This window comes from Arachis ipaensis, chromosome B10 (genome assembly GCF_059453495.1).
Source record: "Arachis ipaensis isolate K30076 ecotype BB chromosome B10, ASM5945349v1, whole genome shotgun sequence".
Classification (NCBI taxonomy): domain Eukaryota; kingdom Viridiplantae; phylum Streptophyta; class Magnoliopsida; order Fabales; family Fabaceae; genus Arachis; species Arachis ipaensis.
This window is the reverse complement of record NC_142435.1, coordinates 93,240,094-93,312,182: the sequence shown is the minus strand read 5'-3', so window position 1 is coordinate 93,312,182 and position 72,089 is coordinate 93,240,094. Positions and strand designations below refer to the sequence as shown.

Genomic DNA, 72,089 nt, shown 5'->3' with positions numbered 1-72,089 from the left:
GGTGAATCTGAAGCGTCATTTGAGGAAGAAACTAGCTTTTCTTTTACTGTTTCTGTTGATTTAAGTGCAGGTAATATGGCGGAGCCTAGAAGGATTACTCTTCAGGAAGCAGGAGGTCCGGACTTTACACTGCAACCATATCAAGCACGTCATCCAAATTTGGCTGTGGATTTTGAACTGAAGACCGCTCTGATTAATTTACTGCCCAAGTTTCATGGCTTACCTACTCAAGAGCCTATCAAGCACCTTAGGGATTTTCAAACAGCCTGCTCAACTACTAGGCGGCATGGTGCTGATGAGGTTACTATATGGTTATATGCCTTCCCATTTTCTCTTGAGGGAAAGGCAAGGGAGTGGTTCTATACTCAACCTGAAGCGGTTGTTACTAATTGGGATCTGCCCAGAAGGGAATTCCTGGACAAGTTCTTTCCAGCTGAAGTTACAGATAGACTGAGGAAAGAAATCTCTTACATTATCCAAGGTAAATCAGAGACTCTTTACGAGTATTGAGTACGCTTCAGGAATCTCCTAGACTCATGTCTCCATCACAAGATCGACCAGTTGGTGTTGATTAGCTATTTCTGCCAAGGCATGGAGCCTCAAGACAAGACTATACTAGATGCTGCGAGTAATGGCTCCCTGACTAAGTACAAGACGGCGACAGAAGCGTGGCAACTGATCACCGATCTAGTTGAGTCTACCCAAAATGCAAGGCACAGGAACAACCATCCCAAGGAAATTACGGAGGTTTCCTCTAGTAGTGAGACTGCTGCTCTCACCAAGACTATAGAAAAGATGACCAATATACTGAAGCAACTCGAGCTCAATCAACAACAACCTCAGCCTCCTCCACAACAACAGTGTCAACAGTTGGTCCCTCAGAGAGTGTGTGGAATATGCGCTTGTTATTCTCATTACACTGATGAATGCCCACAACTCTAATAAGAAGACAACACCTTGGCTGCTACCAATACTTATTACAACCGTCCGAATCAAGGATACTATCAACAAGGCAGTAATTACAACCAAGGTGGTAACTACAATCAAGGTTGGCAAGACAACTCTAACCAAGGATGGAGAGACAATTCCAACCAATGGTGGAGAGACAATTCCAACCAAGGATAAAGGGACAACTACAATCAAGGAGGCAGAGACAATGACGAAAATTAGAGGTGAAACAACAACAACTATCAGCAGAACCGGTATCAACAGAACCCTCCATACCAACAGCAGAACCAAGGCCAAACTTACCGAGCACCTCACCAAAGGCAAGCCCAAGCACCTCAAAACAACCAAACACAAGCCCCTCAAATTACTTACCCCCTCCCTCCTCCAATGATGAGATGCTTCGCTCTATTGTACAAGGACAAAAAGACCTTTAGAATACACTTACCTCTAGCATAACCGGTCTTACCTCTACTTTACAAGCTCTCATATCCCGAATGGAACCACCCTCTACCCCCTACAGTCAACCTTCAAGCTCTAGTGCTCTTCCCTCTTAACCTTTACCCGACCCCAAAGGTGGTATCAATACCATTACTTTGAGGTCTAGAACCAAATTGCAAGAGAGGAGTCCCGAGGAGCTAAGCTCAAGAGAAGACATTCAAGTTGAAGATATTGTTGAGGTAGAAGATGTTGAAGAAGAGGATGAGGTACAAGATGCGGTTGATGCGAAAGCAACTCAACCAAGGAATGGAGTATGTAATGAAGATGATGCTGTAAGAGAAGCCATTCCCATTCCTTTTCCACACCTTGCTAGGAGGACCAAGAAGCAAGTGGAGCTAGACCCAAAGATGGTGGAGATCTTCAAAAAGGTTGAGGTAACTATTCCTCTTTTTGATGCTATTTGCCAAGTACTTAAATATGCTAAGTTTCTAAAAGATTTATGCATGAATAAAGATAAAATACATGATTTAGAAACCATTCCTTTAGGTAGCTCTATTTCTGCTTTAATGGGTGCTATACTGGAGAAATGTGGTGATCCGGTCCTTGCATGGTTACTTGTACTATAGAGGGTGTACAATTTTTTGACTGCATGTGTGATTTAGGTGCATGTGTTAGTATTATGCCATTATCTGTATATGATGCTTTGAGGCTCCCTCCGTTAAAAAGGTCGGCAGCACATTTTGTTTTGGCAGATAAGAGCATAATCTCAATGGTTGGCATTGCAGATGACGCCCTGGTGAGCATCAAGGGGTTGACATTCCCTATTGACTTCTATATTTTAGAGATGCCCCCTAGTGACTCAGGAAGACCTTCATCCATCTTGCTTGGAAAGGCCATTTTTGAAGACTTCGTGGTTCAAATTAGATGCCTTCTCGGGTACCTATTCATTTGAGATAGATGGCAGAGCCGTGAGCTTCAACCTAGATGAAGCTATGAAGCACCCACCGAAAGATCACTCCATCTTTCAGTGTGACATTATTGATGAGACAGTGGCTGAAGTTCTCCAAGAGGCAGTAGAAGAGATGAACATAGAGCAAGGTGCAAGTGTGGGGAAGCACTCTGAAGAGACTGAAGATACCTTGCTAACTCCAATGGTTCCAGATAATTAATAGCCAAGCCATGAGCTAAAAATGGAGGTGAAGCCCCTTCCACCCTACCTCAAGTATGCTTATCTTGAGCATAATCAGAAGCTCCCAGTTATTATTGCAAGGGAACTCACTTCCCAACAAGAGGAGTAGTTGCTTAGTGTGCTTAGAAGACACAAGAAAGCTATTGGGTAGAGTTTGGCAGACATATTAGGTATCAACCCTCAAGTCTGTGAGCACCACATATTTCTAGAGGAAGTAGCAAGGCCCATCCATCAACGTCAAAGGCAGTTGAACCCCACCATTTTAGATGTTGTCAAGAAGGAAGTGACCAGACTGCTTGAAGCCGACATCATCTATCCAATCTCGGATAGTGAATGGGTTAGCCCAGTACAGGTGGTTCCAAAGAAGTCTGGCATTACAACAGTGAAGAATGAGCATGGGGAACTCATGGCTACAAGAGTGCAGAACTCCTAGAGGATGTGCATTGACTATAGGCGACTGAACCAGGCTACTCGCAAGGATCACTACCCACTACCTTTTATCGATCAAATGCTTGATCTCTTGTCAGGTAAATCACACTACTGTTTTTTAGATGGTTACACTGGCTATTTTCAAATTCATATAGCTCCAGAAGATCAGGAGAAAACTACTTTTACATGCCCCTTTGGAACGTATGCGTATAAGAGAATGCCTTTTGGCTTATGTAATGCACCGGCTACGTTTCAAAGATGCATGATGAGTATTTTCTCAGATCTTCTTGAACACTGTATGGAAGTTTTCATGGATGACTTTAGTGTTTATGGTGATTCATTCGACCTTTGTTTGGATAATTTAGCTAGAGTATTAGAAAGGTGTGTTAGTTCAAACCTTGTGCTTAATTTTGAAAAATGTCATATTATGGTAAAACAAGGTATTATTCTAGGACATGTTTCTAATACTGGCATATCTGTAGATCCTGCAAAGGTAGATGTTATTTCTGGTTTACCTTACCCCTCCTCCATGAGGGAAGTCCGTTCATTTCTTGGTCATGCAGGTTTCTACCGATGATTTATTAAGGACTTCAGTAAGGTTGCACTGCCTTTGTTTTGACTGCTGCAGAAGGACGTAGAGTTCAAGTTGAATGAAGACTGTATGGAGGCATTTGATAAGCTGAAAATTTCCTTGACCCAAGATCCTATTGCGAGAGGGCCTGACTGGAGTAGGCCGTTTGAGATAATGTGTGACGCATCCAACTATGAGATAGGAGCGGCGCTAGCTCAGCTTGAAGGTAAGGACCCTTATATAATTGCTTATGCTTCTAAGACTTTAGATGGTGCTCAGTCTAATTATACTACCACTGGGAAAGAGCTTTTAGCTATTGTTTTTGCTTTGGATAAATTTCAAGCCTATTTACTTGGAACTAAGATGGTAGTATATTCAGACCATGCAGCTCTAAAATATTTATTAGCTAAAAAAGAGTCCAAACCAAGGTTAATCCGTTGGATATTGTTGCTGCAAGAGTTTGATTTAGAGATCAAAGATAGGAGTAGTTCCCAAAATTTAGTGGCGGATCACTTGAGTCGCCTAGAGCACATTAAAAGTGACTCCACTCCTATCAATGATGCTTTTTCACTTGATAGCTTGCACGCAATATCTGAGGTTGTTTCCCGGTATGCACCTATAGCTAATTATTTGGTTAGTCATACCTTTCCTCCTAATTTTTTTAATCACCAAAAGGACAAGCTTAAAAGCGAGTCCAAGTATTACATATGGGATGACCCATATTTATGGAGATGCGGTGCCGACCAAATAATCAAAAGGTGTGTGCCACAATCAGAATTTCAGTCAATTTTAGAAGCCTACCACTCTTCTGAGAGTGGTGGACACTTTGGTCCTCAATGAACTGCTAGAAAAATTTTAGACTATGGATTCTAGTGGCCCACACTTTTTAAGGATACAACTGCTTTCCGTGAATCTTGCCCCCTATGCCAAAGGTTTGGGAATATATCCAAGAGGGATGAGATGCCCCAACAACTTACGTTGTTCTGTGAAATTTTTTATGTTTGGGGTATTGACTTCATGGGTCCATTTTCAAACTCTAATGGTTTCTTATAAATATTGTTAGCTGTTAATTATCTTTCTAAATGGGTGGAAGCAATTTCTACCCGTACTGATGATGCTAACATTGTTGTTTCTTTTATTCGAAATAATATTATTTGTTGCTTTGGATCACCACGAGCAATCGTGAGTGATCAAAGCTCTCATTTTTGTAACAAGAGAATGACAGCTCTATTGAAGAAACATGGCATTATTCACAAAGTGGCGACGGCGCACCATCCCCAAACTAATGGACAAGCCGAGGTGTCTAACAGAGAGATAAAGCACATATTGGAGAAGATCGTCAAGCCTCATAGAAAAGAATGGAGTACTAGGCTTGCAAACGCGCTTTGGGCTTATCAGACAGCTTACAAGACACCCATCGGAATGAGTCCATTCCACCTAGTCTACGGGAAGGCTTGTCACCTCCCAGTGGAGGTGGAGCACAAAGCTTTCTGGGCAGTGAGGGAATGCAACTTAGGATTGGGGGGAGCCGGGGCAGAAAGGAAGCTGCAACTACAGGAATTGAAGTGCCTTCGGCTAGAAGCATATGAGAACTCAAGGCTCTACAAGGAGAGGGTGTAGGTTGTGCATGAGAAGAACATCAAGAGAAGATAGTTTAGACCTGGGGAGTTAGTCCTCCTTTATAACTCAAGGTTGAGGCTCATGCCAGGCAAGTTGAGAGCAAGGTGGAAAGGACCGTATAGGGTGGAAAAAGCTGAGTCGTATGGTGTCTTCCACCTAAGTCACCCTTCAAGCCCCACCTTCTTCAAGGTCCATGGCCACCGCTTGAAGCTATATCATGGTGAGAAGATGAAGAATAACAAGGTGCTAGAGATCTTCCTCTTGGCGGATCCAACAACAAAAGAAGACTGAGCTTGTGGACCGTTCAACTTGAGGACATTAAAGAAAAGTGCTAGATGGGAGACATCCCACCATGGTACGATCTTCCTTTTTTATTATTAGTTCTATTTTATTTTATCAGTGTTAAGTTTTGCATAATTACTTCTATTTTATATAAAAAAAAGGGGGGCAAACGACGCGCACGCGTCATGTGTGAATGCGCAACAATGAGAATATGAATAGAGAGTTGGGCGAGAGCTGTGCAGGAGGGGTGCCTAGCGCACAAGCAACCCCATGCGTACGCGTTCTTTACGCGTGCGCGTCACCTGCGGTTTTGCCCAGCCACGCGTAAGCGTCCTTGACGCGTACGCGTGTTCATACAAATCGGCATAAACAAGTCTTTTGAACAGAGAGTTATGATGGCATCGCGCGGGTAGTGTGCTAGAGGAACAATGAACGCATACGCATCGCTTTCATTTTTGGATATCCATGCGTGGGCGTGACAGACGCGCATGCGTCGTATGTGATTACAGCCCAGTACAAATTGAACAGAGAGTTGTGAGGCCATAGGGCTGAAACCGTGCGTCTGGCACAATTATGGTCACGCGTATGCGTGACTGACGCTTACGCATCGACTTCAACTTTTGCCCACCCACGCATATGCGTGGGCGACGCGTGCGCGTCATATGCACCGCGTCACTTACTCAGCGCGCCGCCCAGATTTCAATTCTCTCACTCCTCTCTTCTTTCCCTAATCCTAATTCTTCTTTTTTCTTCTTCATTCTTTCCCTCTTCCTACTTCCTACTTCTTTCTTCTTCCCTTCTTCCACCACCACAGGCGGACCACCACCGGAGACCACTAACTTCGGCAGCTACAATTTTCTTTTCTTTTCTTCCTCCTTTCTTACTCTTCTCTCATTCTTACTCCCACTCAACATCCTATTTTCATCTTCTTCTTAAGGTTTCTTTTCTCCCTCTTCTCTACTCTTTCATTCTTCTTTTATTTATTACATTTGATTATTTTATTTATTTTTAATTTTCTATTAGCTTAGTTATTTATAATTTCTTTTTCATTCCTTTATCTTGCATTCTTATGTTGGTGTTGGAGCTTTATTTGGGTGCTTATTTTGCTATAATTTTGCTTGTGGATGTTATGTGGAATGCTTTGACAATTGACATTTTATTTTAGGTCTCATATTTTCTTAGATTAATTGCCTTATTTTCTATCTTTAAATTGCACACCAAGTATTTGTGAAAAGACTAACATGACATTTTGGATATTTATCTATTTTATTCTTACACTTTAATGCCCCTTTTTCACAACCCTTGATATCCATGTATGTTGAGTATATTAGTCATTAATTGTCAACATTCAAGTGCTCATTATTTTGTTACATGTGATAATTATTGTTGATATCGATGCTTGAGCTATGCTTCTCATGGCTATTACTTGCATGCTTTAAACCCTCTTGCATCTAGTTGTTATGATATGCCTTCATGATCTTATATTGATGTCCTATTTATATGTTGTAACTACCATGTATCTAAGCTATTATCTTTTTCTTTGGTATTTATTATCACTTGAACTTTCTTCCTTCTGGTTTTTAGCTATCCATATTTAACATTCTTCCTCTTTCTTCCTTCTTAAGGATGGGCACCAAGAAAGGAAAAGAGAAGGCTACTGACAAGACACCGGCACGGAAAGGCACTAAAAGAGCCCCAGCTAAGGCACAACCAACTACAAGCGTCAAGCCACCTACGAAGCGGGTGAAGAGGACAATCAAAGTTGATGAGGCGAAGAAGGCATTTCCTGCAAGGGACTCTGCATGGTTCACTAACCGTTACTGTGAGTAGATGTTCCCCATCCTAGCTGAGAGAAACTACAATAATGAGCATCTACTCATCCTTCCAACACATTTTGTTGATTTTGTGGAGCCCGCATTGAAAGGAGACAGTGGGGATTCTTGAAGAGGCAGCCGCGGGAGGCCAATCTATCTTGGGTAGTTGAATTATACTCCAACTTCCATTCGCCTACCCTGCAGTTTGTCTATGTTCACCAAAAGCAAGTCCCAGTTTCCAAAGGAGCCATTCAGAGAGTATTGGATCTTCCACGTAGCCCAGAGGGGTTGGACGCCTATCAAGAGGCCCAACTCAAGCACCAGACATACCAGTTTCACTGGGATAGCGTCCTTGGAGTTATAGCCCAACCTGGCAGCATTTAGATCTATGGACAATACCGGGCAAAACCCAAGAGTATCTCCGCCCAAGCACTTACCTTGGAGGCTCGCAGGTGGGCACAGATTATGTCCTACTACATCTTTCTGAGCACCCATAAGTCTACCTTCACTAATGACATGGCTGTTTTCATCTGGTGCATTCTTATAGAGCAACCTCTCAACCTACCCCGACTCATCCGGCAGGCCATGGGACACGTGTAGATTGTGGGCAACCTACCTTTCCCCGCACTGGTTACAAATTTGGTCTCTGTAGCCAGAGTCCCCTATCGGGCTGGGGATACGAAGGTCATGATCCCAAAGGATGATCAATATGTCCCGAATGGGAAGTATATCAGACCCCCAGTACCTTCTGCGAGCCAGTATGCAGGCCCGTCTTTAAACACTCCTTCTTCTTCTGCTCCACCATCATCCATACCTCCTGCACCATCCACCACTCAGATGTTCCTTCAGATCCTTCAGAGGTTAGACCGGCAAGACCGGCGGATGGAGCAAATAGAGCGCCGCAACAAGCGCCGATACACTTATCTGAAGGAGCTCATTGTCAGTACTCACCCACCTCCGGAAGAGAAAGATACCCCGGATTCCACTTCACACGCCATCACGAAGAGCCTTGATGAGCCAGACAGTGGACGCGATGCTCCTAGCCCCACTTTGTTCCTTACTGATGGCACGGAGGACCGTGCCAAGCCTTAAGTGTAGGGAGGTCAGTCCCTGACTTCCGGAGGTAATCTCTTTCTCTCTCAACACAAATTTTATTTTTCTTTTGTTAGATAGAATAGATTGCATGATAGTAGTTGCTTGCATGTATATTCTGCTTGGTTGAAGTAATGACTTTCTTTTCAAGACACTATTGTATAACATTTCAGTAATTCAAATTAAAATTTTTGTTAAACTTGTTTGAAGAATTTAATTCGGAACATGGTTTAGAGCTAAGGACACACAAGCTGTGAGATTTTGAGCTTAATTATATGGTTACATTATTTAACCATGATTTTTATTCTTGTGTGTTTTCTTCTCTATGATTGTAATCTTTGGTTTGTTCCATTCTATATGTCTATTATTTGGTGTATATTCATGCATACATATGATTGAGGTCATCATTTGATTATAGCTCACTTATCCCAAATAGCCTACCATTTCATTTACCTTTGTTTGCCACTTTGAGCCTTTTTAACCCTCTTTTTTTCTTTATATTACCACATTACTAGTCTCAAGTAGAAAAACAATTAATTGACCCATTTAAATCTTTGGTTAGCTTAAGATAGAGATTGTGTGTCAATTAAGTGTGGGAAAAGGTGAGAACTTTGGTTGATGAGAATGTGTATTGTTTTTATTGACAAATATTGAGAATTTGGGTGCTACTCATGTGAAATTATAAAAACCATATGCATTGATTTACTATGCTTTCATATATATATATATATAAAGAGAAAAAAAAGAGAAAATAAATGAATAGGGGAATAAAATCACCCCAATGTTAAGTTCAATAAAAAGATCAACGCATATGTGATGGAATTAAAATTGATACATGAGTATATGAAATATACAAAAGTGAGATTTTGGGTAGCTAAGCTTGATTTTAGAATTATATAGAGTGTGTGTGTGTGTGTTAGGTGAGAACTTGGGTTAGTCAAAGATTCAAATTATAGCTCACTTGGCCATACATATATCCTCACCCTTACCTTAGCCCCATTACAACCTTGAAAAGCCCCAATGATGTTTGCATTTGTACACTAAATATTTGTTGATTGGTTAAATGAAGAACAAAGTTTTAAAAAGCATGACTAGAAAAGACTAGAGTGGATTAACCCTAGACACTTGAGCGATTAGAGTGCATATACACCTCCAGTAAGGGTTCAATGCTTAATTCTGTGTTCCCAGCTTTTATGAGCTCTCTTCTTACAAGTTTACTTGTCTCTTATTGTGTGATTTGAATTACTGGAATCTGATTTATGTTTGTCTTAGAGAACTTGTTTACTTTTAACCAAGTAGGTAGAAACTTCTTAGCATATAGTTGCATTTGTATACACAGGTTGCATTGCATAAGTCTTATTTTTCCGCATTCATTCTTTTGGTCTCCTTGAGCTTAGCAAGAGGACATTGATGAGCGGATAATTTATACGCTTTTTGGCAATGTTTTTAGTATGTTTTTAGTATGATTTAGTTAGTTTTTATTATATTTTTATTAGTTTTTAAATAAAAATCATATTTCTGGACTTTACTATGAGTTTGTATGTTTTTCTGTAATTTCAGGTATTTTCTGGCTAAAATTGAGGGAGCTTAGCAAAAATCTGATTCAGGCTGAAAAAGGACTGCAGATGCTGTTGAATTCTGACCTCCCTGCACTCTAAATGGATTTTCTGGAGCTACAGAAGTTCAAATGGCGCGCTCTCAATTGTTTTGGAAAGTAGACATCCAGGGCTTTCCAACAATATATAATAATCCATACTTTGCTCAAGGATAGACGACGTAAACTGGCGTTAAACGCCAGTTCCATGTTGCAGTCTGGCGTTAAACGCCAGAAACAAGTTACAAGTTGGAGTTAAACGCCCAAAACAGGTTACAACCTGGCGTTTAACTCCAGAAACAGCCTAGGCACGTGTAAAGCTTAAGTCTCAGCCCCAGTACACACCAAGTGGACCCCAGAAGTGGATTTCTGCACTATCTATCTTAGTTTACTCATTTTCTGTAAACCTAGGTTACTAGTTTAGTATTTAAACAACTTTTAGAGATTTATTTTGTACCTCATGACATTTTTAGATCTGAACTTTGTACTCTTTGACAGCATGAGTCTCTAAACTCCATTGTTGGGGGTGAGGAGCTCTGCTGTGTCTCGATGAATTAATGCAATTATTTCTATTTTCTATTCAAACACGCTTGTTTCTATCTAAGATGTTTATTCGCACTTCAATATGATGGATGTGATGATCCGTGACACTCATCATCATCCTCAACCTATGAATGTGTGCCTGACAACCACCTCCGTTCTACCTTCGATTGAATGAATATCTCTTGGATTCCTTAATCAGAATCTTCGTGGTATAAGCTAGAATCCATTGGCAGCATTCCTGAGAATCCGGAAAGTCTAAACCTTGTCTGTGGTATTCCAAGTAGGATTCAGGGATTGAATGACTGTGACGAGCTTCAAACTCACAAGGGTTAGGCGTAGTGACAGACGCAAAAGGATCAATAGATTCTATTCCAGCATGAGTGGGAACCGACAGATGATTAGCCATGCGGTGACAGCGCACCTGGACCTTTTTCACTGAGAGGACGGATGGTAGCCATTGACAATGGTGATCCACCAACACACAGCTTGCCATAGGAGGAACCTTGCGTGCGTGAAGAAGAGGACAGGGGGAAAGCAGAGATTCAGAAGACAAAGCATCTCCAAAGCTCCAACATATTCTCCATTACTGCAGAACAAGTATTTAATCCATGCTCTTTTATTCTTCGCAATTCATATTGATAATTATAATTGATTTCCTGACTAAGATTTACAAGATAACCATAGATTGCTTCAAACCAACAATCTCCGTGGGATCGACCCTTACTCACGTAAGGTATTACTTGGACGACCCAGTGCACTTGCTGGTTAGTTGTGCGAATTTGTGAGAAATAGTAATATTGACATTGACATACACAAATTCGTGCACCAAGTTTTTGGCGCCATTGCCGGGGATTGTTCGAGTTTGAACAACTGACGGTTCATTTTGTTGCTTAGATTAGGAAAAATTTTTCTTTTTTGTTTAGAGTCTTTTATTATTGTTTTTGGTTGAAATTTCTTTTTTTAATCCTTATTTTCTCTTTTTAAAATTTTTCGAAAATTCTATAAACTGAAAATTGAGTTTTTCTGTTTGAGTTTAGTTTCATGTTTTAAGTTTGGTGTCAATTGCATGTTTTTATTTTCTTTTAAATTTTTGAAATTGTGTTCATTGTTCTTTCTTAATCTTCAAGTTGTTCTTCTTTATTTTCCTTGTTTGATCTTTAGTTTTTCTTGTTTTGTGATTTTTCTTGTTTTTCTTGTGCATTTTCGAATTATTAGCATCTAAAAAAAAGGATTTATTTATACCTTGTTAAAACACTTTAAATTTATAGCTCAATTGGCTAGAGCGTGGTGCTTATGTTCTTGGTAATTGGCTATCCTCTTTTTAAAAACTTTTTCAAAAATAATTTTTCTTTGAATAAATCTTGTGCCAAACTTTAAGTTTGGTGTTTTCTTGTTGATTTTTCTTTAGTTTTCGAAAGTTTTATTTTGGTTTTCCAAAAATTTTAAGTTTGGTGTTCTATCTTCATGTTCTTGTTGTTCTTGTGAGTCTTCAAAGTGTTCTTGAGTCTTCCTTGTGTTTTGATCTTAAAATTTTTAAGTTTGGTGTTCCTTGGTATTTCCCTCCAAAATTTTCGAAAATAAGGAGCATTAGATCTAAAAATTTTAAGTTTTGTGTCTTTTTATTGTTTTTCTCTTTCCTCATTGAATTCAAAAATATCTTTTTCCTTTATTTTAATTGATTTTTCGAATTTTCCTTTTAAAAATTCAGATTTTATTTTAAAAATTTTTTATTTTATCTTATCTTAGTTTTAAAATTTCAAAATTCCAATCTGTTTCAAAAAAATCATATCTTTTTCACAATCTTATCTTATCTTATTTCAAATTTCAAATTTCAATTTTCAAATTTCAAATTTCAAATTTCAAATTTCAAAATTAATTTTCAAATTTAAAATTTAAATTTCAACACTTTTTAATTTAAATTCCTTATCTTCTCTTACCTAGCTTATCTTATCTTTTCTAATCTCAAATCTTAAAATCAAATCTTTTTTATATCTTTTCTTTTTTTATTTTATTTTATTTTCTTACAAGTATCTTTAACTTTAAGACATATCTTTTTCAAAACTTCCTAACCAATTTCTCTCTCTTCATTTTTTTGAAAATCCTCACCCACATTTTTTTTAAATATTTTTAATTAATTTAGTTTTCAATTTTCTTTTATTTCTTTTTCTTCTAATTTTCGAAAATATAGTAAATTTTTCAGTTATTTTATTTTATTTTAATTTCGGTTTTCAAAAAAAAAATTTGCAATCTGCATCATCTCCCTTTTTCCATCATGGATCTAAGTGGAAATGAACAGTCTAGAAGGACTCTGGGGTCATATGCTAACCCCACTACTGCTTTATATGGGAGCAGTATCTGTATACCCTCCATTGGAGTCAGTAGCTTTGAGTTGAATCCTCAGCTCATTATCATGGTGCAGCAAAGTTGCCAGTATTTCGGTCTTCCACAGGAAGAACCTACAGAGTTTCTGGCACAATTTTTACAAATTGCTGACACAGTACATAATAAGGAAGTAGATCAGGATGTCTACAGATTATTACTGTTTCCATTTGCTGTAAAAGACCAAGCTAAGAGGTGGTTAAATAACCAACCTAAGGCTAGCATAAGGACATGGAAACAGCTGTCAGAAAAATTTCTAAATCAATACTTCCCTCCAAAACGGATGACACAGCTAAGGCTGGACATCCAAGGCTTTAAACAAGGAGATAATGAATCTCTTTATGATGCCTGGGAGAGATACAGAGAGATGCTAAGAAAATGCCCCTCTGAAATGTTTTCAGAATGGGTGCAGTTAGACATCTTCTATTATGGGCTTATAGAGAGAGCTCAAATTTCTCTAGATCACTCAGCTGGTGGATCTATACACATGAGAAAGACAATTGAAGAGGCTCAAGAGCTTATTGATACAGTTGCCAGAAATCAGCATCTGTACCTAAATAGTGAATCTTCCATGAAAGAAGAGGCTAAAACAGTAACTGCTGAACTCAGTCCTGCAGAACAAATTACTGAATTCAATCAGCAATTAGACTTTCTAACAAAACAGCTGGCCGAATTCAAGGAGATACTACAAGACACAAGAATGGCTAATATAAATATGGAGGTACAGTTGAAGTAAACAGAACAACAGTTATCAAAACAAATAACAGAAGAGTGCCAAGCAGTTCAATTAAGAAGTGAAAAAACATTAAATACCTCACTTCAAGGTAGCAGGAAGCCAAGAAAAGAACAAACTATTATTCAAAATCCATCTGAGGACAGTAAGAGCCCAGAGAGGAATAACTCTGGCGTTCAAACGCCAGAAAGAAGCAAGGAGTTGGCGTCAAACGCCCAATGGAAGCTCAGTTCTGGCGTTCAAACGTCAGGAACAAGTAAGGAGTTGGTGTCCAACACCACTCAAGCTTCTAACCCTGGCATTCAAATGCCAGTGAGGGATCAGACACACACAAGTGCTGATAACAACCCCTCTAAAAAGGCTTCTCCAACCACCTCTGTAGGAAATAAACCTACAGCAACTAAGGTTGAGGAATATAAAGCCAAGATACCTTATCCTCAAAAACTCTGCCAAGAGGAGCAGGATAAGCAATTTGCTCGCTTTGCAGATTATCTCAAGACTCTTGAAATAAAGATTTCATTTGCAGAGGCACTTGAGCAAATATCTTCTTATGCCAAGTTCATGAAGGAGATCTTGAGTCATAAGAAGGATTGGAGAGAAACTGAAAGAGTTCTCCTCACTGAAGAATGCAGTGCAGTCATTCTGAAAAGCTTTCCAGAAAAGCTTAAAGATCCCAGAAGCTTTCTAATACCATGCATACTAGAGGGTAATTGCACCAAGACAGCTTTATGTGATCTTGGGGCAAGCATCAACCTAATACCTGCATCCACTATCAGAAAGCTTGGTTTAACTGAAGAAGTTAAACTAACCCGGATATGTCTCCAACTTGCTGATGGCTCTATTAAATACCCATCAGGCGTGATTGAGGACATGATTGTCAGGGTTGGGCCATTCGCCTTTCCCACTGACTTTGTAGTGCTAGAAATGGAGGAGCACAAAAGTGCTACTCTCATTCTAGGAAGATCTTTCCTAGAAACTGGACGAACTCTCATTGATGTCCAAAAGGGAGAAGTAACCCTGAGAGTCAATGAGGATGAGTTTAAGTTGAATGCTGTCAAAGCCATGCAGCATCCAGACACACCAAAAGACTGCATGAAAGTTGATCTCATTAACTCTTTGGTAGAGGAGGTCAACATGGCTGAGAGTCTCGAATCAGAGCTGGAAGGCATCTTTAAAGATGTTCAGCCTGATTTGAAGGGTTCAGAGGAATTAAAAGAGCCTCTGAGACTTCCTCAGGAAGAGGATAAACCTCCTAAACCCTAGCTCAAGCCATTACCACCATCCCTGAAATATGCATTTCTGGGAGAAGGTGACACTTTTCCAGTGATCATAAGCTCTGCTTTAAATCCATTGGAAGAGGCGGCTAAATCCAGCCATGAAGGAAGTGGTGCAGAAAAAGGTCACCAAATTACTGGAGGCTGGGATTATTTATCCTATTTCTAATAGCCCCTGGGTGAGCCCTGTTCAAGTTGTTCCCAAGAAGGGAGGCATGACAGTGGTTCATAATGAAAAAATGAACTGGTTCCTACAAGAACAGTTACAGAGTGGCGCATGTGTATTGACTACAGAAGGCTCAATACTGCCACCAGAAAGGATCATTTTCCTTTACCATTCATAGACCAGATGCTAGAAAGACTAGCAGGTCATGATTATTACTGCTTTTTGGATGGCTATTCAGGCTACAACCAAATTGCAGTAGATCCCCAGGATCAAGAGAAAACAGCATTCACATGTCCATCTGGAGTGTTTGCTTACAGAAGGATGCCATTTGGGCTGTGTAATGCGCCTGCAACCTTTCAGAGATGCATGCTCTCTATTTTCTCTGATATGGTGGAAAAATTTCTGGAAGTCTTCATGGATGACTTCTCAGTATATGGAGACTCATTCAGCTCCTGTCTTGATCACCTGACTCTGGTTCTGAAAAGATGCCAAGAGACTAACCTGGTTTTAAACTGGGAGAAATGTCACTTTATGGTGACTGAAGGGATTGTCCTTGGGCATAAGATTTCGAACAAAGAAATATAGGTGGATCAAGCTAAAGTAGAGGTAATTGAAAAATTACAACCACCTGCCAATGTTAAGGCAATCAGAAGCTTTCTGGGGCATGCAGGATTCTATAGGAGGTTTATAAAGGATTTTTCTAAAATTGCAAAACCTCTGAGCAATCTGCTAGCTGCTGACACGCCATTTGTGTTTGACACAGAGTGTCTGCAGGCGTTTGAAACTCTAAAAGCTAAGCTGGTCACAGCACCAGTTATTTATGCACCAGACTGGACATTACCATTCAAATTAATGTGTGATGCCAATGATCATGCCATTGGTGCAGTATTGGGGCAGAGGCATAACAAGCTTCTGCATGTCAATTATTATGCTAGCCGTGTTTTAAATGATGCCCAGAAAAATTACACAACCACAGAAAAAGAATTGCTTGCAGTGGTTTATGCCATTGATAAGTTTAGATCATACTTAGTAGGATCAAAAGTGATTGTGTACACTGACCATGCTGCTCTTAAATATCTACTCATAAAGCAGGATTCAAAACCCAAGCTCATAAGATGAGTGTTGCTTCTGCAAGAGTTTGATATAGAAATAAGAGACAGAAAAGGGACAGAGAACCAAGTGGCTGATCATCTATCCCGGATAAAACCAGTAGAAGGGGAGTTTCCCCCCTCTATTGAGATCTCTGAGACCTTTCCAGATGAGCATTTGTTTGCCATTCAGGAAACACCATGGTTTGCAGACATTGCAAACTATAAAGCTGTAAGGTTCATACCCAAGGAGTACAGCAGACAACAAAAGAAAAAATTAATTACTGATGCAAATAATTACTGATGCAAAGTACTATTTGTGGGATGAACCCAATCTCTTTAAGAGATGTGCAGATAGAATAATACGTAGGTGTGTGCCTAGAGAAGAAGCATAGAGGATCTTATGGCATTGCCATGGATCACAATATGGAGGCCATTTCGGAGGTGAGCGAACAGCCACCAAGGTCCTCCAATGTGGCTTCTACTGGCCTACACTCTATAGGGATTCCCGAGAGTTTGTACATAACTGTGACAGTTGCCAAAGAGCTGGTAATCTGCCTCATGGTTACGCCATACCTCAACAGGAAATCTTAGAGATTGAGTTGTTTGATGTATGGGAATTGACTTCATGGGACCTTTCCCACCATCATACTCAAACACTTATATTCTGGTGGCAGTCGACTATGTATCAAAATGGGTAGAGGCCGTTGCCACACCCACCAATGATACTAAAACAGTGCTGAAGTTCCTCCAGAAACATATCTTCAGCAGGTTTGGTGTCCTTAGAGTACTAATCAGTGATGGGGGCACTCACTTCTGCAACAAACAGCTTTACTCTGCCATGGTCTGGTATGGGATTCGCCACAAGGTGGCGACTCTATATCATCCACAGACAAATGGGCAAGCTGAAGTTTCTAACAGAGAACTAAAAAGAATCCTGGAACGGACTGTAAGTACCCGTAGAAAGGATTGGGCAAGAAGCTTGGATGATGCTCTGTGGGCTTACAGAACAGCATTCAAGACTCCTATAGGAACCTCTCCATACCAGCTTGTGTATGGTAAGGCCTGTCATCTGCCCGTGGAACTGGAACATAAGGCCTACTGGGCAACCAGATTCCTAAACTTTGATGCCAAATTAGCTGGAGAAAAAAGATTGCTCCAGCTGAATGAACTAGAGGAATTCAGATTCACTGCTTTCGAAAATGCCAACCTTTACAAAGAGAAAGCAAAAAGATGGCATGACAGAAAGTTGTCATCTAGAGTCTTTGAACCAGGACAGAAAGTTCTGTTGTTTAACTCTAGGCTCAGGCTATTCCCTGGGAAACTGAAATCCTGGTGGAGGGGACCATATGTGATTACAAGTGTGTCACCATATGGCTATGTGGAGCTTTAAGACATTGATTCTGATAAGAAGTTCATTGTTAATGGACAGAGAATCAAGCATTATCTTGAAGGCAATGTTGAGCAAGAGTTCTCAAGGCTGAGGCTAGATTAAAAGCTCAGCAAGGTCCAGCTAAAGACAAATAAAGAAGCGCTTATTGGGAGGCAACCCAATGTTATTTAACTATATCTCTTTATTTTCTATTGCTATTTTATGTTTTCCTTAGGTTGATGATCATGTGAAGTCACAAAAACAACTGAAAAATCAAAAACAGAATGAAAAATAGCATTAAAAATAGCACACCCTGGAGGAGGAATAGTCTGGCGTTTAAACGCCAGAAACAAGCATCTGTCTGGCGTTTAACGCCAGAAACAGGCACCAAGCTGGCGTTTAACGCCAGAAGCAAGCATCTACCTGGCGTTAAACGCCAGAAACAAGCTACATTTGGGCGTTTAATGCTAGAAACAGGCAGCAGTCTGGCGTTAAACGCCAGGATTGCACAGTAAGGGCGTTTTACACACCTAATTGGAGCAGGGATGTTAAGTCCTTAACCCCACTGGATCTGTGGACCCCACAAGATCCCCACCTCTTCTTCTCTCCTTATTACACCTTTCCATAACACTCTTCTCCAAATTAACCTCCACCAATCACTTCCATTACTCCTCCAAAACCATCATACAACCCACCTACACCCACCCACTCAAATTCAAACCACTCACACCTCTCCATCTCATCTATTTTCTTCTTCTTCTACTACTTTCTTTCTTTTGCCCGAGGACGAGCATACATTTTAATTTTGGTGTGGAAAAAGCAGTGCTTTTTTTTATTTTTCCATAACCACTAATGCCTCAAGGGATGCACTTCCCTCCACAAAATTATTGGGAGCAAATCAACACTTCCCTAGGAGAATTAAGTTCCAACATGGGACAACTAAGGATGGAGCACCAAGAGCACTCCATCATCCTCCATGAAACTAGAAAAGATCAAAGAGCTATGAGGGAGGAGCAACAAAGACAAGGAAGAGACATAGAGTAGCTCAAGAGCACCATTGGTTCTTCAAGAAGAGGAAGACGCCACCCTCACTAAGGTGGACTCATTCCTTAATCTCCTTGTTCTTATTTTTCTGTTTTTCATTTACTGTGCTTTATGTTTAAGTTTGTATCTTGTTACATGATCATTAGTGTCTAAGTGTCTATGCCTTAAAGTTATGAATATGAATCCATCACCTTTCTTAAATGAAAAATGTTTTTAATTGAAAAAGAAAAAGAAGTGCATGAATTTCGAATTTTAAAACAGTTTAATTATTTTGATGTGGTGGCAATACTTCTGTCTTTCTGAATGAATGCTTGAACAATGCATATTTTTTATATTGTTGATTCATGAATGTTAAAATTGTTGGCTCTTGAAGAATGATGAAAAAGGAGAAATGTTATTTGATAATCTGTAAAATCATAAAAATGATTCTTGAAGCAAGAAAAAGCAGTGAATACAAAAGCTTGCAGGAAAAAAAATAGCGAAAATGAAAGGAAAAAAAAAAGAGAAAAAGCAAGCAGAAAAAGCCAATAGCCCTTAAAACCAAAAGGCAAGGGTAATAAAAAGGATCCAAGGCTTTGAGCATCAGTGGATAGGAGGGCCTAAAGGAATAAAATCCTGGCCTAAGCGGCTAAACCAAGCTTTCCCTAACCATGTGCTTGTGGCGTGAAGGTGTCAAGTGAAAACTTGAGACTGAGCGGTTAAAGTCGAGATCCAAAGAAAAAAGAAGAGTGTGCTTAAGAATCTTGGACACCTCTAATTGGGGACTCTAGCAAAGCTGAGTCACAATCTGAAAAGGTTCGCCCAGTCATGTGTCTGTGGCATTTATGTATCCGGTGGTAATACTGGAAAACAAAGTGCTTAGGGCCACGGCCAAGACTCATAAAGTAGCTGTGTTCAAGAATCAACATACTGAACTAGGAAAGTCAATAACGCTATCTGAATTCTAAGTTCCTATAGATGCCAATCATTCTGAACTTCAAAGGATGAAGTGAGATGCCAAAACTGTTCAGAAGCAAAAAGCTAATAGCCCCGCTCATCTAATTAATACTGATCTTCATAGATGTTTTTGGAATTCATTTTATATTCTCTTCTTTTTATCCTATTTGCTTTTCAGTTGCTTGGGGACAAGCAACAATTTAAGTTTGGTGTTGTGATGAGCGGATAATTTATACGCTTTTTGGCATTGTTTAGTATATTTTTAGTATGATTTAGTTAGTTTTTATTATATTTTTATTAGTTTTTAAATAAAAATCATATTTCTGGACTTTAATATGAGTTTGTGTGTTTTTCTATAATTTCAGGTATTTTCTGGCTGAAATTGAGGGAGCTGAGCAAAAATCTGATTCAGGCTGAAAAAGGACTGCAGATGCTGTTGGATTCTGACCTGCCTGCACTCGAAATGGATTTTCTGGAGCTACAGGAGTCCAAATGGCGCGCTCTCAATTGCTTTGGAAAGTAGACATCCAGGGCTTTCCGGCAATATATAATAGTCCATACTTTGCTCAAGGATAGATGACGTAAACTGGCATTCAACGCCAGCTCCATGTTGCAGTCTGGCGTTAAACGCCAGAATCAAGTTACAAGTTGGAGTTAAACGCCCAAAACAGGTTACAACCTGGCGTTTAACTCCAGAAACAGCCTAGGCACGTGTAAAGCTTAAGTCTCAGCCCCAGCACACACCAAATGGGCCCCAGAAGTGGATTTCTGCACTATCTATCTTAGTTTACTCATTTTCTGTAAACCTAGGTTACTAGTTTAGTATTTAAACAACTTTTAGAGATTTATTTTGTACCTCGTGACATTTTTAGATCTGAACTTTGTACTCTTTGACAGCATGAGTCTCTAAACTCCATTGTCGGGGGTGAGGAGCTCTGCTGTGTCTCGATGAATTAATGCAATTATTTCTGTTTTCTATTCAAACACGCTTGTTTCTATCTAAGATGTTTATTCGCACTTCAATATGATGGATGTGATGATCCGTGACACTCATCATCATCCTCAACCTATGAATGTGTGCCTGACAACCACCTCCGTTCTACCTTCGATTGAATGAATATCTCTTGGATTCCTTAATCAGAATCTTCGTGGTATAAGCTAGAATCCATTGGCAGCATTCCTGAGAATCCGGAAAGTCTAAACCTTGTCTGTGGTATTCCGAGTAGGATTCAGGGATTGAATGACTGTGATGAGCTTCAAACTCACAAGGGTTGGGCGTAGTGACAGACGCAAAAGGATCAATAGATCCTATTCCAGCATGAGTGGGAACCGACAGATGATTAGCCGTGCGGTGACAGCACACCTGGACCTTTTTCACTGAGAGGACGGATGGTAGCCATTGACAACGGTGATCCACCAACACACAGCTTTCCATAGGAGGAACCTTGCGTGCGTGAAGAAGAGGACAGGGGGAAAGCAGAGATTCAGAAGACAAAGCATCTCCAAAGCTCCAACATATTTTCCATTACTGCAGAACAAGTATTTAATCCATGCTCTTTTATTCTTCGCTATTCATATTGATAATTATAATTGATTTCCTGACTAAGATTTACAAGATAACCATAGATTGCTTCAAACCAACAATCTCCGTGGGATCGACCCTTACTCACGTAAGGTATTACTTGGACGATCCAGTGCACTTGCTGGTTAGTTGTGCGAATTTGTGAGAAATAGTAATATTGACATTGACATACACAAATTCGTGCACCAGACATGCTAATGTTTAAGTGAGGGGAGATTGATAAACTACTATTTTATAGTTTATCTTGTACCAAATTGAGTGGTTTTTATCAGTTCTTCACACACTTATTCATACAAATTGCATGGTTTTACATTTCCTTCCTAATTTTGTTCCATGATTGAAAACTTGCTTCCTAAGCCTTTAAATTGTCAATTTTTAATTCTCCTTTATACCATTCGATACCGTAATCTGTGTGTTAAGTATTTTCAGGATTTATAGGGCAGGAATGGCTTAGAGGATGGAAACAAAAGCGGAAGGAACACAAGAAACAAAGGAGCTGACCAGCGAGGATCGACGCGCACGCATGGCTTACGCGTGCGCGTGACTTGGAGCATTTCACAGCAACGCGTACATGTGACTGACGCGTACGCGTGACCAGCGAAGTCGCACAGCGACGTGTACGCGTGACTGACACGTACGCATGACAAGCGCAGAAGACCAGCGACGCGTACACGTGACCGACGCGTATGCGTGACCGACGCGTACGCATTCCAGAGCGACGTGCTGCATTAATCAGAACTCGCAAGGGGCGATTTTGGGCTGGTTTTGGACCCAGTTTTTGGCCCAAAAACACAGACTAGAATCAGGGGACAAGGAGAGACTCAACACACATTCACTTTCACTTTAGTCTAGTTTTAGTTTTGGAATTCGAGAGAAAAAAATGCTACTTCTTCTAGGGTTCTTCGCATTCTTAGATTTTTAGTTTTTATGCTTTTGGATTGGAGATTGAGAGAGCTACTTCTACCTTCGATTGAAGTTTTCAACATTATAGTTTGCCTTTCTATCACTATATTCTTTTGTTTTCCATTTAATTTGCTCGTGGTCATATATGGATATTGTTGATTTTGGGATTTATTAATGCAATGAACAATTTTCACATTTAATTTCATTTCATGTTTGATTTCCTTCGATTAATTATCAGCTTCAAAATTTTCTTTTATTAATTTATTTTAATTACCATGTCTTTCATCTACTCCCTTCACATATTTGTGAAAATGGCATTCATGCTAATGGAGTAGAGCTCCCAACTTGACTTTGGATTTGATTAATAGGAAACTCTTGGGTTCAAAAACTCGAGTATTAATCCGTAATTGAAAATTGCTGGCTAACTCAGTTTTCACTAACTTTAATCCTTCCTTGTGAAGCGATTAGGACTTGTGAATTAGAGTTAGTATTAGTTACTTGACTTTCCTTTATTAGTTAGAGGATAACTAAGTGAAAGCAACAACCTTTTACCATTATACTTGGGGAATTCAACAAGGATAGAAACTCCGATTAATCTTCCCCTTGTCAAGGCCTTTTATTTCAACTATCTAATACCTCTTGTCATTATTTGCTGCTTTAATTGATCGTCATTTATTTTTCCCGTTCTCAACCTTAAAAATTTCTCGGAAAATTTCTGATCAATAATTTACACTGCTGTGTCAACTCTTTGGGAAACGACCTGGAAATTCTACTCCCAGTTAATCATTCTTAAATTGTGACATCTTCTAAATTGATAATGAAAATTTCCTTGGTTAAGACTGTGCTTACAACGCAGTTTTTACTGGAATTTCTTAACCGGCATTTTTTCATCCATCACCCAACCGCGAGTGATGCGATATTCTATTACGCTTTTGTTTTGCTTATCCTTCAAAGCTCTTAGTTATAATTTTTTGCAATTGTACTTATATACGTCTTTTGTTTTAGAGGTCGTAATACCTCGCTATCTCCGATTTATGACTTAAACGTAAAGTCCTATGTGGTAGGGGTTAATTCTTAACTCTTTTGTTAGTAAAGTAGAACTGCTATTGATTATTGTGCTTGTAACTTTTACAATTCTTATTCTAAATACTTGAGTTCACAAATTTTTCTTAAATACTGTATAATATTTATTACCAATTCTAAATACTTTTACAATTCTTAAATACTGTATAACAAAGCTACTTGAATAATATAATTTTTTTGTTCAAGGTAATATTATATGATGTTTAATTTTACATCATTCAAAATAAAATGATGTATTAATATAAAATCTTATTTTGTGTACATACAAAATATGCCAATAAATTATCCACCCATATATAATAATATTAAAATACAAAATATAATTTAAAAATATTTTAAATAATATATGTATTTATGTCCAACTACATAATATTTGATTTAGTAGCTACTTTTTTATGTGCATATAATATTTTTGGTATTAATAATTAGGGTGCTCACCAATCAAATTGGATATGGCCAGAATCTCAATTCGATTCGTACTAAAATCATCGGATCAAATTCAATACCCGAATTTTTTGCTGCAGATCCAATCCACACATGTGGATCGGATCGGATATATCAGGTTAAATAATAAAAAAAACAAAAAGTAGAAAATATACCTAAAAATTCAAAAAACTAAAAAAAATCAAACTTTTTTCTTAAAACAAGAACCAAAGCCAAAATTCAAAGAGAACTAAAAATTTCATAGTTAATAATAGCACCAAATTTAAAATAACAATAGTCATATAGATCTTTTGTAATAATAGTACCAAAGAAAATTAATACCTAATAGTATCTAAATTCACCTAATTGTATTTAAATTTAAAATAAAAAATTAATCCAGATGCAGAAGGAAAGCCAGAAGCTAGAAGTTAGAAGTAGAACAACAAGGAGACGAGGAAGAACGCTGGAACAAAAGCGAAGAATAGAGGTTGAAGTCAGAAGTAGAACGACGAAGAAGCAAGGAAGAACAAGCGGTGAGGCCGAGAGACGAGCGACGAGCAGCAATGGCAAGCAAAGAGCAGAGGACTATTGTTACAAAGGAGTGATGTGACTGAGGGAGAGAGGAATTGGTGATGTTGGTGGTGCAAATGAGTGATGTGATTGAGGGCACATAGGACAGGGCTAGCGGCGCAGAGGTCACCTCTGAGAGGACAAACGCAATATGGATTGAACAGAGAACTAGTGACAAATAGTCTCCGACGAGCAGTCTCTAGTGGTGGTTAGTGAGAGAGATCTCAAAGAAGAGGAAGTGTGGTGAGTGGGTGTGAGCGAGAAAGAGAAGCGCCAAAACTGGAAGGGAAGAAATTTGGTTTTGTTTGATTTGAGAAACTAACACATACATATTATTTAATTATTAATGTGCAAATCTATAGATTAGATACACACATATATATTATTTAATTATTAATATGTGGATCTGTAGATCAGGTCTGTGGGCATTTACATGAAATTTGCAATTCAATTTTATTAGTGTGTGGATCGGATCTCTATCCACAACTTTTGAATCAGATTCGTATGAATGCTGTGAATCTGTTGATTATATCCAATCCATATTCACTCCTATAATATATAAAAAATGGATATTGTCCTTTTATTTTAATAATGTCACTTATTTTATTTTATAAATTTATACAAAATATAATGTAAATAAATTATATATAATTATATATAGAGTGCTATTATCAAAAATAGGAGTTACAATATTTTTTTTAGCATATATTCATGAAATTTATAATTATAAAGCTATTTAAAATCACTGGCATTTATGTTTGTAAAATATAATTGAAACTTTGTTGAGAGGAAGTGTTTTTATCCTATGATATCTTATATTTGAATGTTCAAAAGAAAAACATTGTTCATTATGTTATATTGTTTTTTTATTTTGGAATTCCTTTTATTATTTCCCTACTTTTTAATTAAATATCTACATGTTTTTTACCGTTTACAATTATAACTAACTTAATTAATTTAAATTTAAAATGAATTTTATATAACATATTTCGTATTTCAAATTTATAATAGTATTTTATATTCATGTACCATGTATAATATAATACTCTAACAAAAACGTGCAAATTTGACGGTAGCAAGTAGGTCGCCATGGTTGACTAGTAAAACTACACCTCTCTTTGAAGTGGAAACTTGGCTGCTATTATAATTTATAAGGGTCCAATACAGAGTCCCAAAAAACCAGTATTTGTTCATAGCAAACCTACAAAAATGGATACCCAAGTAGCGCCATTTTTCCTTCTCCTCCTCCTTCTCTTCACCATTTTGGTATCTGGTACTGAATCAGCATCGTGCCCGTTTAATCTCAACTACGTTGACACCTTATCATGGGACACATCAACATGCAGAGACCCAATCGACACACAACACTGCTGCCAAACCCTGTTGAGTCTTATCGGCATTGGACTCTCTCAGCACCTCAAACAAACCTCCCAGTTCCAACTCCAGGATAACAATACTTCCGCATCTTGCTTATCTGAATTCAGGTCAGGGACGAACTTTTTTATGAATATTAGAAATTATGTATGATTAGCTCGGTCATAAAAATAATTTTGTTGAGTTTGATGTTAATAACAAAATTATTAATTTTTTTGGGTGATCTCACTGTTTCAGATCCAAGCTTTCACCCTTGTTGCTGAACACATCTATGGTGTCCACATGCTTCCAGAACTCGGATTTCGTCTCGAATTCTTCGAGTTGTGCCGGGATTGAGAACATCCAAGATTGGAGGCAGAAGGTGGGGTTAATCTCCCCACTGGACACTTCTTGCAGTGGCGACATGAATGGCCAAACGCAGTGCAGCATTTGCACGGACGCGGGATTCAAGGTCACTGCAGACTTGAACCAAAAGGACCCAAATTCGACCAAATGCTTCTACTTCACAATCTTGTATGCTGCTGGTGTTGTTAACCAGTTTGGTCCAAGCAATTTGGGCACGGCTTCTTGCATTCTGGGCTTGCCGCTGTCCACGAAGAAAGGGTCGTGGAACAAGGAACAAGTTTTGAAATTGGTTTTTGGGATATTGGGTGCTCTTGGTGGTGTTATTCTCACTTCGGTTCTGATTGTTTTGTTTAGAAAGTGGGATAGGAGGAGGAGGGAGAACCTTTATCACAGGTCAATCGAAAACAGCGTTAGGAACAGCGTTTTGCCCAATGCGGGGGCGAAATGGTTTCATATTTCAGAGCTTGAACGAGCCACTAACAAGTTTTCACAGAGGAATATGATTGGTCAAGGTGGTGATGGGGTAGTGTACAAGGGGACTCTTTCAGACGGCACTTTGGTTGCGGTTAAAGAGATTCTGAACTTGGAAAGCAAAGGGGATGAGGAGTTTTGCTATGAGGTAGATATCATAAGCAAAATAAAGCATAGAAATCTTCTTGCTCTTCGGGGTTGTTGCGTCACGAGCGATAACTTGAAAGGTAAGAGGAGGTTTCTGGTTTATGATTATATGCCTAATGACAGCCTCAGTTACCAATTGTCCATTGCTGGTGCTAATAGGCTAACATGGCCACAAAGGAAGAGCATAATTCTTGATGTGGCTAAGGGGCTTGCTTATTTGCATTACGAAATCAAACCCCCGATTTATCACCGCGACATTAAAGCGACCAACATACTTCTTGATAGCAAGATGAAAGCAAAAGTGGCGGATTTTGGATTAGCAAAACAGGGCAGTGAAGGCCAGTCTCACCTCACAACAAGGGTGGCTGGCACATACGGTTATCTGGCGCCAGAGTACGCGCTATACGGCCAACTAACAGAGAAGAGTGATGTGTATAGTTTTGGAATTGTGATCTTAGAGATCATGAGTGGGAGGAAGGTACTAGACACGACGAATTCGATTTCAAACGTGGTCTTGATCACGGATTGGGCGTGGACGCTCGCGAAATCAGGTCGGACGGAGGAGATTCTTGATGAGTCAATAAGGGAAGAAGGGCCAGAGAAGATCATGGAAAGGTTTGTTCTTGTTGGGATTCTTTGTGGTCATGCAATGGTTGCGCTTAGGCCTACCATTGCTGAGGCAATGAAGATGTTGGAGGGTGATATTGACATTCCTGAGTTGCCAGACAGGCCGGTACCACTTGGTCATGAGTCGTTTCGATCTTCTCTTCTCTTTGGATTGCAAAGAAGCGGAAGGTCCATGCCATATCTCTCATCTTATGAAACAAATATGACTACGAGCACAATGTAGGGATAAGCACGTGGATTTACTACGTTTGACTTGGCCATTCCCTTGATTAAAATGATTGTGACATACGCTTAAGTTGATGACTCATAAGCAAGATTTAGAAAGAAATGTAGATTTAAGATTTACACTAAATTAAAATTGTGTAGCTTTAGGATAACAAATTTCAGTCCAAACATGATATGTGAAGACTCAAATTAGCCTTTAAAACAAGTGCCACAAATATGTTGATTTTTTTTTCTTTTCGATTTCTTATCCCCTTGTGTATATTTGTAATATGATTACATATTATACTAGTGTGCCTCCTGCGCTCCGGCTGGATTCTATGGTCATTCTAATTTGTTATGTTTATCTATATTTTGCTTACAAAATAACCAATATATATATATCCTTTGTTGTGGTTATCGTATTTAAATCTCCTTTATTAGATTGATATTTAATTTGATTACTAAAAAATCAATCTATAAAGTTTAGAGTGGTTAATATTTTTTAATATTTTAGTTAACAATAATTTATATTTTTAAAAATTTTTTAATTAGTATTTTTTAGAATATATTCTTGTTAAGAAATTATTTAAGTTCCTAATTTGTTTGTGGCCAATACATATATTAATTATAAATTTATAATCACAAATTATACTACTTTAAATTAAATTACTTATATAATGGTAATTTCATTTATTGTTATAAATGCTAAATTGAATAAGTCATAATTACTTTTAATTTTGAATTAAATGAGAATAAAACTAGATATTATCTTTTTGGGCTTTAGATACTACTTTTATTTGGGCCTTAGCGTTTCTTGGGTGTCATGTTCAAATATAAATAGTAACTTCAGGATTTTGGTCCCCAATATACTAAAGCCGCCTCAACAACTTTTTTCTCATCAGAAAAGTTGCAATTCAGCCCGCATATTAGGGATACAAAAGGTTTTGGTTGAGGAAGACTAGACAAGTCTTCCATTAATTTCTAATTTCTAATTTCTATGAGTAAAGGTATGTGTTTTGAAGGTTACCTGTAACGTTGATTTGGGTCTGGACGTGAGGTCCAGATTCCTTGTGGGGCAACGTCTGACTTGTTCTCGTACCAAAGTGCCGTCGTCCGAATTCCTCGTGATGAGGTGTGATTGGTACTTGCAAGAGACTCCAATGCTTAAGTTAGCAAGGGTTTTAGGCAGGTTTTTAGTAGATTCGGACGTGTATATACCTGAGGAGTATCAGTGTATTTATAGTAAAGTTGTTAACCACCTTTGTAGGAGTAGTTCCACCTTTATTGGTGGATATCTATTCCCTTTATCTCGGGAGCTTGTTAAGATCTATCTTTTAAGAAAACAGAGATATTAGGAGAGATTCGGGGAGGTAGTTACTTGTAACCGCTTATCCGATCTCTTTCACCGTTTTCCATTTTTTCAAGATTTTCTTTATCTCGATTTGTTTTGAAGAGTTTTTTGGCAAAGAAGATCATCCGAGATTTGCTATTTGACGTGCCCCTCCTTTTTTCGAATCTCCTCAAGGTTGGTGTGTTTTTTACTTTTTCTAGTAATCTTGTACACTGTTGTTGTGCAACTTTTTTAAATGGTCCCTGAATAGTAGTATTGACACCGGGGTTTTACTTTTTTTTTTTTTTGTTGACACTTGTGTTTTAAGATTGGGTTGTTTAACTGTTGTTGCTTTGTATATTGCTAAAAAAAATCCTTTTCCTTTTGAATCGTTTTTACTAATTGAGATTACTGTTGAATGTTTGCCTGCATTTCTGAAAATCTTTAGGGATTGTAGCCGTTTGTGAATGTTGAATGTATTTGGATTGCCCCCAATGGTGTCGCTGCCGGTAGTATAGGAGGGACGCCATTTTTCTGCTTTCTGTTCTAAAAAGATTTTCTTGAAATCGCGTTTTGTATTTTGTTGCTTTTGTCCGACTTCTTTTTACTGTGGTTGATCTCTATAGTGATGACTTATTTATTTTGTTTTTGTAGGTGTAGCTTTTATGTCTCGGTCTATAATTGTCAACATGTCATCAAAGGTCCCACCTTCTTTGTTATCTTAGGTAGATAGTAATGTCTTTCTTCCTGTTCTTGTAGTTGACCAAGAGTACGTTGATGAATTCTGTAGACACCATAGAATATGTGAAAGTCAGGAGGATGAGTAGATGTATGAGTTAGTAGTGTCAGATCCTGAGGAGAGAGTGTGTTTTCCTCCTTTAGACAACTCGGAACGCCCTTTTTCTATGCATATGATTACTTCTTTAAAAAATTAGGCATTAAACTTGCTTTTTCTGACTTTGAGACGAACATCCCCTGGACTTGTAATGTCGCTCCAACCCAGCTTCACCCGAATTCTTGGGCTTTCCTCAAAATATACCAACTTCTGTGTTAGGAGCTCGATGTCTGACATTCTCTCAATGTCTTTTTTCACCTTTTTGTCTTGACCAAACCCGGGTCTTCGAAAGGGAAGTCGTCTTGGTTTTACTTTCGTGCTGTTCAAGGTGGGAAGGTCTTTTCCATTTTTGAAGAATCATTTAATGACTTCAAAAACTATTTCTTCAAAAATTATTTCTTCAAAGTCCGAGCTGTAGAGGGTGTCTGACTTTTCTATTTGGATGAGAATGATGAACCTTCCTTTCCACTACATTGGCAAGAAAAATCCGTGATTAGCCAAGTAGAGTGTAGATACCCTAGATGAGCTTGAAAAGTGTATGTTAGACGTGTTGGAAGAGTGTTGGGGCCAGGCTCCTCACTTGGATACTAAAAAGTTCTTAGGGGAACCCAGTTTGCTTCGATTCGAGCTAGGTAGCTTCCCGACCTTTAGCTTTATGATTTTTGGTTGTAATTTGTTTTAACTAAGGTGCCTTTTATTTTTATTTTGCAGAGACCATGGCTCCAAAATTTGCAGCGATGAAGCAACTACGCCAAACTTGAAAAACTATAGTGGCCCGTGCTATTCCAGAAAAAGAAGTCGGGGAGCTTCCATCCGACCTTCACTGAAGAATTCAGACATGGGTTCCTCAGCTCAAAAGAAGATCATTTTGTTTGGGTGATTCCTGACTCTCCTCTAGAGAGTGCAGTTGTCCCACCTTCTCCTTGATCTTCAAAGCAACCTCTCAAAAAGCAAAAAACCATTGAAGAAGGGAGTAGTATATATGATAAAGGTTTTGACGGGTTGGCCTGGAGTGAAAAAAATATTCTTCCTCACATCCGCATCAGTATGGATGGCGTGGCTATTCAGAGCCACCTCCAACTTATGGCCCTAAACGAGATTTGGATAGCGGGAGTTGTGCTTCTTTGGCCAAAGAGTTGAAAAAGGCTCGCATTAGTGCTAGCCAAAGCTCTCTTGAGGCTATCCAAGCTGAAGTAGAGAGGCTTAAGGAGATCAAGAGGGAGTTGGAGGAGGAGAAGGCTAGACTGGCGTCCGATTTGGAGAAGGCCAGGTCTCAGGTAAAGAAGGCAGAGGCAACCGTGACTATGGCAGAGGGGGTGAAGAAAAGAGCTGAGGAGAGCTACACCAGAGTGTAAAGGGAGCAACTTGACCTTCAAGAGGAGTTGGAGAAGGCAAAAGAGAGGTACGCCACACTTGAAGAGTCCGTTGTCGAGGTAATGGACGAAATGTTTAACAATCCGAAGGCTTAAGTCCAAGTCCTTGCCCCTGGGGTCAATCTCTCCCTATTTAGCGAAGGCAACATAGTAGTTGATAGGAAGATCGTCCCCGCCCCTGAAGATGATGAAGAGCCTTTACCCTAGCCAAAATCTTCAAGTACTAAGGTCAGGCAAAGTTCATAGGCTCCTGACTTTCTCCCCGAGGTAGTCAATACCGAGCTCCCTCCTTTGCCTCCTGGTGCTATCCCGGTCATGCCGGTTTCTATTCATCCTCTGACTCCTCCTGCCCAAGGTCAGAACGTAGTGACTGGGAAGGATCTTAATCCTTTACTTGGCCCTCAGTAGTTCTACTTTTAACTTTTTAGATGACCCGGCTTGTGGGTGTTTTTGATGGACACCTTTATTTTGTAATAGCTTAGTAGTTTTTTGAACACTTTTACTTTATAACAGTTGTGGTTTTAACAACTTTTTTTGTAGTCTTGTTCAAATAATTTTGAAGTTTAAAGAGCCTTTCTACTACTTACATAATGAAGCCAGGCCTTTTCGGAATTCAGCCTTTATACAATTGCTTAGTTTGGTGTTTATGTTTTAGCAACTTTTTCAATGCTGTTCTTTTGCTGAATTTAAAAAATGAGTTCCTTTATATGGATTTCCTTTTTCAAGTTCCGACTTCGTGCAGTCAGACTTTGTTAAGTTTCTTCTACACTTCATTTTTGTTCTGCCTTATAATTGAGGTCGATTTTTACGAGATGTTTATATAACTTCTTACATTAATTTGTACCTCGTCGCTTCATCTTGCCGACCATTTTAGGTCGAACAATGATTTTCGCGGTTTCTCGAGCTTAAATTAATGCGCTTTTATAAGAAACTTTTGAAAACAGAATTTTTATTGATGAATAAGAAATTTCTTTACGTAAACCTACTACTAAGGGTTTTTAATCGTCCTTAACCCTTGCTGTGATGCCTCGTTAAAACCCCCTTTAGAAAAAAATCCTTTTTAGGAAAAAAAATCTTAAAGTTGGGAAAAAGAGTATATCAGGGACAAGGTTTACTTCCTAACTGTAGTACTTCTTTAGGTTGCGTGTGCGCCAAACCCTCGGGAGCTCCCATCCTTGCAGGTCGGACACTTTGTAGTAACCCTTTCCTAAGATTTCGATAATCTTGTAGGGTCCTTTCTAATTTGTTGCTAGCTTCCCTTCTCCCGACTTCTGAACTCTGATATCATTTCGGATTAGTATAAGGTCGTTAGTGGCAAAGCTTCTTTTGATCACCTTCTGATTATACCTTAAGTCCATTCTCTATTTTAGCACATTTTCTTTAATCCGGGCTTGTTCTCGGACTTCTGGGAGGAGGTCAGGCTCTTATTTTTTTCCACCGGGTATTGTCCCCTCCATTGTAGAATATAACCCTGGGTGATTCTTCAGCGATTTCTATAGCAATCATAGCTTCCATTCTGTAAGCAAGTCGAAAAGCTGACTCCCCTGTTGTGCAATGAGGGATTGTTTGATATGCCCAGAGGACTTGAGGGAGCTCATCAGCCCATGCTCCTTTTGCATCTTGTAGTCGACGTTTCAACCTGGCCAATATGACTTTGTTTGTAGCTTCAACCTATCCATTGGCTTGAGGATGTTCCACCGATGTAAATTGGTGTTTTACTTTGAGGTCGGCCACTAGGTTTCTAAAGGTCAATTGGTAAACTAGGTTCCATTGTCTATGGTGATAGAGCGAGGAACTCTAAACCTTGTGACAATATTCTTATAGAGGAATTTCTGACTTCTCTAGGCAGTGTAGTTGCTAGTGGTTCTGCCTCGATCCACTTAGTAAAGTAGTGAATCCCTACTATAATGTATTTGACTTGCCCTAGTGCTTGGAGAAATAGTCAAAGAAGATAAAGTTCCCATTTTGTAAATGGCTAGGGGGAGGTGACGCTAATAAGCTCTTTAGGAGGCACCACAAGAAAATTGACATGCTTCTAGCAAGGCGGGCATCTTTAATGAACTCATCCATTTCTCTTTGTATGGTCGGCCAAAAGAAGCCGGCCCAGATCACCTTCTTGGATAGTGATCGGCCCCAAGTGATTCCCACATATGTCCTTGTATACTTCTTCTAGGACCTCCTTTGTGTTAGAGGTCGGGACGCACTTTAATAGAGGTTTGATATGCCTTTTTATATAGGAAATTGTGGACCAAATTATAATTTTGTGCCTCCTTTATAAGTCTTTGAGCTTCTTTTTTGTCTTTAGAGAGGACATCAAATTTAAGATAGTTGACTATAAGGGTCATCCATCCTAAATTTTAGTTAGATATAGTCATCACATATGAGCTGTCATCTCCTTTTGATATTGATGGTGCATGGTGAGTCTCCTGGATGAGGCTTCTGTTGTTGTCCCCTGGCTTGGTGCTGACCAATTTGGAGAGGACATTAGCTCGGACATTGGATTCCTGAGTTATATGTCGGACCACTCCTTCCAAGAACTGTGCTAGTTGCTCTTGTGCTTTATCTAGGTATTTTTTCATGTTCAAGTCTTTGCCTTGATAGGCACCATTAACTTGTGAAGTTACTACTTGAGAGTCACTTAACACTATCAGACTTTCTATCCCCACTTCTTTAGCCATCTTTAAGCCAGCAAGTAAGGCTTCATACTCTGCTTGGTTATTAGAAGCGGAAAACGCAAACCTTAGTGAGCGTTCTATCCGAGTTCCTTGGTTACTTTCTAAAATGACACCTGCTCTACTACCGGCTTTATTTGATGACCCATCCACGTACAGGCTCCATGTAGTTGGACTTCCCCAAATTTCAGTGTATTCAGCTACAAAGTCAGAGAGATATTGAGATTTGATCGCTGTCTGAACTTCGTACTTTAAGTCAAACTCGGACAGTTCTACAGCCCATTGCAACATCCGCCTTGCCAAGTCTATCTTTTATAGGATGTGTTTCATTGGTTGATTAGTACGGGCCTTTATGGTAGGAGCTTGAATATTAGAAAGTCCTAGAACATGAGATATGAGTAAGATATGGTCAAACAAAGACAGCCAGAAGCGTGATATTCTGATAGTGAGGGTGTTAAAGAGAAGAGAAGGTGAATCCTTACCTTCTTGAGCTTGGATATTGGAAAGTCCTAGAACATGAGATATGAGTAAGATATGGTCAAACAAAGAGAGTCCAATTTTGTACCATGATGGCTGAATATATGGAAAAGAAAGGGAGGAAGTTTTCTTATCCTTTTCTTTTTAGTCTTTTGATATTCTCTCCTCTCTTGTGGAACTCCTAGAGTTTGCTTGCTTGAAGGAGACTCAAGAAGAAGATTGGTGAAGTGCTCTTGATTATGGAGGATGGATTATATAGAGGTGGTGTTGAATTTTCTCTCTTTTCTTTTCTCAAGTCTTTGCCACTCTCTCTTTCTCTCTAATAATATTTTTAAATCTCACTTAGTAACTAAAAGTGTGATAAAAAATAAAAATAAATTATTTATAGAGAGAGAGGGAGTCACGTTGGAAATGGAGAGATAGAGTTGGATTTAATAGTCCTTAATATTTTCTAGTTATATCTAGTTTTATCTTACCTGGTTACCAAGATACAAATTAGTCACATGATTAAAAAAAGGGTGAATTTCGGCAAAGAAAAGAAGAGTGGGTAAGAATGATGAGTCATGAGTGATTACGCCCTCACTCATACTCATCTAGTCATCTTAATTAATTTACCTCATGGTAAATTAATGAGTGGTTAAAAATATTTTTAGAGAGGAAAATGAATCTAATCATAAAGATTAGTGGCTAGGATTAATTTTTATTAGATAATTATTATGATAGTAATTTTTTAGCTACTTATTTTTACTATATTTGGTTAAAATAGTTATTTATACCAATTTAAGCAATGTCGGTATCACATTGTATCACTGCTCTAATATATTCTTAAAATATTTTGGTTAGAATAAACAAGTCAAAAACTTTCCATAAAAAATTACTAGTTAAATTTTATTCTAGTATACACTAAGAGCGTTCGCTGTTTTTGTTATTTAAAAAAAAGTCATCCGATCTAATTTTGTATTAATAAGCCGCCGTGATGGTGCTGTCCAACGACGTCGATAGCAGAGAAGAGGGAAGAGTTACGGCTGTAAGGGGGTGAGGGGAGATTTTTCGGCGCTAAGAGTTAAGAGGATTGGATAGGGGTAAAGGGTAGTTATATGGTGAGTGGCGAGTGGCTGCGGTTTATTAGGTCATTTGATGGGGGAAGGTTTAATTTTGGGTTTTTTAAAGAAATTAGTTCGGTTAGAGTTTTTCTTATCAAAATCGGAAACCGAACCACAACAATAACTGTAAAATATTATTTTTTTTAGTTTTTCAATTTGTTCGATTTATTTGGTTATCGAATTTTTTAGTTTAGTTGGTCGATTTTATTTGGATCGTATCAATTTAAATACCCATATTCACGAGCATTAATTACTAGCATTATGCTATCCTAACATAGTAACATTTATTACCACCTGTTGCATTTGTTATCAGGAATTGCATTTATTACTTAGTGCTTATCCTTGCATTTATTATTGTTAGTCATTTATTATCACTAATCTCTTACTATTCCTAATGATCATTATTTATTATTTATTTATTTCATTTTTTTCTTTATTAAAAATAAGATTCTTACAAACATTAACTAATAATTTTAAATTACTAATTAAATTGAATATTAAAAACTCAAAAATCATCTAAATTCTTAACTCCAAGTTAAGAAAAAAATTTTACTTTATAACTAATTTAAATATTTCATTAAACATTTGGTGTACATAAACATAAAACATCATAAATTGAAAAAAAAATAAAAATTACAACTATTACTACAAAAATTTAATAATAATTCAAATAAGTATGAATAAAACATAAAATATCAACTTAACTATTAAAAATCAAGAATTAACATAGTTTATAAACTAACGAAAAATTCTATGTAGAGTATAAAAACAAGAGTAAAATTACACTTAAACAAAATTAAAACCTAAAATCTAAACCAGAGAGAAAATGGAGTAGAACTCTAGAAATCCTAGAGAGAAACTAGAAAATATGAAGTAAAATCTTAAAATTTATGAAAAATAAGTGTATGTAGTGTAGTGTGTGTTTTCTCTCAAAAGTCTTGGCTTCAAATATCATCGCATACAGCTGTTAGGGGTTGTTGGAGAGCCTAATTTTAGACTGCACATACTTCATTAATCATGGCATGTGAAACTACTCTCGAGCGTGCGAGAAAAGGAGGGCTCACGCGAGGTTCTTGTTTGTGCAAAAAAATGGTGCACACACAAACTTTTAAATTAGTATTGCTTTTTGAATCTACTTTTTCGCTCTATGCTTTTTGATTATGAGACCGTTGATGCACGTTAAACCTAAAACACTTAAAGAAAATTCATATGATACCAAATAACATAAAAAATAATTAAAAACTTGTCAATTAAAAGCATAAAAAGCATATTTTTTATACACAAATTTAACGGATGAATGATTTGAAAAACTCAGTTAATTAAGCCAAATTTGCATAAATTAATTGATAAACTCCATTTATGAAGTTTATTAGTGAACAAGTGATTCGAGTTCAGACCTTCCTTCATGCTTGAGCCCGAGTATTGATGTACTATGGACCACCTAGTTTTTTGCTCGTAGTTTGCATCGAAGTTGCCAGTTTTCAATGAATTTTATTGCTATTGACTTGTTTAAATGCAAAAACGGTCTTAACCTCAAATTAAATTGGCCAAACATCTATTTCATTATTTTTTGGTCAAACCGAATAGTTTAGTTTGGTTCGGTTCTAATAACATTAATTCACCAACTTTTGGTTGGTCATCGAGAAATAAATGTGCTTACTACTACAACTAGAGTAATTCTCTACATACAAGTGATTTTCCATATAAGTCATACAAGTCATTTATAAACACGCCGTTTCACGTTTTTTTTTGTGCCTCTTTTTCTTCTTCTTCTTTTTCCGTGCTTTCTCTTCCTCTTCCTCTTCCTCTTCTTCTTCTTCTTCTTTCTCCGTGTCTCTTTTTCTTCTCTTCCTCCCTCTTTTTTTATTGAAATTTCTTCTCCTCTTTTCGTTTTCTCTTTCTCCTTCATCAAAATCACCAGAAAAAATGAAGAAACATTATTCAAGGTACGTTTCTTGCCTTCTCTTTCTCCTTCTTCTTCTTCTTGCTGCACATTCTTCTTCCTCTTTCTGTTCTTCTTCTTCATTTACGTGCTTTTCTCTTTGTTTTCTTTCTTCGTTATTCTCGATTTCCATTGTTTTTTGACATCAAGCTCTGAAATCATTTTTGAAGAAGAAGAAGCAGCAGAAGATGAGGAGGAAAAAGAGAAAGAGTTCTGAATTATGCATAAGGTGTACTTCAATGAATTTTGGGTGTATTTCTTAAATTCTTTGGGTGTATTTTTGTAATCCTTTGGGTGTATTTCTGTAATCCTTTGGGTGTATTGATTTCAAGAAGAAATATACTGTCTCTCCCTATATTGGGTGTATTTCTTAAATCCTTTGGGTGTATTTCTGTAATCCTTTGGATGTATTTCTGTAATCGTTTAGTTTATTTCTGTAACTGTTTGGGTGTATTTCTGTAATCCTTTGGATGTATTTCTGTAATCGTTTGGGTGTATTTTTGTAATCGTTCAGGTGTATTTCTGAAGTTCCATCATCTTCAAAACAATTTCAAAGCTTGATTTCAGAAACCATGAAAATCGAAAAAAACAGAAGGAGATCGAAGGCAAAGAGAGAACGCTTTTCCATACAAATCATACAAGTCATTTATATTCACGTCGTTTTCACGCTTCTTCTTCTTCTTCTTCTTCTTCTTCTTCGTAAAAAAGGAAACGAAGATGAAACACGCGAAGATGGTTCAGTAACGCGCGTGTTAGGCCCAACTTGTAAGACTTGTAAACAAAAATGACTTGTATGTGTAGCACTCCTCCTACAACTATAACTGGATCGAGAGATAATAAATTCATCTTTCAAATATCAAAGATCTATAAAGTCCACTGAAAATAAATTCTCCTGTTTTGCTTTCAAACTTTACACTATTTAGATTAAGCTTTTGAAAATCGAATCGATTATCGAATTTTTTTATTATTAATTTTTATTGATTTATAGATTCAAGGGTAATTCAATCTAAATAATCGAATTAATGAAAATTACTAATATATTTAATATTTTAATATATAAAAAATAATTTTCATATTATATAATGAAAAAAACAATGAATAACAAAAAACAAAACTATTTAAAAAAATACATAACAATTGATAATATAATATTTTATAAATAATACTTTGAGAAAAGGATAAATTGATCCCTGCTTTTTTAGTATGCGAATATTTAAGTTTCTGAAAATTTGGAAATCTTTATCTTTATCTTTATCCTTATCTTTATCTTTATAGTATAGAAATGGGAAGCTCATATGATGACGTGGCACTCATACGTTGAGTCTGAGAGTTTATTTGCTTAGGTGTCGTCACTAGAAATTTTTAGAATTATATTTATAAATTATAAATGATTATTTGATTAGGTTGTTATTTTCAAATTCAAAATTATTTGTTTGGGTTGTTTCACTTAGGTTGTTATTTTTTAAATTTTAAATTATTTTACTGAGGTTGTTATTTTTTAAATTTTAAATTATTATACTTTATCTGCAAATTTAATTCAAATTTAAATTAAAGTCAATTAAATTTAAAAAATTTTAGTCATGAGTCAACTATAAAAATATAAATTATGAGACATATATAACACCATAATTCAAAGTACATCGATCGCTTTCTTTACATATATCCAAAATCTAAAATTACTTTATTTATTCTAATAGCTGGTATTCACAAAATTGCAGAGACCAATCATACAATTGACAATTTGTGTATACGTATACAAGTGATGCAGTTATGGACACTACCAAGTTACGAAAATTCTCAATTACCATACTCAATTGAGATGGTTTGGCTCGATGAAGACGTGAGTTTCTTACTATTTTTTTATATTATTTTAAATTTATATTATTTATATTTTAATTTTGTTTGTTTATCCCATTTAATTGTTCTTTAACTTTTTTTATTAATTATAGGGAAGAATAATACACGCTCCTTAATTAAGAGAGCTTTTGTGTCTCGATTCGTGAATTTGTTAAGAGAAGGAATATCTTACCAAATAAGATATTTTGGTGTTGGGAAAGAGTTGTGTAGAGATACTTGATCCACTTCTATTGGTAAGTTCCAACCAATATTTATTTCTAAAAACATTAGTGATGATATTTTTAATGGTATTTTTTATATTTTTTTTTATTATTAATATATTATATGATACCCTGCATTGAAAGGAGATCTATCGTATACACCTATACTTTTTCTCAACCTAATTGATAAGACCTTTTTCTTCATCATTGAAGTTCAAATATCTGATAATCCATATTTTTCACCTTTTTATAAAGTTAAGAAGATGACTGATAATGTAGATCTCATAAATAAATTCAAAAAGGCTCACCCTATTCAAATTGTGAGTAGAGTTATAAGTGTACCTTTTATTAAAAAATAATTTATATGCTGACGTGGCACTCATACATTGAGTCTGAGAGTTTATTTGCTTAGGTGTCGTCACTAGAAATTTTTAGAATTATATTTATAAATTATAAATAATTATTTACTTAGGTGGTTATTTTCAAATTCAAAATTATTTGTTTGGGTTGTTTCACTTAGGTTATTTTTAAATTTTAAATTATTTTACTAAGATTGTTATTTTTTAAAATTTAAATTATTATACTTTATCTGCAAATTTAATTCAAATTTAAATTAAAGCCAATTAAATTTAAAAAATTTTAGTCATGAGTCAACTATAAAAATATAAGTTATGAGACATATATAACACCACAATTCAAAGTACATCGATCGCTTTCTTTACATATATTCAAAATCAAATTATTCTACTTATTCTAATTGCTGGTATTCACAAAATTGCAGAGACCAATCCTACAATTGACAATTTGTGTGTACGTATACAAGTGATGCGGTTATGAATACTACTAAATTACGAAAATTCTCAATTGCCATACTCAATTGAGATGGTTTGGCTCGATGAAGACGTGAGTTTCTTACTAATTTTTTATATTATTTTAATTTTATATTATTTATATTTTAAATTTGTTTGTTTATCCCCCATTTAATTGTTCTTTATTTTTTTTATCAGTTACAGGGAGGAATAATACACGCTCCTCAATTAAGAGAGCTTCTGTGTCTCGATTCGTAAATTTGTTAAGAGAAGAAATATCTTACCAAATAAGATATTTTGGTGTTGGGAAAGAGTTGTGTAGAGATACTTGATCCACTTCTATTGATAAGTTCTAACCAATATTTATTTCTAAAAACATTAGTGATGATATTTTTAATGGTATTTTTTATATTTTTTATTATTATTAATATATTATATGATACCCTGCATTGAAATGAGATCTATCGGATACACCTACACTTTTTCTCAACCTAATTTATAAGACCTTTCTCTTCATCGTTGAAGTTCAAATATCTGATAATCCACATTTTTCACCTTTTTATAAAGTTAAGAAGATGACTGATAATGTAGATCTCATAAATAAATTCAAAAAGGCTCACCCTATTCAAATTGTGAGTACAGTTATAAGTGTATTTTTTATTAAAAAATAATTTATTTTTTGCTTCCTTGGTCATTAGTAGTATCTAATTTATAAATAATAATTAATAACTAATTGTAATTTTAGGATGTTGACTACATTGGTGGTCTACTTCCAACTTGAAAAGCATTCTCAATCGTTAAAGGGGAAGAAGTAGAAGGTGCTAAAATATTTTTTCAAAAATGAATTTTTTGTTTGTTTGTTTGTTTTCTCAAAGTTAAAGTTAATGTTATTCAAAAAACATTATTGAGATAAAATTAAAGGTGAGAAGGATGTCTTTAATTTAATATAGTATTTTGTACAAAATTTATTGCTTGAATTCTCCAATAAAGTTGTTGACAATGGTGAATCTGAAGTGTTGGAAAATGCTATTACACCACCCAAGCGACTATCTTCAGAGTCGAAAGATTCAGAGGTGGAAGGAGAAACCTTAACTTACAAGAAGATCAAGATTGAAAATGAAAATTGAGAATTTGGATGTACATATTTTGGAATTCCTTTTTAGAGTCTATCTAATAGAATAATGCCAAACATATGTTTGTTTTGGTAGAAACATTATTTTTTCTTGAGTTGTTATTTTTTTTTTTGTTCTTTTTTATTTTTATGTTGGAATTTAGAATTTTTTTAAATATAAATTGAAGTTATTTGGTTATTACTTATGGTTTTATTTTTCAATTCGATTCACACCGTTGATATTTTGTTAATTTCTGATTTAGTCTTTAATGTCATAACTCATAAAGTTATAAATTTCTCATATGATTTATCGTTGATACAATTAAGTTAGTTATTAATTTTTAATGTGTACTTATTTTTAAAAAAAAATCTAATTCTAATTTTTAATTAAAGTATTATGTTTAAAATTTTAAATTTAAATTCAAAATATACTTTTTTTTTATTTTTAAGTAAGCAAATGGGTTTAAGAATACTTTTTAAAAACTTATATAATTTATAATCAAATATGCTAATTACAAAAGATTATATTAAAGTAAATAGAATTACCAATCTTATTAAAATTTAAGGTTATTTATACTATTAAAAAAAATTTTAATTTAGCATTTCTTTATAGTTAATTCTATCTCTAATGTTGTTCCAACAAAATTCAATTAATTTAATATTCTAAAAAAATTTAAATATTTTTCCTAAATTTATGTAATTTAAAAGGTTATTAATTTTTAGATTGTATTTAATTTTATTTATTTTTATTGATAAATAATAGGATTGATACTATTTATGAAGAAACTAAAAAAAATTATTTTTAAATTAACAAATTCCTATATTCCTAATGAACAACGATAGTTTAATTAAAAAATTTTATTTAAAAATTTAAAATTTGCACTAGCTAATTAGGAAACTCTATTTAAAAATTTGAAATTTGAAATTCTAATACTAATTCCTAATTAAGTGACTTCTTAACCGTTTCGATTTTTAAATTTAATTTTTTTTATTTGTCATATTTATAAATTTTCTCTTTACTCAATTTACATTGTTAGATTTTAGATTATCTCTGCACAATAAAAGTAATTTCATCTTTTTCTCTTTAAATATTTTTTTCTAAATTTACGTAATTTATAAGGTTATTAATTTTTAGATTGTATTTAATTTTATTTATTTTTATTGACAAATAATAGGATTGATATTATTTATGACGACACTAAAAAAATAATAGGATTCAAAAATTTAATTAAATCATGAAATATTAAGTTAGTTTTATATTTCTAATATGAAATATTGTTGATATAATTAAGTTAGTTATTAATTTTTAATGTGTAATTATTTAAAATAGCCTAATTCTAATTTTTAATGGCTAATTTAAACACTTTGTTTAGACTTTTCAATTTAAAAAATATTTTTTTAATTCTTAAATAAGCAAATGTATTTAAAAATATATTTTTTATTTACATAATTTATAATAAGTAAATTTGCTAACTACAAAATATTAGGTTATTGAATGAAATTACTTATTTTTTTAAAATGTGAGATTATTTATACTATTTTAAAAAAACTAATATATATTTTTCTATACCAAATTATTTTTCTATCGTACCTAAAAAATTGAACTAATTTAATAGTTCAAAAAATGGAGATTTTTTTTGCTGGTGTGACGCTAATACATTGAGCTTGAAAATTATTTACTTAAGTGTCGTTATTAGAAATTTTTAAAATTTTATTTATAAATTATAAGTTATTTGTTTAGGTGGTTATCTTTTAAATTTTAAGTTATTTGCTTAAGTTGTTTTACTTAGATTGTTATTTTTTAAAATTTAAGTTATTTACTTAGGTTGTTAGTTTTAAATTTTTAAATACGCTTTTTTAAATTGTTATTTTTAGATATTTATATAATTTATAAGGTTATTAATTTTTAAATTGTAATTAATTTTTTGTTTTTATTAACAAATAATAGGATAGATACAATTTATGATAAAACTAAAATAATTATTTTTAATTTTTATTTTCTGATTAGATTAAAAGAGTTTTATGTTTTAAAATAATATTAAATTTTAATTTTTCTCATGCCATTATTTTGAAAGGAGCGTAAAATAAAAATATTAATTAATTAATTAATTAATTAATTAATTAATTTAATAATAAGATCAGGAGTGATATATACAGGAGGTTTGGATTCAAGATGTAGTTGTTAGGGATGAAATCTGTGCTTTCAATCAGATAAATGTGTCATTCTAGCTATCTGTATCTTTCACAGGTAGCATGAGATACATGTTTCATAATTATCAAGATACTCTAGCAATTTGTAAGAAATATATGGATATCCTAATCTTTTAATCACAATGACATGTAATTCGAGTTGGTAAGAGATTGGTAGAGTTAATAATCCAAAGAATTTAACGGTTGAAAACTGACCAGATATATTATGTAGAGTGTTCAAAATTAAGCTTGACATGATAACCTCCGATTTTAAGCAAGGGATACCATTCGAAGTGCAAGATACATGTATTGCTTATCATTTAACCTTATTTTTAGAAAAAAATTTCGTTAAATTATTTGCACAGTTATATATTTATCAAAGTATATATATAAAATAGATAGTTTATTTATAACATAGAGTAAAGTATCGTTTTTGTCCCCAACGTTTGGAGTAAGTCTTATTTGTGTCCCTAACGTTTAAATCGTCCTATTTGTAACCTTAAAGTTTATAAAAGTGATTCAATGTTATCCTACTATCAATTATACTAACAAATCATATTATATTTTTCAATTATTCTCACTTAGATGTATTCATTCTCAATTAGGTCTCACTTGGATGTGTTCAATTTTAATATTATACCCACTATTTATGTTTAGATTCAATTATGTCCCTAGAAAAGTGAATTATGTAAATGTTGTAGGAATTAGTTTCAACATTTGATGAGCTATTTTTCGGAGTAGATCATCGATTCTATCCCAGATATTTGTATTCTAACTTCAAGAAGAGATTTTTAAAACTCAAACTAAAGCCCTCATAATGTGTAATTGACGGCAAGATAACATTGAATTACTTTTACAAACGTTAGGGATAAAAATAGGACGATTTAAACGTTAGGGACAAAAATAGGATTTACCCTAAACGTTAGGGACAAAAATGATACTTTACTCTATAACATATTATTTTTTTATCTTTTTATTATAATGATATATATGATAGAATTTTAAAAGAGAAGTCCACTACATATTTATATTCTTTTGTGGTTGAGTGGAGACCACAAAACAACAAACACAACTTAAATTGACCGATTAATATTGTTAAGATTGTTCGATTGTGTTCAACACCCAAAATTATTTAGAGCTATGTCTACATATATAATTCATGGACCATTTGCTCAAAATCTCCCTACATGAAAGATGGGTACTACACCAAATATTATCTTAAAACATTCAATAACACCACAGCTATTAATGATAGTGGATACCCATCATATAGAAGATAAGACATAAGAGTAGTCACTGAAAGGAAGAGATTTCATATGGATAATAGGAATGTAATTTCTTACAACGCATATCTACTAATGTCTTATCAAGCGCATGTTAACGTAGAGTACTACAACAAGTCAAATACTATTAAATATTTGTTCAAGTATATGAATAAAGGTTCGGACAAGGTGGCAGTTGAGGTTTCAAAAGAAACTTTCAGTGGAGAGGATGCTCAGATTATTATGAGGGCAAACAATTTTTTAATTGCGGATATTTGTCTGCACGTGAGGCTGTGTGGAGAACTTTGACATATGATATTCATCGGAGATGGCCTTCAGTGATGCGATTAACCTTTCATTTGTCTGAAAAGCAAAATATCATCTTTAAAGATAATGACAATCTTAAAAAAATCATAGAATAAGAGAAAGAAACAGATACGATGTTCTTAGAATGGATGGAGGCCAACAAAGAATTTAAAGCAAGTCAAACTTTAACGTATGTTGAGTTTCCAAATCAATTTGTTTATGATAGAAAAAAAGGGAATGACATTCACGCAAGAGAGGGTATTCTATTATGAGGTTAAACTATGTTCTACTGGGTATATGCGATATCTATTATATGAGAATTTTGTTAACTGTTCAGAAAGATTGCACAATATATGAGTCTATTATGACAGTTAATAGGATTATATATCCTAACTTCCAAGATGCTTTTTATTCATTGGAACTACTGTATGACGATAGAAAATTCATTACAGCTATTAATGAGGTTTGGTCATCAATTGAGAAAACTATTTGTGATGTTATTGATATCTAATAGCGTTAGCAAACTAAATTGTATTTAGAATGCAACTTGGACATTATTAACTGACGGGATATTATATAAGAGGAGAAAAATATTGAAAAACTAAGGTATTTCATTGTGGTAATTAAATCATTATCACATGTAAGACTTTACTTGCCAAAATCAGTATTCACCTATGGACAGCTTTACGTTGCTTTGTCAAGAGTTAAGAGTCGCAATGGCTTGAACATTCTGATTCTAGGCTAAGATAGCAATCCAAAGTCATCAACAACAAATGTCATGTTCAAATAGTTTTTAATAATATTTAGGTAAGAAAAATAGTATTTTCGTTTTAGTAACATGTTATGATTTATACTTTTGTACGAATATTTGTCATAAATTTAACTAATTTATCTATAACTATACTTTTAGACTTAAAATGAAATGTGTAACATAAAGCACAACATCATATGGCAATTGTTTATCTAATGATGTTAGTAAAATATTCTATTGTCGATAAACTTTAGTTAGTTTTTTGGTATAAAGTTTAGTGTAAAATTGATACTACCAATACAGTTATATATATTCTTATCTTTTTAGGTCTCTTTTTTTTATCGTTCAAGAATATTATAAATTTTAAACTGTTTTATTTGTATTTTATTTTAAGTAAATATAAAATAACATATTTAATACACTTATTATATAATAACGATGATAGTATTATACTAAAGTTAAAAAATTTATGATTATAAAATACTATTTTTAATTTATCATGTCAAATTAAAATATAAATTCGTGCATCGCACGGGTTTAACACTAGTAGTAATACAAATGAGGAGCGCTTATGCTGACTTGGCGCCCATATATTGAATTTGGAAATTTATTTAGTTAGGTGTCGAAAATTTTTAAAATTTTATTTATAAATTATAACTTATTATTTGGTTAGGTTGTTACCTTTTGAATTTTAAAATACGTTTTCTTAGGTTGTTGGGTATTTAGTTTTTAATATTGTTGAACTAATAATTTGCTTAAGTGTCATCACTATAAATTTTTAAAATATTATTTATAAATTATAATTTATTATTTGCTTAAGTTGTTACTTTTTAAATTTAAAACAATCTTTCTGCCCTCTAGACCGAATACAAATGGGGAGACTTTTTACTGACGTGGCGCTCATATGTTGAGTTTCGAGATTATTTGCTTAAATGTCGTTATTAAAAATTTTTGTAATTTTATTTATAAATTAATAGATTATTCGGTTAGATTGTTAGATAATAATAAGGATTTAGTTTTTGAGTTTATTAGCAAGGTAGTTAGATATTTAAATCTTAATATTATTAAACTAATTTAAACAAAATTATTTATAAATTATTTCAAAATTAGGACGGTTGTTTAATAATAAAATCAATAATTTAAAAGTAATAACAAAAGTAGTAGTAAGAAACAAGTTCGAAAACAAAATAATAAGAGCTTAAATTTGAAAACAGAAACAAAACGTCCTTTTAAAACAAAACAATAAAAAATTAAATTTAAAAGAAGTTGCTACTTTTTAAATTTAAGTTGTTTACTTAAGTTGTTTTACTTTCGTTGTTATTTTTTAAATTTTAAGTTAGTTTGCTTAGGTAGTTATTTTTTAAGTTTTAAGTTATTTGCTTAGTTTGTCATCTTTTAAATTTTAAGTTATTTACAAATTAGTCTTTTAAATAATAAATTATTATTATTTGTTTAAGTTGTTACTTTTTAATTTTAAGTTATTTGAACATAAATTAAAATTTTTAAAAAATACATGCCTCAGTTAAGAGGGCTCTTATGTCTCGATTCATGAATTTGCTAAGAGAAGTCGATGATGGATAATCAATTATTATTTTTTAAATATAAACACTTACACATAATAGATGAGTAAAACAAAATTCAGGAGGTTAAACTATGTTCCACCAGGTACATGTGATATCTACTATATGAAAATTTTGTTAATTATTTAAAACGGTTGCACAACATATGAGTCTATTAGGACATTTACTGAGATTACATATCCTAGCTTCCAAGATGCTTTATATTTTATGAAACTATTGTGTGACGATAGAAAATTTATTACAGCTATTAATGAGGTCTGGTCATCAATTGAGAAAACTGTTTGTGATGCTATTGATATCTAATAGTGTTAACAAACCAAATCGTATTTGGAATGCAACTTAGACATTATTGGCTGACGGGATACTATATATGAAGAGAAAAACATTGAAAAACTAAGGTATTTCACTAAGTGATAAATCATTATCACATATAGGACTTGTTCTTGTATGGATACTTGAAGGGAGAGCTCGGTCCCTGGGAGTCGATGCCGAGTTGTTATCTTCGGTGCCGACCTTTGAGCTTTGTGGAAGTCTGAGCTTTATTCCGAGGAGATGTCCAATTATGCAGAGCGTGAGCAAGAAACAAGGGGGAAGTGTACCTGCAAAGGCACTCCGAAACTTAAGTCAGTATTGAGAATTCAATGTATCCTTTGAAGATAAAATATCATACCTTTATAGGTGAGATAAAAAATGTTGGTTACGTTTCTATTGATCATCTGAATTGAAGAGCAATTAATAGGTTTTAATAAGTGATAATGTCTGGTCGGACGTTTTTATTCCAGGGTGTAGTCCGTTGAGTCTGATTGTAACGTATAACGCCGAGTTATAACATAAAGTGCCGAGTTATAGTGCATAATGCTGAGTTATTGTATATAATGCCGAATTATGACATCAGATTTGTAACGGCCGTATCATAGCCCCCAAGCTTAGCCTGACTATATTTTGATAAAGCATGTTGAGCTTTTTTAGTTATAACTCGGCGATTTGAGTTATAGGTATGGAGCCCCCAGATCAACTTACTTTATTAAAATAATGAATAATTTGAATTTCAGACGTGATTTGAAGTTAACGTGTATTGGAAAGTGTAGTAGTCTTGTCATTTATTGTGCCTTTGATTTTTCCAATATAATTTTGAACCGTTGATTTAATAGATGCAACGGTTAGGTTTTTTCATGGAACTGAATAGTTAATTTGAATAGTTGCTAAGACGATTTTGATAAAAGTGAATTGGTTGGGTGAGAATATTGAGTTAGTTCACCGTTGTTTGGTGATTTGATTGAGTTTGATTGTGCATGTGTAAACAATGCGACTTTGAATTGAAGAGTTGTCGCGAATGTATCAATGTTTGTACTTGTATGATATGTGATTGAGTTTGTTGACTGTTGATAGTCATAGTTCGGAATTGAAGATTGAGTTTGATTGCGCATGTGTAAACGATGTGACTATGAATTGAAGAATTATCGCGAATGGATAATTGATTAAAGATTGTGTTTGATTGCGCATGTGTAAACGATGCGACTTTAAATTGAAGAATTATCGCGAATGGATAATTGATTGAATATCATTGATATAGATATGATGATAGTTGATATAGATTTGATAATGACTGATAATGATTGATATAGCTCGGATAATGATTGATATAAATCTGAAAACTGAGATAATAGATATAGATTTGAAAATAGAAAAATAGATATAGGTCGGCGAATAGAGATAACAGATATAGGTCGGCAAATAGAGATGACAGATATAGATTGACAAATAGAGATAACAGATGTAGATCGACAAATAGAGATAACAGATATAAATCTGCAAATAGAGATTACAGATATAGATCGGCAAATGGATATAACAGATGTAGATCGGAAAATCAGATATAGATCGGCAAATAGAGATATCGGATATAATTTGGCAAATAGAGATAACTGATAAAGATCGACAAATAGAGATAACTGATAAAAATCAGCAAATAGAGATAACTGATATAAATTGGAAAGTAGAGATGATAGATAAAGATCGGCAAATAGATATAACAGATGTAGATTGGAAAATCAGATATAGATTGGCAAATAGAGATATCAGATATAAATTGGCAAATAGAGATATCAGATATAAATTGGCAACTAGAGATAACTAATAAAGATCGGCAAATAGAGATAACAGATGTAAATCAGAAATTAGAGATGACAGATATAAATCGAAAAATAGAGGTGACATATAGATCGAAAAAATAGAGATAACAAATATAAGTTGAAAAATAGATATGACAGATATAGATAAGAAAAACAGATATAGATCGGCAAATAGATATAACAGATATAGATTGGCAAATAGGGATAACATATATAAATCAGAATATAGAGATGATTGATATAAATCAGAAAATAGAGATGACTGATATAAATCGGATAATAGAGATGACTGTTATAGATCGGCAAATAGAGATTTTTTATATAAATCGGCAGTTAGAGATGATTGATATAAATCAGACAATAGATATAACATATAAATTTGCAAATAGGGATAATAGATATAAATCAGAATATAGAGATGATTGATATAAATCAGAAAATAGAGATGACTGATATAAATTGGATAATAGAGATGACTGTTATAGATCGGAAAATAGAGATTTTTTTTTATATAAATTGGCAAATAGAGATGATTGATATAAATCAGACAATATATATAGATCGGCAAATAGAGATGACTGATATAAATTGAAAAATAGAGATAACAGATATAGATAGAAAAAACAGATATAGATCGACAAATAGATATAACAGATATAAATTGAAAAATCGAGATGATAGATATAGATGAGAAAAATAGATATAGATTGACAAATAGATATAACACATATAAATTGGAAAATCGAGATGACAGATATAGATCGGAAAAACATATATAGTCGGCAAATAATTATACTAGAGATGATTTGAAAAATAGAGATGACAGATATTTGATCGGAAAAACAGATATAGATCGGCAAATAGATATACTAGAGTTGAATTAAAAAATAGAGATGACAGATATTGATCGGAAAAATAGATATAGATCGGCAAATAATTATACCAGAGATGATTTAAAAAATAGAGATGACAGATTTTTTATCGAAAAAGCAGATATAAATTGGCAAATAAATATAACAGATATAAATTGAAAGATCGAGATGACAGATATAGATGAGAAAAACAGATATAGATCGACAAATAGATATAACACATATAAATTGGAAAATCGAGATGAGAGATATAGATCGAAAAAACAGATATAGATCGGCAAATAGATATACTAGAGTTGAATTAAAAAATAGAGATGACAGATATTGATCGAAAAAGTAGATATAGATCGGCAAATAATTATACCAGAGATGATTTGAAAAATAAAGATGACAGATATTTGATCGGAAAAACAGATATAGATCGGAAAATAGATATACTAGAGTTGAATTGAAAAATAGAGATGACAGATATTGATCAGAAAAATAGATATAGATCGGCAAATAATTATACCAGAGATGATTTGAAAAATAGAGATGACAAAATTTTTATCAGAAAAGCAGATATAGATTGGCAAATAAATATAACAGATATAAATTGAAAAATCGAGATGATAGATATAGATGAGAAAAACAGATATAGATCGACAAATAGATATAACAGATATAAATTGAAAAATCGAGACGACAGATATAGATGAGAAAAATAGATATAGATCGACAAATAGATATAACAGATATAAATTGGAAAATCGAGATGACAGATATAGATCGAAAAAATATATATAGATCAGCAAATAAATATACTAGAGTTGAATTGAAAAATAGAGATGACAGATATTGATCAGAAAAGTAGATATAGATCGGCAAATAATTATACCAGAGATGATTTAAAAAATAGAGATGACAGATATTTGATCGGAAAAACAGATATAGATCGGCAAATAGATATACTAGAGTTGAATTGAAAAATAGAGATGACAGATATTGATCGGAAAAATAGATATAGATCGGCAAATAATTATACCAGAGATGATTTGAAAAATAGAGATGACATATTTTTTTATCGGAAAAGCAGATATAGATTGGCAAATAAATATAACAGATATAAATTGAAAAATCGAGATGACAGATATAGATGAGAAAAACAGATATAGATCGACAAATAGATATAACACATATAAATTGAAAAATCGAGATGACAGATATAGATCGAAAAAACAGATATAGATTGGCAAATAGATATACTAGAGTTGAATTGAAAAATAGAAATGACAGATATTGATCGAAAAAGCAGATATAGATCGGAAAATAATTATACCAGAGATGATTTGAAAAATAGAGATGATAGATATTTGATCGGAAAAATAGATATAGATCGGCAAATAAATATACCAGATGAATTGAAAAATAGATATGATAGATAATGATCGGAAAAACAGATATAGATCGGCAAATAGATATACCATAGATGAATTGAAAAATAAAGATGACAGATATTGATCGGAAAAGCAGATATAGGTCGGCAAATAGATATACCAGATGTAGATCGAAAAATCAGATATAAATCGGCCTTTTTCGGGTCTTAATGATTTACTATATGACCTTTGTTTACAAAGGTGCAGGTAAGTTTGAAACCATTGGAAGGAAATGGGCCTATAAAAAGAAGGGTGTTTATTTCGAGGCCCCACGGTGGGCGCCAATTGTTCTTGTATGGATACCTGAAGGGAGAGCTCGGTCCCTGGGAGTTGATGCCGAGTTGTTATCTTCGGTGCCGACCTTTATTCCGAGGAGATGTCCAATTATGCAGAGCGTGAGCAAGAAACAAGGGGGGAGTGTACCTGCAAAGGCACTCCGAAGCTTAAGTCAGTATTGAGAATTCAATGTATCCTTTGAAGATAAAATATCATACCTTTATAGGTAAGATAAAATAGGTCGATTACGTTTCTATTGATCATCTGAATTGAATAGCAATTAATAGGTTTTAATAAGTGATAATGTCTGGTCGGACGTTTTTATTCCAGGATGTAGTCCGTTGAGTCTGATTGTAACGTATAACGCCGAGTTATAACGTAAAGTGCCGAGTTATAGTGCATAATGTTGAGTTATTGTATATAATGCCAAATTATGACATCGGATTTGTAAGGCCGTATCAGGACTTTACTTGCCAAAATCAGTATTCACAAATGGGCAACTTTACGTTGCTTTATCAAGAGTTAATAGTCGCAATGGCGTGAACATTCTAATTCTAGATGAAGATAGCAATCCAAACTCATCAACAACAAATGTCGTATTCAACGAAGTTTTTAATAACATTTAGATAAGAAAATAGTATTATCATTTTAGTAACATGTTATGATTTACACTTTTGTACAAATATTTGTCGTAGATATAACTAATTTATTAACTATACTTTCACACTTGAAATAAAATGTGTAACATGAAGCACAACATCATATGCTAATTGCTTTTTTAATGAGGTTAGTAAAATACTAGGTTGTCGATAAATTTTCATTAGCCTTATAATATAAAGTTTAGTATAAAATTGACATACTACTATTACAGTTATATATGTTCTTATTTTTTCAGGTCTCTTTCCTTATGCTTTAAGAATATTATACACTTCAAACTGTTCCATTTGTATTTTATTTTGAATAAAGATAAAACAACATATTAAGTACGTTTATTATATAATCACGATAATAATATTATACTAAACTTAAAAAATTTATAATTATAAAATATTATTTTCGATTTACCATGTCAAATTAAAATTTAATCTCGTGTATCGCACGGATTTAACACTAGTACATTTAAGTTTCTGATCTTTTTAAAATTTGGACACATCTATCTCTGAATCAAATTTGTCTCATTTTAAAAACTCTCCTATATGTACATTTGTATCGGCCAAATTAATACAACGGCAACTACGTTTGATTTTTCTATTGAGTTTGACAGACCTAAATGAACAGAAAAATTGAGATGTTCAAATTTAAAAAAAAAATTAAAATTTAAATATCTTTTAATATATGCGGGCCAAAAAATAAATAACCGATTTGTCTCTTTCCTCTCTCATACTTTTTATTGATTACAACCGATTTTGTTAACGGTTTTTGGTTCGACAAATCGGTTTGAACTTTCCAAACCATGGTTTAGATAAATCAAGAATTCAAAAAAAGAATTTTGATTCAGACGCATCCAAAGATACTTGATTTTTTGAATCCCATTTTCCCTTTATATACTACACCGAATCACCTTCAAATGCCAAAACCCTAATTCACCAAGGGCCCCAAATTCCCATAATTTCCATGAAGAATTCTCCTCGGATGAACAATGTACCGATTGCCAATCCCAACTATATCGGTACACCGAATCGCCATGAAGCAGGGGAAAAAGAAGGTCTCAGTGACATCAAACGGAGAAAGTGTAACAAAACAGTCACTGCTCGTAAAAGAGTTTCTAAGGTAATTGTTATTATTACTTTTTATATTTGTTACCGCATTCAGTTCTAGACTTGAGAATTTTAAAATATGGGGTTTCAATTTTCCTAATGTATGCTGATTACCTAAGCAGAGTAACAAGACAAAGAAAAATGTATTGGTTAATGGAAATAAGGAGACAGCTTCATCAGACTCAGTTCAGAAGATTGATTTGCGGTTGGAGGCGAAATTGTCAGGGGAGGTTAGTGATCAGACTGCTTATCTCGTTGGCAGCTTGCCCTATTTTGTTTTTTTATACGTATATCTTTTTTCAATGCGTGTGGATTAGCAATGTGGTCTATACGAGTGTTAAGAGTTAAGACATTGAACATAAAACTTCTGTGCTGACATGATTCAGCTACTTTTGTTCCTTTGCAACCCATTTGTGATCAACATATATCTCTTTGATTCAGGAGTACTCGAGGATGTTTGCCGGGCAGCAAATACACCCATTTTTTTCTTTATGGAAATTAGGGAAGAAATCTCAGGAGCTGGATAAGACAAAACATAGTTTATGCACAGACAGGAGAGAGGATGGAAGAATTTTTAATGGTCCTGTTCATATTTTTGAAAGTTGTCAGGTAGTGGTATTTGTGTTGGTAATCTGATACTCCTTATTTATGATCATTGGTAGCTTAATGCTTACTTTATTAGCTTTAACTTCTGCAATTTCTTCTAATTTGAGTTAGACATAAATCTTGCCAATGCAGGATGGTACCTCATCCCTTGACTGGAATAACTGGACATTTTTGGGGAAGACTACCATTGCAAAATACAGTTCAGAAACTCCGAATTTGCCTGTTTTGACGAGTTCTGTTGAACCCTTAAATTTTGATAACCTTCATAGTGCTGTGGACCAATCCCATGCTTTAATTTCTCAGAATGCTATGCCTTGCTCAGATGGTCAGCTTTCTCTTCTGCCAGACATTCTGCAAGAAATATCGCTAGCAAACTCCGCTGTGCCTGATGATCAACCAATATGCCCTTCAAAGTCAGATGATGCCAAGATGGTATATAATTTGTTCTAGAGTCTAACTAATGTGTCCTGTCCCTGGTAACCTGGTCCCTTTGTGCATTGTAGAAGCTTGTTTAGAAGGGGGATTTCATTCACTTATAACTATGGCTGAAAATTATTGTCAGGATTTGGAGCTTGATGGAGTCAGTACTTTTTCAGGACAAGCAGGTTGTTTTAGATCATCAGACACTCAGCCCCTGAATAGATTTTTCCAAGAAAGGTTGATATGCGCATGGCGCACACCCCTAATCATGTAAACTTTGTTTTATTATTATTTTTCTTTTCCATTTGCATTCTAGACTCTGCTCATAAGTCATGACCTTGTGCCAAATTTTTTGTTATTATAACTGATTGGTTTGTGTGCCTGTGTATTGTTTCTGGCTGAAAGTAATGAGAACATTTGATTAACATCTTGATTGACATGGTTTAGTAGTTTAAGCAAAATTTAATTGTTACTGTCTATGTTCCACTTTCTCTATCTATCTGTTTTAGCATGGTTTGGTGTACCAGGTTTCTGTTAGTAGTTCAGCAAATAATTTTTTATTCAGTTGTAAGAAAATGGCTTGGTTAATCCATGTGATCGACCTTACCCAGTGGGATAAGAATTGGTGGTTGTTGTAGGAAAATGGCAGTTTTTAAGTTGGATTTATTTTGCTTCTTAGACTAACGAGATTCATAGCAACTTGGAAATTATGGTTTTTGATTTTTGTTTTTGCCTCATATTCTTTTGCCTCGGCTAGAACATTTGTTTGCTAAAACCCTTTTATCCTACATTGTAGTATGAAGTCTTACTACCATAGTTGTCAAGGTAAGTCCGGAAGCTTATGGATTCACAAGTACAAGCCAACAAAGGCCTTTGAGGTCAGAGATTTCTGGTACTTGCCCTTTTTCTCCTCTCCTAAAAGAATTTAATTGGACTTTCGCGTTATAACTCTTATTGTTCTTCGTGCCTTTCTTGTGCAATCTCTTGTCTAGGTGTGCGGTAATTATGAATCTGTAAATTTCTTGCATGAGTGGTTAAAACTTTGGAAGGAAAGACGAAAGCAAAGCAGAATGCATTCCGCTAATGGGGATCAAAGTGACTTGCAAGACTATGATTATAATGGTTCTGATTGTGACTCTGATTTGGAAAATGTACACCAGGACAAATTCTTGCAGAATCTTCTTCTAATTACAGGACCTGTTGGGGTGCGTGAAAATACATTTGAATGCTAGATATCCAGAGCTATGCTAGATATCCAGAGCTGTGTTTTCTCTTCTACTATTCTCTCACTATAAATGTGCAGGTTATGAAGTTCCAGGTTTTCTTCTGCAAGGATCATTTGATTGTTGTGCTTTTCTCTATTTTCTGTTATTGCAGAGCGGCAAGTCTGCTGCTGTCTATGCTTGTGCCCAAGAGCAAGGATTTGACGTTTTAGAGGTATCTCTCTTCAATACAAATATATTTGGCCTTTATGTTTTTCAACTGATGAACTTTTATAATGATGATATTTGTTGATCAGATGCTTCCTGTGAACATCCACCTTGATTTTTGAAAGGCATCACAAAATCAAGTATTAGCAACCAGTTAGCTAGATAATAACTAGATTGTGATTTGTTAGGATTGAAACATGTGACTCAATATTCAGTCACGTGATTAGGATTGAATAGAAGGAGATGTAGGTCAAGGCATTGATTTCATTGATCATAGGAAATAGTTTTAAGTCATTATATTGTTGTTTTTCGAAAATGAAAATATATTTATTTATTTCTATTTTGCTGAATGGTCTCTATCCTAATGCAAATATTCAAGTATAGAACCCATGTTTTCTGCTACATGTTTCTCCTCTCTCTCTCTCTCTCTCTCTCTCTCTCTCTCTCTCTCTCTCTCTCTCTCTCTCTCTCTTCTGTTTTCCATAAATTCAACATGTTATCAAAGCAACACCATCCTACATGATCTTTGTGTAATTTTTCAGCTATTAGAGTTTTCTACTTGATGTGTAATTTTTCCGCTCATTTGTAATTGTTGAATTTTGTGGGGGAGAATAAGAAAGGAGGAGAAAGAGTGAAGGAGAGAAACTCTGATTATACATTAGGTATAGAGATTGAAATCAGAGGAAATGTTCTGGAGCTTTTGCAAGGCAAGGGCTTGGAAGGTGAGGTGCAAGCTGATGACAAACTCATAGGCATGTTCAGGAGCTTTTGTAAGGGAAGGATGTGTCTGGGGTTTAAAATTAAAAGTGGAAAGCTGTATTACAAAGGAAGATTGGTGATTGCAAGAAACTCCAAACGGATTCCCCAAATTTTGAAAGAATTTTATCATACAAAAGTGGGGGGACATTCTAGATACTTTTGGACCTACAAGAAAATTTCCAGGGTGCTGTATTGGGAAGGAATGAAAAAATAAATACATCAAAGAATGTTAGGTTTGCCCAAGAAATATGCACTAGACTTTTTGCCCGCTGGCCTTTTGCAACCACTAACTATCCCGACAAATGTATGGTCTGATGTGTCTATGGACTTCATAGGAGGATTACCTAAAGCTTTGAGAATGGACACTATCTTGGTGGTTGCAGATACGATGACTAATTACCCCCATTTGTTTGCTCTAGCACACCCTTACACCGCCAAAGACGTAGCTCCTGTGTTTGTCAAAGAAGTGGTGCGACTCCATGGTTTTCCAAGATCAATTGTTTCAGATCGGGATATGAGCAACTTTTGGGTTAAGCTGTTCAACGAATCTGGATTCTGGAACTATCCTCAAGATGAGTTATGCTTATCATCCGCAAACGGATAGGCAAAGGGAGGCTGTAAATAAATGCTTGGAAACTTACTTGAGGTGTCTTATAGGTTCCAAACAAAAATAGCGGCCTAAATGCCAGCTTGTGCAAAATTTTGGTTTCATATCAATTATCATGGCTCCATTTGAATGTCCTCTTTTAAAGCCCTTTCTGGTAGAGAAACCCCAGTGCTCGAGAGGTGGAGGAGAAACTATAATAGTAGAAGTTGGGATCCTCTTAGAAGAGAGGAACCAAATGATTGACGAGCTAAAATTTCCCCAAATAAAAATGAAGACATATGCAGATTAGAAAGGAGACGTGGGACCTATGAGAAAGGGGAGATGGCGTATTTTAAGTTGCAGCCTTATAAGATGCAGGCACTGGCCAAAAGGGTCAGTCAAAAGCTTAGTCCAAGGTTTTATGGACCATTTGAGACACTAGAAAGGGTGGGGTACGTTTTATATCAGTTGAACCTACCCAAAACAACTAGAATTCATCCAGTTTTTTTATCTTTCTCAATCAAAAAGCTGTGTTAGCTTGAATTTGCATCCGCAACCACTTCCAGCAGCTGTTTCAGAAGGATGGGAGCTTCAGGCTCAACTAGAAGAAGTCCTCAAGGTTCACCAATGCAGCAGGACACCTTGAAGAGTTGATCAATTAGCAAGATTTAGTAGATTTTGAAAATTCGTGGGAGCTGGGGCACTGAAATTCAGATGGTTTTCCCATCTTTCCACCTTGAGATCATGGTGGCTCTTCAAGGGGCTGGTATTGTAGAAGACCCTGATAAAAGTAATGCTGAAAAAGAAATGGAAGATAAAAAAGGAGACAAGCAAATGTAATAGGTCAATCATTAGGGATAGAAAGATTTCTCCTTTACCTTTTAATTTTTCTAGGAAAAAGATGAGACGTGTTGTGGTTAGGGAATGAGTAGGCTGTCATTACAGGCATGCTCGTTGATAAGAATGATTAGAGCATGGGAGTATATTTATTTTAATTGAAAGGAAGCAGGGAAATAAGGAGAAGAGGTAGACGAGAATTTCCTAAGAACAGAAATAGTGGCCAAAGGGTTCCTTATGCCCATAACCTAGGAGAGATGATAGGACTCTACAATTTCCTTTCTTGTATTTTGATAGAAACAGGTTTGGCGTAATTTACAAGAGAGGTAAGTAGTTTAGTTGCTGTTTTTAACTGTTTAGTCCCTAATTGCTGCTAGTTGGCTATCTGTTTGTGCCGATGGAGCTGAATTAGCAGGCATAAGAGTAGTTTAATTCTGCTCAGCTAGGAGTAAGACTACTGCTCTTATGCCTGCTAAACAGTTAGAATCAGCAACTAAACTACTTACCTCTCCTCTTGTAAACTAAGCCAACCTGTTTCTATCATATTCTCAATTCTATTTTCATATTGTATTTTCAATCCTGTTGTTTTAATTAAATAAGAAAAACCAGTAAAGAGTATGAAATCCCACTGATTTCACCTCAGAATTCTACTTAATTATCATTATTATATACTTCAACAAGTATTTCCGGTTTAGGTTTTTACAGATGTATTCTTTTCTTTTTCTTTGGAAATATTGGGGTCTGTATTTTTGGTTTGAATTTGGCCATAAATATTTGAAATTAATGATTATTATGATCTAATTGCCTCTCAACAGCTTAATACATCAGACTGGCGAAATGGGACTGCTGTCAAGCAGTATTTTGGAGATGCTCTTGGATCACACGGCTTCAAAAGGTTTCTTTACTTTTCCTTATACATGCTTTCACCTTCCTCCAATATTTTGTTGGTTTATTTTAGTGTTTTTGTGTTGTATTTTGTCGTTCGCTGAAAATAAATATTTCATTGTCTTCCATTTCTTAAGTTTCCTTCATTCCCTAATCAACAGAGACACTAGAATCATACAACCCTGATTCAGCTCCTCTGTTTCTACCTTCATTCTCTCTTCAATTCTCTGCTACAATCTACTATCTTATACACTACTATCTCTATTTCTGCTATGCTTGTCTAGTCTATTTCATTCTTACAGTTACATCGTCTGCCTTGATTTAATTTTAGATAAAGACTTATTGTAGTAAGTCATTCTGTCAAGCCATTTCTGCGATGGATGTTTTATTTATATGATGTATTTTCAGGTTATTGGAACACACTGTGTGTTCACGGGAGAAAAAAACTGTGAAATTGCCGTCAGCTCCAGCATTTCCTAATGATAAAGCAGCAGAGGATATTGATAAGGATGTCATTGAACTGATAACCATATCTGATGATGGATCCCAGAGTCCTGATGGGACATCTTGGAGCTTACATCGCAAAAGTAGTGAATTTACGTGTTATAATGTACAAACATTAATTCTAGTTGAGGATGTTGATGTGCTTTTTCCTGAAGATCATGGATGCATTTCTGCCATACAACACATTGCTAAGACAGCAAAAGGGCCTATAATATTGACCAGCAATAGTGAGATTGCTTTTTAATTTTTATAGTCATACTGTCACTATTGATTTTTAATTTTTATAGTCGTACTTTTTAAATCAGCATATAGCTTTTATCAATGAGTGTGTTTATAACAACACTTTAGTTGTATATTTTAGGTAATAAGGTTGGCCTTCCAGGTAATTTTGAGAGACTAAACATTTCATTCTCATTGCCATTAGCAGATGAGTTGCTTTGCCATTTGTACATGGTATGTGCTTTCAGATATCCAAAGCCCAAATGAAAAAAAATTGAAAAGAAAAAATGTTCGGAAACAAAATGTAATAATTTATACATTGTTCTGTGAATGATCTCCAGGTTTGTGTCACAGAAGATATCAACAGCAGCCCTCTTTTACTGGAGAGATTTATACAGTCTTGCAACGGAGATATTCGCAAAATCATCATGCAACTTCAGTTTTGGTTCCAGAGTAAAAACTATGCAAAAGGTGTATTACACGTGAATTAAACTTTGCTTCTCATACAATTATATAATCAAGAAGTGTTTTTATTAGTTAAGCACAGCAATAGCCTCTATCATTGTTCACATCAAAGAAAACATTTACAATGTTAGAGAAGTTAAAAGCTCCCTCCCTCCCCCCAAAACACACACACACAAAACGAAAGGAGAAAAGTAGAAATTAAAAATCAAGAGAGAGAGAGGGGCAAACGGAATCAAATACTGGAACTGCTACTATTTATATATTCATTCCATGAAATTCCTTCTGTGTTTATATACCATACCATTTATTTCCCCGTAGTTTTATCTGTTTTAAGTAGGAAAGGCATTGTTTCTTCCACGTATATTTGATGATAATAGGATGTAAGTTTTAATTAATCAAGGTAATTGTTTCCTTTTTCTGCATGATATAATATTATTAATTGTTGAATTTTGTACGCTGCTAATAAGTGTTTCAATGAACATATTTGTTTTCTCATTTATCTTCTGTCTTTCTTTTTCACCAGCTTTTTTCGTCATAAGAGTTTGTTATGACTCCATTTTGGCAGAAGGATACATACATACATATATATATATATATATATATATATACACACACACACAAAATTCCCATATCTTATTGTTATTGCAATGACTTGCCAAAACTTAATCTCTTTTTATTCTTTGTCCAGATCAGAAAGTGCAGACATTTTATAGCTCAATTCCATTTGATCTCGAGGCTACTCATCAGATACTGCCAAAGATAATACCATGGAGTTTTCCTTCAGAGTTTTCCAAACTAATTGAGACGGAAGTTGCCAGGCTAATAACCATAGTGGAAGAAGACTCATGCATGCAGGGTTTACGTATGAAAGAGTTTCATGCAGTTGAAAGGAAATTTGATTCGGATGTGCAATCTATGGACACTAATTATGTAGATACCGCCAAGAGGAATAGATCTATTTCAAAGTGCGGCCAGTCTGACAGTCAATATAGTAGTACTATGTCTGAGCTTTCTAGTTGTTCTGGACTCCTAGGAATTTCATCTTGGCAAAATTGCCAAAAGAAGCCGGTCATTTCCTCTGGTTCTGTAAATAAGGATCCAAATGATAATGGACAGTCTACATATTTTGAACCTTATAATGGACAAACCTTTGAAGTCAACAATGAATCTCCCTGCAAGTTTCAATCTGAAACATACACCAGCAAGTCATTTCACAAGATAGCTTGTTCTGGTTTGGATGATTGTAAATGTTCAGGAACAGCTGAAGTTGCATGCTTAACTGAAAATAGAATAGGGACCACATTTAGTGCAGTGACTTCTGGCCTTCTTTCTGGCCCAACTAACTTTTTTCCAAATAATAACGTTACTCCTTTCACTCTCAGTGATTATCAGGGCAGATCCAAATTCCTGCAGAAATTTGAACCACTTGATGCTAGAATTCAAGAATCTTATTCTACGGCGGCTGTACAAGATTTTCGAGATGAGAACAATGAAGCTACAAGTCTATATGACACGACTCGTGATGATTTCAAACCAAAATCAGAATTAGACTACAATTTGATTATGGAAACAGATGAGGTTCAAAATATGTGGAGGAAACTTCGTGATCACCGAATGGATTTAGGACAGCATGGCACTGCAGAACAGCTAGGTGCTATTCAAGTTGTTAAACTTGCAAGTGGGTTGAGTAACTTACTTTCAGAATGTGACCTGTTATTTCGTAATCATCAAGAAAAAGAATGTGTAAGTGTCAAATTTTCCAATCTCTCTCAGTTGTATTTATCACCTCTCTTATACCTTATTGAATATGCAGGGTATCATGGAACATCCCAAGTTTCTTTCTGATGAAGACACATTTAATTGGTATGATGAGCAAGCGATGATGTCTACGATTGCTGTACACGGGTTTTGTTTTTATGCTAAATGTATTTCAGATGTAGGATCTATGTTTGGTTTTGAGCCTAAAAACAATACAGATATAACTTCGGAAATGTTGGCTTCCACTACTAATGTTATGACACTGGGGAAGTTATCTAGACAGGATCACAAAAAAATCACTACTTTATATACTAATAAACAATTAGAGCTGAAGAAAGCAATGAACGATACAAAGAGGTATTTACTCGACTTTCATGCAAATGCCTATCACAGTTCTGTACCTGTCTCAGTGCTTTTTCTATTTATTTATTTATGTAAACAAAAAGCTATCTCTTGGTGTCAACCTCACTTTGTAACCCCTACCATACAGTGAAAGCAAAACATCTCTGATGAAGGTGATCCAGTCCATTGTTCCTACAAGATTATCACTGGCGCTGAAAGGCACTGCATTCAATGAGTATCTATCTACGGTTCGCCAAATTTCGATTTCAGAAGGTTTACGCATTTTGCAAGGTGTTGAGAAGAAGAGAGGAAAAAGGTATACTTGAACGGCTTTTTAGTGCATTCAGTTTATTATGAAAGTCTTGCTAGTCTACTTTAGTTACTCAATCTTAGTGTTTGAATGCAGGGCCCGGAGTGCTCAACATTACTTGAGCAGATGCACAATGATGTCTCCTGAAGATATATCATTGGTATGTCAGGGTGATTTGTACAGTAAGATGTCTTCACAATTCGCAGCTGAGGTGAAAAGCAACTGTACATGAATTAATTTATGGGGTAGATTAGGAAATATTAATCTCATTCATTTTGTGACCGTAGCCATAGGTTAGGTACTGGTATGTTATATAGATCAGCTTTGGGTACATTTTCTTTATACATTTTTTATTGTATAAAGAATAAATGTTTTATCTTGTTAATTCTTATCAATTATTTTTACAGATTTGCTATACATCAAAGTAATATTGTCATCCAAGTCTAACTAAGTAGACTCAATACCAACAAAAACCATTCTCATTAAAAAGAGCGTGATTATACGCGCACACACCATTTACGTTATCGCCATCGTTGTCTTCTTCGCGTTCCTCTTCCTCCACTTTCTCCTTCTCCTCCTGCCCTTTTTCTTTCTCCTTTTTCTTCTTCTTCTTCTACTTCTTCTTTGCATGTTTTTCCTCATCATCATTCTTTTGTTGTTGCTGCTATTGCAGTAGAAAGTGAAGGAGAAAGAGTTTTGAATTGTGCAGGAAAACGAGTCCAAATGCACTTTAATTCACTCAGAAATGAACCGAAATTATATAATGATTGTGATATAATTAACTCAGAAATGAATTGAATTTACATAATGGATTGCGATACAATTAACTCAGAAAATGAACCGCAATTACATAACAATTACGACATAATTAACTGAGAAATGAACCGAAATTTACCATAATAATGGCGACAGATAAACTCAGTTCGAAAATAAGGACACAAACAAGAGTGAATTATGAACAAAAACACATCCAAAATCAATTTTGGATCAGACGTTATTAATATATTTTTTCTTCTTTTTTGTTTGATATTTTCTTTTCTTTTTCTTGGTTTTATTCTTCTCAAGAGAGTAAATAAATTTTGAGAAAATAAAATAAAAGGGTGAAGATGAAGAAGAAAAAGATGAAAAAGAAGAAGAAACAATAGAAGATGAGGAGAAGGAGGAAAAAGGATTTTGAGTTGTGCTGGACAATGAGTCCAAATGCACCTTAATTCACTCAGAAATGAACAAAAATTACATAATGGACTGCAATATAATTAACTTAGAAATGAACTGAAATTACATAACAATTACAACACAATTAGCTTAGAAATGAGTTAAAATTACATAATGATTGCGACACATAAAATCAATTCGAAAATTAACAGACAAACAAGACTGAATCGTGAATAGAAACATCTAAAATCAATTTTGGATCAGAAAACATCATCAACATGGCAAAAATTCAACAATAACAATAGCAATAACGATGACATGTATAACGAAGAAGAAGAAGAATCTGTATGCATGAATTTAGAAGAAGAAGAAGAAGAACGCATGCGTGAATTTGAAACAAGAAGAAGCAGCGAAAGGGGAGAAAAAAACGAAAAAAAAAGTGCATGATCTAAAATTATTTGGATGAATTTGAATGTTAAAATTGTTTGAATATGAAGAATAATTCTTATTTTTAATACTAAAGATTCACAAAAGATGTATATACAAATGTGTTATAATTACTGTTTATTTACTTGTCTTTTTAGTTTGTGTAGATAAAGATTACATCATGTATGGTTAGGAATTTGGTCTTGAACTAACAAAATCTAGAAAAATGGTAGAATTTAGAATTGTAAAGATGAGTGATGAGTCATTGCATTCCTGATATTATTGCTAAATAATAATGTATTATTTGTACTCACAAATGTTAAGAAGCTGATAAATCAGTTCACGGAAAAATAAAATTCGCTATGTGCTTATAAAAGATGGATTTTTGTTGACAAAACTATTTGAATCCTAAAAACTTTTTTAAATTTTCTCTCTTAATTTAACTCAATATATTTTTGGATGCGGTATGGGCTGGACAGGCCCGACCCACGCCAAAGATACACACCACATGACTCGAACGGGTCACCAAAGGATCCGATCCATCCTCATTAAATTCAAATCACTCTCCCTACCTACCTCTAAGCTCAAGTGCCTAACTAATCGCTCAAAACTTTTTCTTTAAACTCGTAGTTGCAGTCTCTCCGAAGCTTAGTTCTACAAGTGGCAGTGGGTGGCGAAGAACTGTGAGAATGATTCAACCACTTCTGATCTGGAGCTTGTTGGCAGAGAGACTTGCGACTGTCAAAGATGTTCTTCTGAAGGATTTCTGTTTGATTCTCGTGTTTCTGATTGAATGATTTCAAACCTCTTTCCTACCTTTTGGCCCTTCCGTTTGATGTCACTAACAGCCCTAGTCTTCCACTCCGCTGCTACCCCTCGCTACAAATTGATCAATTGCCCAATTGGTATGATTGGCTACCAATCCCAGGATTCTGACCTCTTCGTGGATTCAGTTTCAACTTTGTTGCTTGCTCCCTCAGATCTTCCGGAAAAGAAGTGTTCCAATTATGGTTGATCTTGTCTTAACTTCTTGCTTCTGCGATCAGGTGCACCATTCTGTTTCCCTCCCTTGGAATCCAAGTGAACCCACAGTTTGCTAATTTTGATTTTATCTTCCTAATGTCTTCCAGGGCTGGGTCAATTTCCCAAATGATGCCTCCTGATTTCAAAGATTCAACTATTGATATGCAATCCGATTCGATTATGGATTTGTCTAAGTTCCTTGTTAATATCATTGCTTCTCTAATAGCAGAAGCTTCTGCAACCAGACTCGATCTAACTTCGATTTTTTTGGCAGTACCTCTTCTTATGTGTCCCTAGCTTCTCTTATGATCGTAGTTGAAGCTCCTGTTTTGTATTTGTTGAGAATGCTGCATCTACATTTATCTTTATCCAGTTAGGGGGGGTGGGGGGGGGGGGGGGGGGGCTTTCCAAACCATATGTAATTTTCCCTTGCCTTCTTCATTGTGGACATTACGCTGCTAGTTCTATTTTTTGTGTTTTTGTTGAACTCTGTTTCTTGGAACCTTGCAGTGTTGATTTCTTTCATGCAAACAACTTCGTATGAGATGATTATGTCATGAACTATTAGTATATCTTAGTTATTGTAAACATAATCAGAGCCGTATACTGCTGTTCATGCTATCACACATATACAATATATATGTTTGAGAAATAATGAAATTCTTAAAGATCTATTTATTTTGTCATCATAATAAAGAGGAAGATTGTTAGCTCCAAGATATCTCAGATTGAGTTTTCATGATTAACAAAACTAGAAAATAATTTAATAATTTCAAGAGTAATTACCCAAATTAGTCCCCGAGGATTTTAGAATTGGACATTTTAATCCCCAAAGAAAATTAATACACGGATCAGTCCCCAAGGTTTTACTCCGGCAGACAAATCAGTCTCCAGTTCATTTTCCGGCAGAGTAATTACCCAAATCAGTCCTCAAAGATTTTAAAAACGGACATTTTAGTCCCCAAGAAAAACTAACGTACAAATCAATCCCCAACGGTTCTCTCTGTTAGACATAATAGTCCCCCGTCCAAAAATAAATAAAATAAAATAATTATTATCATTAATTGCACAATAATATTGTACTATATTTTTTGTATTTTTTAGACAAAAATAATGATAAATTTATTCATTAAATTCTTATATATATACCCAAATCAGTCCCCGAGAATTTTAGAATCGGACATTTTAGTCCCCAAGAAAAATTAATACACAGATCAGTCCCCAAGGTTTTACTCCGACAGACAAATCAATCCCCAGTTCATTTTCCGACAGAGTAATTACCCAGATCAGTCCCCAAAAATTTTAAAAACGGACATTTTAGTCCCCAAGAAAAACTAACGTACAAATCAATCCCCAATGTTTCTCTCTGTTAGACATAATAGTCCACCGTCCAAAAATAAATAAAATAAAATAATTATTATCATTAATTGCACAATAATATTGTACTATATTTTTTGTATTTTTTAGACAAAAATAATGATAAATTTATTCATTAAATTCTTATATATATATATATATATATAGTCACTCAATATTAATAACAATAATAATAATAATAATAATAATAATAATAATAATAATAATAAAATGATTAGAGATTATTTTACAAAAAATTTAAAGTTAAAATCATTTGATATTTTTGTATTTAATATAATCAAAAGATGTCCTAAGTAAAAAAAATTATATATGTTTATATTAAAAAATATGTATTAAAACAAAATATTTTAATTTGAATTTATATTAAATACATATTTTTTTTAATATAAACATATTTAAAAAATAGTACATCTTTTGATTATATTAAATACAAAAATATCAAATAATTTTAACCTTGATTTTTTTGTAAAATAATCTCTAATAATTTTATTTATTATTATTATTATTAATTACATAATAATATTATATCATAATTTTTTGTATTTTCTAGATAAAAATAATGATAAATTTATTCATTAGATTCTTATATATGTATTTATATATATATATATATATATATATATATATATATAATCACTCAATAATAATAATAATAATAATAATAATAATAATAATAATAATAATAATAATAATAATAATAATAATCAATAAAATTATTAGAGATTATTTTATAAGAAATTTAAGGTTAAAATCATTTGATATTTTTGTATTTAATGTAATCAAAAGATGTATTATTTTAAAAAATATGTTTGTATTAAAAAAATATGTATTTAATATAAATTCAAATTAAAATATTTTGTTTTAATACATATTTTTTAATATAAATATATATAATTTTTTTTATATAGGACATCTTTTGATTATACTAAATACAAAAATATCAAATGATTTTAATTTTGAATTTCTTGTAAAATAATATCTAATAATTTTATTATTATTATTATTATTATTATTATTATTATTGAGTCACTATATATATATATATATATATATATATATATATATATATATATATATATATATATATATATATATATATATATATATATATATATATATATTATGTAAGAATTTAATGAATAAATTTATCATAATTTTGTCTAAAAAATACAAAAAATATAGTACAATATTATTGTGCAATTAATAATAATAATTATTTTATTTTATTTTATTTTTGGACGGAGGACTATTATGTCTAACAGAGAGAAACGTTGGGGATTGATTTGTACATTAATTTTTTTTTTGGGACTAAAATGTCCGTTTTTAAAATTTTTGGGGACTGATCTGGATAATTACTCTGCCGGAAAATGAACTGGAAATTGATTTGTCTGTCGAAATAAAACCTTGGGAACTAATCTGTGTATTAATTTTTCTTGGGGACTAAAATATCTAATTCTAAAATTTTTGGGGACTGATTTAGGTAATTACTCTGATTTCAATTATGCGATGCCTAACATTTTCTCAAGTGTGTCAATGTACTAAGAAAATCTCGTAGAGCAATATAAGCAAACTACGTATTTTCTAAAATTGAGAAAGTTAAAACGTCTATGAAAACTCAAAAGCTGAACTGAATAATATGACCACCTCGAAAGTTGTTCAGCTAGTTCAGAAACAGTTTGCACATCTCATAAGCACGTTGTCTTTATTTAAGCACAAAACTGATAAAGGTGTAAATGAAATAGTTCATTTTTGCTTCAACTTTTGAAAGTGAGCGTGCTTATTAAGTCAAACAATTTCAAAGAAATTTTCTATCACATCTATTGTAAAGTACACTGCAAAGCTTCAAAAAATTAGCAAAGTGCTCACAGGGACGGACTCAGAGGGGCTAGTAGTGGCCCGCCCAAATTTTTAGAAACTATATTTATATATGAGATATGTATTTAAAAAAATAAAAAATATTATATAATTTAATATTTTTATATGTATTATTTTTTATTATGTGATAAATTTATGTCTTAATTATTTAATTCACTAATATTTTTTATTTAACTAATTTAATATCATACTCTCAAGTCTTTGTAATTTTTAAATTAATTTTTATATAATAATCTCTATATTTATTTAAAAAAATCATTTATTTATTTTATATTAACATATTTAAAATTTATATTATTATATTAATAATAACTTAGGTAGTTATATTTTGGAAATCACATTATGTAATTTAGATATTCTTTTCTTATAAAAAATACTTATTTTATTCTAAATTTACGTTGTTGAAAGAAAAACTTTTATAAAAATATCTTATATCATGTGTTTTATAAAGATATTGTGTCTTTTAAATAATTAATAATTTATCATTTATTTTCAAATTTTTAAAATTTTTTGAAAGAATTAATTTTAATTAATAAGATATGTGATAATTTTTAACTAAACACGCTATAAATTATTGGTACTTTATAATTTTATAATGTACTATTGATGTTGTTATATTTCTTTTATGTAACTATCATATTAAAAATAAAATTGTGAAAAAAATTTATATATATATTTTAAAAAACTAACTCTAATAATTATATGTTAATTATTTTTATAAAATAAAAAAAATTATTTAAAATTTGACCCCTCCATATTAAACTTTTTGGATCCGTCCCTGAGTGCTCACCCAACTTCCCCTCAAGATTATAAAAACAAAATAGAAAAACTAACAAAGAATTTCTAAAATAAATATTGACTTTTCTTCAAGTCTAACTCTCTTTGTCTTTTTTCATTCAATGACTTTTTTTTTTACATTCCTCATTGTAATGCCTTTTACTATTGAAATAAAGAAAGATTAACTGAAAAATAAGACATTCAATAAGAACCATGAAGGAGAAGAAGCTAATAGCTCTGTAAGTTATGGGAACCAAACATTGTGCTCTCACGTCTTGAATCAATCTTTTGCCGTTCACTCCTTTAATAGAGGAGTGAAGCTTCTAAAGCTTGAACCTTGACTTGCACATGTTTGACTTCTTCTTCCCTAATATCAATAGCAGCAGCGGCATCACAGATGAGATATAGAGTAGTAGCAGTGACTAAATTATACATGCATCCATACCTTCTATCTTCTCTTTCATCCTTTTTCAAATTGCTTCTTGAATCTGAGCCGTGCATTTAAACTTTGGTTCTAAGTATCTTTCTTATCTGTTGATTCTTTCCAAATATTGATGCGCATAAACTTGTTATGCTACGATTTAGGAAATTGCACGATCGGCAAAATTCCTTCCGGCAAGTGCACCGGTTATCGTCGTCAAGTAAAAACTCACAATAGAGTGAGGTCGAATCCCACAAGGATTGGTTGAGTGAGCAATTCGGATTAGAAGTGTGTTCTAGTTGAGCGGAATCAAGATTTAGATGAGAATTTGCGGAATGTAAAATTGGCGGGAAACGTAAATGACAAGGAATTGAAATGGCGGAATCTTAAATTGCATGAATTAAAGAGCAGAATGTAAATTTGCTGAAAGTAAAAGGGAATGGGGGTGATTGCAAGAATTGAGTTGCGGAATGTAAAGAGAAATAGGAAATCAGAAATGGGGAATTCATTGGGTGTTAGGAGATATTGAGATCTCCGAATCAAAGCATGAATATCTCTTCTTCAACCAATGCGTTCATTAAATTTTGCTTGGCAATCTTATATGATTGGATCCCAATCCCTTGGCTCACCAATTCTCTCTAAAAACAAACAAATTCCCAATCCCTTGGTTTAAATGTTCATAAGAAGAGATGATGCTCATTCACTGATTATACCACACAGTTTCATGAACCACAATTTGGTAGGATTACATGTCACAATATCCATCCAAACCCCAATTCAATTCACTGTGAGAAAGCTTCTCTAGCATGAATCCTCCATTCCTTTCCCAAGGTTCCGAAGGATTCCAATTATGGGTAGTTTCTTTCCCAAGACAACTACCCAATGGAATTAGAACGAGAAGCTTTCTCACAAAATTTAAGAGAAAAGATTGAAGAAGAAGATAACTATTATTGATTCATTGAATTACAATAGAGCTCCCTAACCCAATGAAGGGGTTTAGTGAGTCATAGCTCTGAATTCAATTACAAAGATATGAAAACTAGCTAAAAGTGAAGGTAAAAGTCCTTTCTAACTTAAATTCTACCCTATTTATACACTTTCTATATTGAGCTTCTGTTGAGTTTCTTGGGCTTTGAGGCCTCTCCCTGCTTTCCTTTTGCCTTGGGTTTATGATCCAAAATCTTGATGAGGTTGTTGATCCAAATTCTGTAACATTCATTGAGCCAACTTAGTGATAATCAAATAATGACACATGACTCAATAAATTGCGGTTTCAAACTCATCAATCCTTCAGGCCCAATCCCATAAACCATGATATTCAATTGGGTTTCATACCAGAGTAAGTTTAAGTTAATGTTTGTGCTCAAAGACTAACTTAAACCGCAATATTTTTGGCCCAGAAACCTTTTCCAAGAGTGGCGTTTAAGTTGCAGTTTAAGCTTAAACTGCAGCTTAAACGCCAGACACTTCCAGTGAGGCCTTTTGTAGAAGCACGTTTAAGCTTCAGTTTAAGGTTAAACTGAAGCTTAAACGTGGAAATGGAAGAAGGCAGCCCTGGAGAGTCATGTAGTCGAACACGTTTAAGCTTCAGTTTAAGGTTAAACTGAAGCTTAAACGTGGAGATAGGAAGGGCAGCCCTGGAGGTCGAACACGTTTAACCTCCAGTTTGAGGTCAAACTGGAGGTTAAACGTGGAAGCTTAGAATGGTGGCCCTGGAGGTCGAACACGTTTAACCTCCAGTTTGAGGTCAAACTGGAGGTTAAACGTGGAAGCTTAGAATGGTGGCCCTGGAGGTGTCGAACACGTTTAACCTCCAGTTTGAGGTCAAACTGGAGGTTAAACGTGGAAATGGAGAGAGCAACCCTGGAGGAGAAAAGCTGTCGAACACGTTTAAGCTCCAGTTTGAGGTCAAACTGGAGCTTAAACGTGGAAATGGCTCCCTGGTGCACTTCCCCTTTCTGGCGTTTAACCTCCAGTTTAAGGTTAAACTGGAGGTTAAACGTGGAACTCCTTGCTGAGTGGCATTCTCATTCTGGCGTTTAACTTCCAGTTTGAGGTCAAACTGGAGGTTAAACGTGGAATGCTTCTTTGGTGAGACTTTCCATTCTGGCGTTTAACCTCCAGTTTGAGGTCAAACTGGAGGTTAAACTTCAATTCAAGCATTTCTCATCCTTCATGGTTTTGGCGTTTAAGCTCCAGTTTAGGCTTAAACTGGAACTTAAACTCCACATGTGATATTCAAGCTTCCTTTATTGATTTTGTTGCTTCCTTGCTTAGCCTCTTCTTCCCTGAAATCATCCAAACAATTGCATCAAAGTCTTGCAAAATTTCATGAGAAATCTTCCATTCATAGCATTCAAGTAATATAACTAAAACTCATGGAATTTGCATCAAAATCATATTGTTTGGATGGTTCATTGCTT

At 34.4% G+C, this 72,089-nt stretch overlaps 2 protein-coding genes and 1 long non-coding RNA gene across 6 annotated transcripts; all 3 read left to right on the top strand.

Moving 5' to 3' along the window:
- The first annotated feature begins 25,146 nt into the window (after nucleotides 1-25,146).
- Nucleotides 25,147-27,586, top strand: LOC107623694 (putative receptor-like protein kinase At1g11050). The gene is made up of 2 exons (XM_016326042.3): nucleotides 25,147-25,557; nucleotides 25,685-27,586. Exons 1-2 carry the CDS (start codon nucleotides 25,283-25,285, stop codon nucleotides 27,258-27,260), a joined length of 1,851 nt encoding a protein of 616 aa, XP_016181528.1. The 5' UTR covers nucleotides 25,147-25,282; the 3' UTR covers nucleotides 27,261-27,586.
- Nucleotides 27,587-53,098: 25,512 nt separating this feature from the next.
- On the top strand, nucleotides 53,099-63,053 carry LOC107622883 (uncharacterized). Of its 4 annotated transcripts, none has more exons than XM_088508759.1 (16): nucleotides 53,099-53,504; nucleotides 53,614-53,721; nucleotides 53,933-54,100; nucleotides 54,230-54,529; nucleotides 54,660-54,754; nucleotides 55,314-55,395; nucleotides 55,510-55,722; nucleotides 55,895-55,954; nucleotides 58,945-59,024; nucleotides 59,423-59,745; nucleotides 59,880-59,971; nucleotides 60,079-60,208; nucleotides 60,891-61,945; nucleotides 62,016-62,317; nucleotides 62,451-62,618; nucleotides 62,709-63,053. In XM_088508759.1, the coding sequence occupies exons 1-16, from the start codon at nucleotides 53,349-53,351 to the stop codon at nucleotides 62,842-62,844; spliced, it is 3,468 nt and encodes a 1,155-aa protein (XP_088364885.1). In that variant the 5' UTR covers nucleotides 53,099-53,348; the 3' UTR covers nucleotides 62,845-63,053. The 4 variants fall into 4 exon arrangements, with proteins under 4 accessions (XP_088364885.1, XP_020970522.1, XP_016180429.1 ...); XM_021114863.2 differs by having other exon boundaries at nucleotides 53,137-53,504; nucleotides 54,660-54,787; XM_016324943.3 differs by having other exon boundaries at nucleotides 53,137-53,504; nucleotides 53,933-54,103.
- A 1,726-nt stretch (nucleotides 63,054-64,779) lies between these two features.
- LOC107621788 (uncharacterized) lies at nucleotides 64,780-65,891 on the top strand. Its single transcript, XR_001615942.3, has 2 exons — nucleotides 64,780-65,239; nucleotides 65,324-65,891. It is a non-coding gene; the product is annotated as an uncharacterized LOC107621788 (long non-coding RNA).
- Nucleotides 65,892-72,089: the final 6,198 nt, after the last annotated feature.

Excerpts from the sequence above, each read along its gene's own strand:
- LOC107623694 (XM_016326042.3), top strand. The coding sequence starts at position 25,283 with ATGGATACCCAAGTAGCGCCATTTTTCCTTCTCCTCCTCCTTCTCTTC. Across the intron at positions 25,558-25,684 it reads TCTTGCTTATCTGAATTCAG|ATCCAAGCTTTCACCCTTGT; the intron begins GTCAGGGACGAA and ends TCACTGTTTCAG.
- LOC107622883 (XM_021114862.2), top strand. The coding sequence starts at position 53,349 with ATGAAGAATTCTCCTCGGATGAACAATGTACCGATTGCCAATCCCAAC. Across the intron at positions 55,396-55,509 it reads AGCCAACAAAGGCCTTTGAG|GTGTGCGGTAATTATGAATC; the intron begins GTCAGAGATTTC and ends TCTCTTGTCTAG. Across the intron at positions 55,955-58,944 it reads AAGGATTTGACGTTTTAGAG|CTTAATACATCAGACTGGCG; the intron begins GTATCTCTCTTC and ends GCCTCTCAACAG.